Source organism: Acinonyx jubatus, chromosome A1 (assembly GCF_027475565.1).
Source record: "Acinonyx jubatus isolate Ajub_Pintada_27869175 chromosome A1, VMU_Ajub_asm_v1.0, whole genome shotgun sequence".
NCBI lineage: Eukaryota > Metazoa > Chordata > Mammalia > Carnivora > Felidae > Acinonyx > Acinonyx jubatus.
In genome coordinates, this window is record NC_069380.1 from 187,264,666 (window position 1) to 187,336,754 (window position 72,089).

General features: G+C 39.5%; 2 pseudogenes; both read left to right on the forward strand.

The window, feature by feature from the left end:
* Nucleotides 1-39,444: 39,444 nt before the first annotated feature.
* On the forward strand, nucleotides 39,445-43,005 carry LOC106967661 (serine/threonine-protein kinase MARK2-like; annotated as a pseudogene).
* Nucleotides 43,006-66,193: 23,188 nt separating this feature from the next.
* Nucleotides 66,194-66,924, forward strand: LOC128311047 (peptidyl-prolyl cis-trans isomerase A-like; annotated as a pseudogene).
* Nucleotides 66,925-72,089: the final 5,165 nt, after the last annotated feature.

Genomic DNA, 72,089 nt, shown 5'->3' on the forward strand with positions numbered 1-72,089 from the left:
GCATCAATTTCATTCAGCTATTAAAAAAAACATTCTTCCAAAGGATATTAATGATGTGGGAAAATGCCAACAATAAAACTTTTTCTAAAGAATAAGAAATATACTCAAACATTAATCAATAACATTCTGTCTCTAGATAAGATTAGTAGTTTTTTTCCTTAATATTTTTGTTTTTCTCATGTTTTCTACAATGAATATCTGTTACTTTTTAATCGTGGGGCAGGGGGTAGGGCAGGGGGGATAAAGGATAAATAGTGAAAAGTACATAAAAGCCTCTGAGAAAAATCTATAAAATGTTGGAGTAGAGGTGGTGGGATCAAGTAGATCATTATTACAAAAGTCAGCACCCTAGATTCCCCTCTATTAAATGCTTGTCATTACCACCTCATTATATATACTTATATACTCCACAACATTGGAAATTCCTAGACTGTCAGTGCCACATCTCAACTTCTTCACCTGCCCAAAAATGCACAAAATAGGTGCTCAAGAAATGTAGTGTATACTGATTTATAAGGGCGCTGCAATTACAAGATGGATGTGATCAGGCAAGGACCATCAGGGGAAAGGAAGAACTAAGGGTCTGGGTGCTCCGGAGCCTTAAGACTTAAGGTAAATATCTGAAAACAGAGAAACTGACAGAAGAGTCAAAGGTCCAAGAAGTCAGGCAGAGTTTGAGGGATTAGGGTGTTTTAAAAAAGCATCTAGGAAGTCAGTTGAGTCAATGGCACTGACAGTCAAGACAGCAAAGCACCATTGAGTCTGCTTTCAAATTTCTTTTAAGCAGGGTGGTCTTAAGAGCAAGGGTGCCATGTGGTTGACTGAAAACAATTTGGCCACAGAAATTTAGTCAACTGAGAAATTTAGGCCAACAACAGAAGATTCATTGGAACTACCTAGTCCCACAATAGAATGTCTTTTAAAATATCGTTTATTGGTTTTCAAAATTTCAAAAACAATGCATTCTCATTAAACTAACAAGGATATCAAACTTAAAATGCCCAAAACTGAGCTCCAGGTCTTGCCTCCCAAATTTCATCTTCCTGCAGACCTCCCCATCTCATTAATGCAGTTATATTCTAGTTGCCCAGGCCAAAAAATTGGATTCATTCATGACTATTCTCTTTATCTTTTATTCGAGTTTACTGTTCCTTCTACTATCATGTGTTTGCCCCAGATAGATATCTGGTTCACACCCTCATCTCCTTGAGATGGTTACTCAAAAGCTACTTTGACAAGTGAAACTTCCCTTGATGACCTTATTTACAATTGGAAACCTCCCCAACACTCCATCCCCCTTCCTGGCTTCATTCTTTTTCCATAGTACTTTTCACTATCAACCCTATGATATATTTGACTTGATTCTTCTGTCTACTCTTTCTCTCTTACTCTTTTGTACCTTCTTGAAAGCAAAACTTTCTTGTTTTTCTTCTTTATCTCTTTAGCCCCAACATAGAGAGTTTAGAAGACATTTAGAAGAGTTTAATAAAAATTTTATTGAATGGATTAACAGAATACAAATAAGCAGAATAATTCCACCCAGGCAAACATTACTCAGACTTTGATGTATAGTTGTTCAAATACTTATCTATACATTATTGTTATCTTATGAATATAAGATTATATCACATATAATGTTGAACCTGTATGTTTATTTTATCAGACTAAGAATTATTGGATATTTTGGATGTTTCAACTAAATCCTATTATCCCAAATTTCCACTTCAACAAATACCAAAGAATAGGAATAATGGGCTGGAAATGAATTTGAAGTATAATAATAAACATATAGGGAAATACTGAAAGTTAAATTTTAGAATGGACAGAAATCTTTAAAGATAAATAAAGGATGCAAAGCATTCACAATCATGGACCAAAATTATCAAGGAATAGTGTCTGGAGAACATTCATTTTATGTTTTTCTTTGCCAAATAGTTACATTGATCAGCTTATTTTTGACTAAATTGTTTTCAGTAGAATAACCTGGAGCTGGTGTTGGCAAAAGTCGACAGAGACATAAAGAGAGCCAAAAGTTCTCAGTGGCATCCCGATTCTGCCAGAAGTGGGATCAGAGGGCCTAGAATCATGAGATCATCATTAATGTTTTCTTTGAAAGACCTCAGGGTCTCAGACCATGGAAATTACCCTACACTTCAATTTCACCATCTATCACATCAACACAGAAATGCCCTTCATCTCTCCACCACTCCTCAAGGATGGACAAATAAAGATAAGCCAGACATCTCTGAAATTTCAAAGAAAAGTCTTGGCACAGCTCCGTGGGCTTTTCCAGAGCCAAACGCCAATGGGATTGGTTTCTGGAGTCCAGTGACCCTCATTCTTTTTTTACCGCATGGAGATTCTTATGGGGGCACTGAGAGGATCATTGTATTTGCTCCACATCCATCATCCTTGCTGACCACCTTGGTTCCTAACTGCTACGAATCCCTTTGAAAACCATCCGGTTAATGGAAATTTTGAGAGCTTAGGCTGACTTCCGATTGTCTGAATAAAGTGGATGACATGACTTTGTTGGTTTTTTTCTTTTCTGAGAAAATGGGAATCAGACCCTCTGTTTTGTATTATCAGCTCAGCTGCTGAATCGAGATGTCACCAGCAGCAGTACTGGGCTTTAACCACATATAAAAGGGGACTGCTGAGAGGGAACACTGGGTTGGCATCTACAAAGGACTCAGTCTTCATGTAAAGGGAGGAGAGAGACCAGTCATCCTTCAGCAGCTCAATTCAGGGCCCATCTTGAAGAGAAATGAAAAGATGAAGAAAATAATATTCTGAACCTACTATGTGACATGCCCTGTGCCGGTGCTTTCACATATGCTATCTTAGTTAATCCTCAAAACCATCACATTAATAATAACGACTTGCGGGGGGAGGAGCCAAGATGGCGGAACAGCATGGAAGCTTTTCATGTGTCTCGCATCCAGGAAATCTAGCCAGACCAACACTAAACCATCCTACACATCTAGAAAACCGATTGGAAGATTAATACAACAATCTGCACAACCTGAACCACAGAATTCAGCAGGTACACAACACAAAGAGCTGAACGTGGGGAGCAAGAAGCCCTGAAAGTTAGGGAACCCCTTTTGCAGGTGGAGACTGGGGAGGGGGAGAACATACGGGAAAAGCACCCTTCCCCAAAAGCAGCTGGAGAGAAAGTGGAAAATTGGAAACAGCCGTAGGGACTAAACTAAAAAGGGAGAAAGGAGAAAGGAGAGGGTTTAAATTCCATTAAGACTGTAAACAAGGGGAGCACAAAGGCTGCAACTCCGCAGCTCAATACCTGGTGGTGCTCTGGTGGGAAAGGTGAATCCCCAGGAACAGAATGGGGTCCAGGAGGTTCTCGGGCCACACAGGGAAAAGCGGTTCCACTGCTGGAAGGACATTTGGTAGAGACTGTTGAAGCCACCTGGTCCCAGCAGACCCCGGAAGGCAGCCACATTCGCTGGTGCTGGGACAAGGTTGTTGAGGGTGAAGCCTGGTGCCAGATGTGTGTTGCAATTTTCCATGGTCCCTGAAATGCTGAGGCTACACTCTCTGGCGATTTTTGGCGGGAGCGGGCTGGCACCTGGCCGCGGTCTCAGGGCACCGGCAACAGCAGGGTCCAGCAAGTGTTCCTGGGTGCAGCTGACATTTGGCCATTGCTCACTCCGCCATTGCTCAGTGAAACCCTCCCACAGAGGGGCGGAGCAGGTCAAAGCCGCAGTCCTTCAGAAGTAAGGGGCCGGAGAAAACAGCCGCATCTGAGACAAAACTTGGGAGAGAGGTACTGCCTGGGGCCTGGTCACAGAGAGTGGAAAAGCGGGGAGTGGACGAGAGCTGAAGACGGAGGACCAGTGTGCGATTGCTGAGCCAGGAGAACAGACTGGGTGGCTGGGTCGCACCATTTTTCACCACTCCTGCGCATGCGCACCGATGAGCACTGCAACAATCCACCCCAGTAGGCTAGCAGCGCCATCTAGGGGAGAGCGGAGCTGTTACACCAAGCCCTGCCCAACTGGGCCAACTTCACTCTTCAAGAACACAAACCTCACCACCAGTTTAATTTATGGACTATAAAGAGCTACATGGACTGACTTCTAGGGGAAAACAAAGCAATTTCAGTCCTACTTCTTCTGTTAGGTTAATCTATTCAATTTTTTTTTCTTTTTCCTTTTTCTCTTTTACAATTCTTTTTCTTGAATACAGAAAGAGAGAAAACTCATTTTTATTTTCAATTTTTATTAAAAATATGTCTTTGGGGCGCCAGGGTGGCTCAGTCGGTTGGGTGGCCGACTTCGGCTCAGGTCATGATCTCGCGGTCCGTGAGCTCGAGCCCCGCGTTGGGCTCTGTGCTGACAGCTCGGAGCCTGGAGCCTGTTTCAGATTCTGTGTCTCCCTCTCTCTGACCCTCCCCCGTTCATGCTCTGTCTCTCTCTGTCTCAAAAATAAATAAACGTTAAAAAAAAAATTAAAATAAATAAATAAATAAATAAAAATATGTCTTTAATTTTTATTACCATATTTTTTACTTCTGTGTATATTTTTTCAAATGCTACTTTACTTCCATCATTTTATTTTAGTCTACTTCAGTGTACTCAACTTTTCAAATTTTCAAACAAATTTCCTTTTTTTTCTTTCTTTCTCTTTTTTCTCTTTTTCATTTCTTTTTCTTGAATGCAGAAAGAGAAAATCTTCATTTTTACTTTCAATTTCTTTTTAAAATATTTTTATTTAATTATTATTATTTTGCTTTTATGTAATTTTTTCAAATTCTATCTTACTCCCATCATTTTATTTCAGTCTACTACAGTGTATTCACTTTTTCAAATTTTCAAGCGATTTCTTTTTTTGTCTTTTCTTTTTTCTCTTTTTATCTTTTTTCTCTTTTTTGTTTCTTTTCTTTTTCTTAAATACAGAAAATGAAAAAATTCATATTTCTTTTTAATTTTATTAAAAATATTTTTCTATAATTTTTTCTACTATATTCCCTACTTTTGTATATTTTAGTCTACTTTAGTGTATTCATTTTTTCAAATTCTCAAACAATTTCCTTTTTTTTGTCTCCCCCCCCCCCCTTTTTTTTTGTTTCTCTAATCTGTCAAACCACTTTCTACACCCGGACCAAAACACACCTAGGATCTAACATCATTTATTTGATTTCTGTGTGTGTGTGTGTGTGTGTGTGTGTGTGTGTGTGTGTGTTTAATTTTTAATTTTAATATTTTTTTAATTTCAAATTTTCTACCTCATTAATTCCTTTTCTCCCTTCAAAATGACAAAACAAAGGAATTCACCCCAAAAGAAAGAGCACGAAGAAACAACAGCCAGGGATTTAACCAACACAGACACAAGCAAGATGTCTGAACCAGAATTTAGAATCACAATAATAAGAACACTAGCTGGAGTCAAAAATAGATTAGAATCCCTTTCTGCAGAGATAAAGGAAGTAAAAAATAGCCAGAATGAAATTGAAAATGCTATAACTGAGCTGCAATCATGGATGGATGCAGGGGCAGCAAGGATGGACAAGGCAGAACAGAGAATCAGTGATATAGAGGACAAACTTATAGAGAATAACGAAGCAGAGAAAAAGAGGGAGATTAAGGCAAAAGAGCACACTTTAAGAATTAGAGAAATCAATGACTCATGAAAAAGGAACATCAGAATCATAGGGGTCCCAGAGGAGGAAGAGAGAGAAATAGGGGTAGAGGGGTTATGTGAGCAAATCATAGCAGAAAACTTTCCTAACCTGGGGAAAGACACAGACATCAAAATCCAGGAAGCACAGAGGACTCCCATTAGATTCAACAAAAACCGACCATCAACAAGGCATAGCACAGTCAAATTCACAAAAGGAGAGAATCATGAAAGCAGTAAGGGAAAAAAAAGTCCCTAACCTACAAGGGAAGACAGATCAGGTTTGCAGCAAAACTGTCCACAGAAATTTGGCAGGCCAGAAAGGAGTGGCGGTATATATTCAGTGTGCTGAATCAGAAAAATATGCAGCCAAGAATTCTTTATCCAGCAAGGCTGTCATTCAAAATAGAAGGAGAGATAAAAAGTTTCCCAGACAAACAAAAATTAAAGGAGTTTGTGACCACCAAACCAGCCCTGCAAGAAATTTTAAGGGGGACACTCTAGGGGAGAAAAGATGAAAATATATACATATAAATACATACATACATACATACATACATACATACATACCAAAAGCAACAAAAGATTAGAAAGGCCCAGAGAACACCACCAGAAACTCCAACTCTACAATCATCATAATGGCAATAAAATCATATCTTTCAGTTCTTACTCTAAATGTCAATGGACTCAATGTTCCAATCAAAAGACATAGGGTAACAGAATGGATAAGAAAACAAGACCCATCTATATGCTGTTTACAAGAGACCCACTTTAGACCTAAAGACACCTACAGATTGAAAATAAGGGGATGGAGAACCATCTATCTTGCTAATGGTCAACAAAAGAAAGCCAGAGTAGCCATACTTATATCAGACAATATAGACTTTAAAATGAAGACTGTATCAAGAGATGCAGAAGGGAATTATATCATAATCAAGGGGTCTATAGACCAAGAACACCTAACAATTGTAAACATTTATGTGCCAAATGTGCAAGCACCCAAATATATAAATCAATTAATCACAAACATAAAGAAACTCATCGATAGTAATACCATAATAGTAGGAGACTTCAACACCCCACTTATAGCAATGGAAAGATCATCTAATCAAAAAATCAACAAGGAAACAATGGCTTAGACTGACACCCTGGACCAGATGGACTTAACAGATATATTCAGAACTTTTCATCCTAAAGCAGCAGAATATACATTCTTCTCCAGTGCACATGGAGTGTTCTCCAGAATAGACCGTATACTGGGACACAAATCAGCCTTAAGTAAGTACAAAAAGATCGGGATCATACCGTGCATATTCTCAGACCACAATGCTATGAAACTTGAAATCAATCACAAGAAAAAATTTGGAAAGGTAACAAATACTTGGAGACTGAAGAACATCCTACTGAAGAATGAATGGGCTAACCAAGCAGTTAAAGAGGAAATTAAAAAGTATATGGAAGTCAATGAAAATGATAGCACCACAACCCCAAACCTCTGGGACGCAGCAAAGGCGGTCATAAGAGGACAGTATATAGCAATCCAGGCCTTCCAAAAGAAGGAAGAAAGATCTCAGATACACAACCTAACCTTATGCCTTAAGGAGCTGGAAAAAGAACAGCAAATAAAACCCAAAACCAGCAGAAGACAGGAAATAATAAAGATTAGAGTAGAAATTAATGCTATCGAAACCAAAAAAAAAAAAAAACAGTAGAACAGATCAATGAAACCAGAAGCTGGTTCTTTGAAAGAATTAACAAAATTGATAAACCACTAGCCAGTTTGATCAAGAAGAAAAAGGAAAGGACCCAAATAAGTAAAATCAAGAATGAAAGAGGACAAATCACAACCAACACAACAAGAATAAAAATAATAATAAGAGAATATTATGAGCAATTATATGCCAATAAAATGGTCAATCTGGAAGAAATGGACAAATTTCTAGAAACATATACACTACCAAAAGTGAAACAGGAAGAAATAGAAAATTTGAACAGACCCATAACCAGTAAGGAAATTGAATAAGTAATCAAAAATCTGCCAAAAAACCAGAGTCCAAGACCAGATGGCTTTCCAGGGGAATTCTACCAAACATTTAAGGAAGAGTTAACACCTGTTCTCTTGAAACTGTTCCAAAAAATAGAAATGGAAAGAAAACCTCCAAACTCTTTCTATGAAGCCAGCATTACCCTGATTCCAAAACCAGAGACCCCAATAAAAAGGAGAACTATAGACCAATTTCCCTGATGAACATGGATGCAAAAATCCTCAGCAAGATATTAGCCAACCAGATCCAAAAATACATTAGAAAAAATTATTCACCATGACCAAGTGGGATGCAGGGCTGGTTCAATATCCACAGAACAATTAACATGATTCATCACATCAATAAAAGAAAGGACAAGAACCATATGATCCTCTCAACAGATGCAGAGAAAGCACTTGACAAAATACAGCATCCTTTCTTGATAAAAACCCTCAAGAAAGTAGGGACAGAAGGAGCATACCTCAAGATCATAAAAGCCATACACAAGTGACCCAACGCTAATATCATCCTCAATGGGGAAAAACAGAGTTTTCCCCCTAAGGTCAGGAACAAGACAGGGATGTTCACTCTTGCCTCTATTATTCAACATAGAATTGGAAGTCTTAGCCTCTGTAATCAGACAACACAAAGAAATAAAAGGCATCCAAATCAGCCAGGAGGAGGTCAAACTTTCACTCTTCTTAGATAACATGATACTCTATATGGAAAACCCAAAAGATTCCACCAAAAAACTGCTAGAACTGATTCATTAATTCAGAAAAGTTGCAGGATATAAAATCAATGAACAGAAAACAATTGCATTCCTATACACCAGCAATGAAGTGACAAAAAGAGAAATCAAGGAATCAATCCCATTTACAGTTGCACCAAAAACCATAAAATACCTAGGAATAAATCTAACCAAAAAGGTGAAAAATCTATACACTGAAAACTATAGAAAGCTTATGAAAGAAATTGAAGAAGACACAAAGAAATGGAAAAAGATTCCATGCTCCTGGATAGGAAGAACAAATATTGTTACAATGTCGATACTACCCAAAGCAATCTATGTATTCAACGTGATCCCTATCAAAGTAACAGCAGCATTCTTCACAGAGCTAGAACAAACAATCCTAAAATTTGTATGGAACCAGAAAAGACCCCGAATAGCCAGAGCAATCTTGAAAAAGAAAACCAAAGCCAGAGGCATCACAATCCCAGACTTCAAGCTATACTACAAAGCTGTAATCATCAAGACAGTATGGTACTGGCACAAGAACAGACACTCAGATCAATGGAATAGAACAGAGAACCCAGAAATGGGCCCACAAACGTATGGTCAACTAATCTTTGACAAAGCAGAAAAGAATATCCAATGGAATAAAGACAGTCTTTTCAGCAAGTGGTGCTGGGAAAACTGGACAGCGACATGCAGAAGAATGAACCTGGACCACTTTCTTACACCATACACAAAAACAAACTCAAAATGGATGAAAGACCGCAATGTAAGACAGGAAGCCATCAAAATCCTTGAGGAGAAAGCAGGCAAAAACCTCTTTGATCTTGCCCGCAGCAATTTCTTACTCAACACATCTCTGGAGGCAAGGGAAACAAAAGCAAAAATGAACTACTGGGACCTCATCAAAATAAAAAGCTTCTGCACAGTGAAGGAAACAATAAGCAAAACTAAAAGGCAACTGACAGAATGGGAGAAGATATTTGCAAATTACATATCAGATAAAGGGTTAGTATCCAAAATCTACAAAGAATTTATCAAACTCAACACCCAAAACAAACAATCCAGTGACGAAATGGGCAAAAGACATGAATAGACACTTCTCCAAAGAAGACATCCAGATGGCCAACCGACACATGAAAAAATGCTCAACATCATTCATCATCAGGGAAATACAAATCAAAACCACAATGAGATACCACCTTACACATGTCAGAATGGCTAACATTAACAACTCAGGCAACAACAGATGTTGGCGAGGATGCGGAGAAAGAGGATGTCTTTTGCATTGCTGGTGGGAATGCAAGCTGGTCAGCCACTCTGGAAAACAGTATGGAGGTTTCTCAAAAAACTAAAAAGAGAACTACCCTACGACCCAGCAATTGCACTACTAGGCATTTATCCAAGGGATACAGGTGTGCTGTTTCGAAGGGACACATGCACCCCTATGTTTATAGCAGCACTATCAACAATAGCCAAAGTATGGAAAGAGCCCAAATGTCCATTGATGGATGAATGGATAGAGAAAATGTGGTATATATATATATATATATATATATATATATATATATATATATATACACACAATGGAGTATTACTCAGCAATCAAAAAGAATGAAATCTTGTCATTTGCAACTACGTAGATGGAACTGGAGGTATTATGCTAAGTGAAATTAGTCAGAGAAAGACAAAAATCATATGACTTCACTCATATGAGGACTTTAAGAGACAAAACAGATGAACATAAGAGAAGGGAAGCAAAAATAATATAAAAAATATATATATATAAAAAATATATATAAAAAAAATAAGGGGAATTAAGGAATCTACTGAAATCATTGCTTTACTATATACTAACTAATTTGGATGTAAATTTTAAAAAATAAAAAATAAAGTTAAAAAAATAAAAAACAAAATATGAATAAATGAAGCCTAAAGAATATGGGCTTGCAAAATAAAAAAATAATAATAACAATAATAATAACTACTTGTGATATGGCTTTCATTATACCAATTATACAGATTAAGAATATGTGGCTCAAAGAAATTACATAATTTCTAAGAAGCAATGCCAAATTTTGGAATGTTCTGAAAACTTCTAATTCCTAGTTCATTGCCCTAGTCTAGCCCCTCCACCACCCTGTATTTTTGGTCTTCAAATTTAAATGAAATAGTGATATCTAGAGTTAAGGGAGATGGGAGGAATGAGTGGTGACTGCAAGGAACATTAAACTTCTTTTGGGGGTGATGAAAATGTTCTAAAATTAGTGTGGTAATAGTTGCCCAACTCTGTGAATATACTTAAATCCATTGAAATATACACTTTAAATAGGTAAGTTGTAGTGTATGTGAATTATATAAAGATAAAGTTGTTAACAAAAAATAATATTTAATGGAAGGCTTTCCCTGCTTTACCAATGAAGTCACAAATTTTTAATAATCAATATATCCTGAGGTTCAAAGGCTGTGCTTTATATCTCTTCATAAATTTATATGGCAGGCAATAAATCAGTGGTTCTTGATAGAGATGATAAAACAGATCTGAACTTCTCCACTCCAATTGGTGGGGGAAATGCCCAGTTAAATGCAGCTGAATGGAGGTCAAAACTGTAATCCCAAGTAGAAATAAGACAGTAAAATTTTCTCTAGCATAGTCCCTCTCCCATTTCAACAATCTGTCCCTACTTTCCTCACATTTCCTCCTCTTCCATCATCACCATCATAATCTTGTGGTTACATAGTTTCATTCAGGGTCAAAATTAGAAATTAACTAAAGAAGCGATGGTATTCTCCTGATTCTAAGATGTTATCCTTTTAAGATGAATCATCAAGTTAGTAAAAACTTCCCAAGAAATAAAAATGGAATATCACATGAAGTACATACACCGTACACTAACTGAGCATTACAGAAGTGTTCAAATGTGGGAGAAAACGCACCTTAGAACAAAGAAATGAAGTAATTCCCACAAAAGTGGTAATCTAGTTAAGGTATGATTTCTCAATATCTGAAGAAAAACAAGATGCTTTTTAGAATCAAAGTGGTGATGCATTTTTAATGATAGAAATATAAACCTGAGAGGGAACCTGGGTGGTTTAGTTCGTTGAACATCCAACTCTTGATTTCAGCTCAGGTCACGATCCCAGGGACGTGGAATTGAGCCCCAAGTTGGGCTCTGCACTGAGCATGGAACCTAGTTAAGATTCTCTCTCTCTCCCTCTGCCCCACTTCCCTGCTCGCGCTCTCTCTTTATATACATAAAAGCGAAAAAGAAAAGAAAAGAAATATAGAACTGAGACTACAGAAAAAACAGTGGTATTTATTTATTGCTGGATTGAATGGACAGCTTTCCAGAACCTATCAAATGCTCAAAGGCCATGCCCTACTCATTCATTTTGTCTGGGATCAGCCTTCATCCTCATTTTGCAAGGGTAATAGAGGAAGTGGAAAGGGGTGTGGCTTTGGGCATACACACTGGAATCTACATGTTCTCAGAGGCCTGGAGAGGTATGCATACTTGCTGCGATTTCGTGGCCAGTGCCAGTGCACTGCAGAACTTTCAACAAAGAATTAGTAATTGGACCACCCAAGCTCTGAAGAACTGTAGGGCCTGGTTTCTCATTGCCCACAAAAATAAATAAATAAAAATTTAACATATTAAAATTTTTCAAAATTAAAAAAGACTACTTAAGAGAGAGCAGAAGGAACCAAATCCTGCCCATAAATGAATGCTTTGGCTCTGTAGTATTGGTCAGCCCCTTGCAAGGACGACTTGAGTTGGATCTCTGCCACTGGCTTAATCATGGGAAAGATTTTCCCAGCCTAGCACCCCTTGATTCCTTTCTGCCTGAAGAAAGAAGACTTGGGACCTCCCCTACCACCTTAGTGAAAGGGATTAGGCAGGGCAGAGTATAAATCTCTGTTGTGCTGCTCTTGCCAACAACTTGGATTTCTTGAATTCTGTACTACCTATACTCCCTGCCTATTCCATCCCCTACTGAATTTGAGCCTGCTAAAACTTCAGGTATTTGCTTGGTGGGAAACCCAGGAAAACTCCCAAACCATCCATATATCCATATGATGAAGTTTCTTCATGACTTCAAAGGCAATGCAACATTCCATCTACCTAGTGATAATATAAGGCAAGATTTTCAATAGTGAGTTTCATAACGGCAGAAATTACCAGACCTGCTGGAATAGAGGTTGCATATATACTTTGCATAGAGATTTTCTAAGGGAAAAAAAATTAATCACATTATTACATGTGAATTAAAAGTAACTCTAAATTGTAGTTGCAAAAGATAAAATTATTTTGTTTATAAATACAGCATATTATATAATGGAACTCAGTAGGAAGTTATATATTCTGGATTTCCAGTAATATGCTATTTGCTTTGAGAAAATCATAATTCAAATGGCTAGAAAATTGGTATCAGTAAATATAGGCACACAGCAGGGCTATGGTAAAGAAGTTCTCATATTCATATGATTAAGACTGGTAGTTGGCCAAACAATTTTTTTAGGTAATTGGTAATAAATAATTGGTAATAAATTATTGGTAATTGGTAATAAATAATTGGTAATAAATTGGTAATAAATTGGTAATAAATAATTACATATAATAGCACTTACTATTTGTTTCTTAAAGTTTTTATAGTTTGTTTTATAGCTTTAAAAAACTTTTTTTTTAATGTCTATTTATTTTGAGAGAGAGAGAGACAGAGCACGAGCAGGGGAGGGGCAGAAAGAGAGGGAGACACAGAATCTGAAGCAGGCTCCAGGCTCTAAGCGTCAGCACAGAGCCTGATGCGGGGTGGCAACCCACTAGCAAGATCATGACCTGAGCTGAAGTCAGACGCTCAACCGACTGAACCACCCAGGCACCCTGATTTTGTTTTAACTTTGGATATATAAATGTGCATTGTTCCCTGATTCACACATTCTTGCTCATTGAGAATAGGTATGGTGATTGAAATTGGTCATTTTATTTTTTGCATACACTAAATTCATAATGCAATGTCTACCATTTCCAGCTTAGGTTTCCTTAAAGAGTGATGAAATCTTAAAGACACTTATAAAGAAATCAAATGGGGGCACCTGGGTGGCTCAGCCAGTTAAGCTCAGATCATTATCTCCCAGTTTGTGAGTTCAAGCCCCATGTCGGGCTGTGATGACAGCTCAGAGCCTGGAGCCTGCTTTGGATTCTGTGTCTACTTCTCTCTCTGCCCCTCCCTCACTCATGCGCTCTCTCTCTCTCTCTCTCTCTCTCTCTCTCTCTCTCTCTCTCCCTCTCTCAAAAATAAAGAAACATTAAAAAAAATTTTTTTAAGAAATCAAATGGATACAGAATCATCCATGGTTTTTACAACATTGTTATACCAATCTTTTGCAATTATTTTTCACACTCCTAATTCCACAGTTATATACATATTTTTAATGACCAAATTAATAAGCCTTTAAGTATTCAACCTTACCCTTACATGTACACTAACTTTATTTTTATGCACATATCTTATTGGATTTCTCACTAGTACACATGGATAATTTGTCTGCATTCCAGGAAACAGTGCATTATAGTAGGAAAAGAAAGGGCACTTATGTGTCAACTATATCTCAATAAAAATGGAAAAGACAAACAGACAGGCAGGCAAGCATACCAACAGTACTTTGTAGTCCTTCCTTATGATAGGAAGGAAATATAATTAAACTGATACATGTGGTTTCCAAAGAAACTAACAGGAAACATGTATAAACTTATGTGTTAAAATAGACATGACAGCGTGAAGTAAAAGAAAATATAATAAATTTAGCAGGTAGAACAAAACAAAAGAGCAGAATGCCCAGAAACAGAAGACCTAGTTCAAGAGTCTACTCAACCTCTTTCTAGCAGTATGACCTTGAACAGCTCACTGCAGCTTTCTGGAACTTGGGTTCTTCCTCAATAAAATGAAAGGGTGGTCCAAAATCTAGAATTTTCAAACTATAAATCTAAGAGTTTTGTGTACCCATTCCCAGACTGATAGGTACTCTGTCCTAACAGAGGAAGGTGAGGCAAAATGCACCCACATTCACACACAGTCTTTCATACCCATACCCACATGTACACACCCTCCATACATAGTGGCTCAAGGCTATCTGCTTTACATATCAGGCTTCTGGGTAATATCTTACTTGTTTCTGGCCTAAAAATAATTAGAAACCACTGGAATAGATGACATCAGAGTGCACGCCAGCTCTAACTTTCTCTGATCCTTCTTTCCATACTGCCATTTGTGCAAAAGGCACTCAAACAGATGTGAGTTACTGATGGTGTCTGTTGTGAGTATTGTAAAACTGAACACTTGACTCTCAAGAGGTGCTGGAATTAAGCTTCTCTCTACACACAAGATCCCTCACAACTCTGCACATGTTTAAGATTTAAAATGTGCAGCCTAATTAGCAGAGAAAGAAAAAAAGTTTAAAACCTAGCTGCTTAACTTTGGCATGGGCTTCAAATTATATTCCCATTTGCAAATTACCATTGGATTTTTTCACATATATTTGACATTTTATTTCCCTGTTAAGGCTAAATTCAAGGGGCGATAAAGGAAGAAGGAAGAAAAGAAAAAGAAAGAACCAAACAAGCAGCCATGTAGGAGGCTAGAAGAGAACAGCTTGATAAAGATCACCGGAAGATTGCTGCCTCTAGAAAGTTCAAGAGCCCTGTAATAAAATAACCCTGTATAATTCTAAAGAGGTCTGAAATGTTTAACTAGTTTTTAAATGTGAACAAATACACATACACCCAGCAGTCTAATATGCTTTAGCTTCATGTCCTGAACACTATAAAATTGTCCTATTATTGGCATTCACAACACTTTAACAGCTTGGATAGATTATGTTTCTTAGGAAAGAAGGTAGCTACAAGGTAAGGTTCAAATTCCTAAAGTTCAGATAGTTTTAGGACATTAAAAAAAATAACTTCTCATAGGAAGAATTAATTTCTCTCAAGCAAAAAACAAGGAATGGGAATTTTTTCAATTAATGTCATGTTTTAGACAGAGCCAGTGGAAATTATCAGTCTCATAGGTGACTTTTGCAGAAAGGCTTAAACCAGCATTTTCCCAAGAGGCTATATCCAGGTCTGTTAGAAGTATATAAGCATGAAAATATGGAGGAGATTTGCATATTCATTGCACAAAGTTTACATGAACTGACAAAAGTTCAAACAATATATTCTCAGGCACTTTTCAAGTTCACATTTTATTGCTGCTATGTCTAAGTCAGTTGGAAAGTTCACTCATCTGTATTCCTTCTCACTCAGCTAATATTACTGTCTTGGGTCTCATGAGGGGAGGTACATTACTTATTTCATAAAATTGGAGGTAGGATTATGAGATTTGAGCATTGAAAGGGTTTTGTTCCCCACCTCTCTGACATACAGAATTAGGGAAATAAGGTAAGGTCATCTGAAATTTTCCTGTGGCCTTCAAAGTTGAACTTTTGGAAAATTTGATGAAACAGTTTGGAAAGCATTGAGCAAAAGGGGGAAAACACAGAAATCCACCTAAGAGTGAGCACGTAATATGGCCTTTGGAGTCAAATAATAGTGGGTCTTTGTCCCAGCTCTACTTTTCACTAACTGCGATTTGGCAAGTTATTAAACCTTTCAGAGGCTTTATTTTCTCATCTATAAGATGGGAATTAGACTGTTTCATAGAGTTTTGCAAATTTACAAAGATGCCTGTAAAGTATTTGCCATAATGCCTAGACTTAGTTCATTATTGTCTTTAGAACCATTAACTCTGTCCTTTGTTGCATAACTTTGATGTTTAAAAGCATCAAAAGGTCCCTACAGATAGAGAATTTCTCTTGAGTAAACTTCTGTAACTAAACCTTTTATATTCTACATTAGCACAAGAACTAAGATTATTCATGGAATAGGATTCATATATCCCAAAAAAAATTTTTTTTAGTAAACTAAGATTATAGGTCATTAATCCAGTTGCCACATAACCAGCTCCACCCCTCATAATTCTTTCACAGTGAACTAAGGTCACCTTGCCCTTGTGTACCACTTCAAAGACCCCTAATACTCTTCATGGTCATTACCCTTGTTTGTATCCACTTTTTAAAAACAGCCATGTCTGAACCATTTCAGGAACAAGGGTACAATTAGGCATTGATTGTTTTCCCCCTTTCAGTTCTTCCATGTTAAAAAGAGGGGATAAAGAAACAAAACTCAGCAACTCCTAGAAAAGAGGATGTTAGACCCAGCCCTTGGCTGAATTTAATTTGAGGCATTTCAGTATGGTTATTTCTCAGAGTCATTGAGGGCTAATGGTGCAATCCGATTTTGCCCAGATGAATTTCCCATGACAAACGATATTGGCTCATCATTTGTGGTCGTGACTGAGTGCCAGTATTTTTCTTCCCCCAAAGCTCGGGTAGGACAGCATGGAGCTCTTATGTTCCTTGGGACATTTGTTTCCAATTTTGCAAACACTATGAATGTGGTTATTTTTGTAGCTCTGTTAGGAAAGTGCATGGCATTTGGTTTTTCTTGTTGGAGTTAATTATAAATCATTAGGGCTCCAGTGCCCACAACAAAGTCCTTGGACCTTGAAGCTCAATCACTGGTGATTGCAATAGTCCTGCCCACAGCCCCCCTACCTCTTGCTAAATCCTCCATTTCTCATTATAGAAAAGAAGGGAGGAGGGGGTGTTATTTTAAGATGTTTTTATTGGCTTCTAAATGTGAAGCTTTGGTTCCAAAGTCTTCTTTTTTCCCAGAGCAAGATAAACTTTTTTGGGTTGTAAATCATGGGACTTTTGTATCACTTGACAGGGTCCATGTTTAAAAGCCATTCCAATTGCCTCTCTGATGACTTACGAAGCAGAAAGAGTTGCCCACGCATCATGAAAAGGACCCTTTCAGTAGCACTGGGCCTACACCCAAATCTGTTGCTTTAGAATGATAAATCATTCTATTTTCACCCACTCCCCATCTCAATCTCCTATTTATAAAAAACACCATTGTGACCTGACCAGTAATTTTAGTACAAACTACTGGCTACATTGAGAGGCCCCGAGATGGAAAAGCTCAAGATAAGGGCCAGTCCTCCACCTCTGAACTGACCACTTTTCCTGCCCACAGCCAGGCACCCACATCACTGAGCTCTCCCAAGCCCCCTATAATTACCCACCTCATCTCACTCTCCAGGAGAGCACCCATAGTCCCAAGTTTTTCCCATTAAAATATCCCTGCCCCACATGTCATTTTCCCATAGGGCTTTGTTTTGTGCTAGAGAGTAAATGGTTAATCCAATTAAAAAAAAAAAAAAAACTGCATTCATGTATAGGTGCCAAATAGATGATGAAAAGAGGATAAGACTAGTTTTATTTTTTTTTTTGACCTCCAAACTCTCTTCATTCAAGGCCTTCTTTGGTTGAATCAGAGCAGGCAGTTGACACTCCCTTGTTTACCTCTGCCTCCAAGACCTGAAAGAGTACCTGGCACTGGGTAAGCTTCAAGAACCACTTGATGAGTGAATGAGGCCCCATCCAATCTTTCCTTCCTTCCCCCACCCTTGGCGTACCCTGGGCTTGGAGCAGAGCTTACACACCATGGAGTTAAAATATATTCAAAGGGCACCCTAGGTGACCCTGAAGACCACTAAGTCCTGCCTTGCCACTTCATAGATGAGGAAACCCATGCCCAAAGAGGAGAAGTTTCCCTCCCAAGGTCACACAGTGAGTGACTGTAACAGAATCTGATTCAGATCCCTTGACTCCCAGGTCAGGGCTCATCCCCCAACATGGTTTGCTTCCACTTTCTTTATTTTTTTAATATAAGCCTTCTGGAGAAGAATAACATGAGACAGATGTTTTCAACAGTTTCCTAAAGAGGATTTACTTTTAATCACACACACACCTAGCCTTCTGATTATGAAAGGAGCAGAAGCTTCTGGTCCAGAATGTCCTCTCCTTCCTTTCCACCCACAGGAGTCCCCACAAACCATAAATACAATCATGACATCAACTTGAAAGCAAAAATGAAGAGCTTGGAGATCATTGTAGTGTGGCTTCCCCTCAAAAGCAGACCCCAAGATAGAAATCCTAGGAAGCATTGTGAGGAAATGAGGGAGAAGGTAGGCAGAGAAGGAAGGAAAGCCCATTAAGGACTCTTTTTTTAAAGAATGTTTACATATTTATTTAGTTTTGAGAGAGAGCGAGAGACAGCATGAGTGGGAGATGGGGAGAGAGACAGGGAGACACAGAATCTGAAGCAGGCTCCAAGCTCCAAGCTGTCAGCACAGAGCCTAACTCAGGGCTCAAACCCACAAGCTGTGAGATCCTGACCTGGGCTGAAGTCAGCCACTTAACTGACTGAGCCACCCAGTTGCCCCCATTAAGGACTTCTTGAGGCACAGATCACACACAGCCAATGAAGGCTACTGGGGCTTCGGTCCTATCAAGAATCCTCTTAAAGGCTGTGTAAACACACCTCAGAGTAGTCCACTCAAGGGTGAGGAAACTCTAACTCCCTGTCCCATATTAGTAGAAAACTAGTGAGAAGCATCAAATCTCTGGTGCTGCTGGCTTCCCCCACAAGACCCCCATAGTGTCTGCAGCCAGACAGCCCATGTAGGTGGGGACAGGACCTCAGCCTGCAAGGCAGCTGTCTGCAGATGTCCCCTGTGCAGGCACCAACAGCATCTGCTGCAGAGAACAAACAGGTGATCAAAAACTACCACTATTCCTCCAAAAAAGTGACCTACTCTTGAGAATGTCCTGTGCAGGATTACAGGTGGAGTTTTAGCAGCACAAAGAAATTATATGAAACCCAGTAGGGGGCTGACCTCTTCTGCAAATAATATCCTTATTTCTAGAAGGCTTTTCCTCTTGCTCATTCTTCAGGTGTCAGCTTCAAAATAATAAAGAAATAAAGTTTATTGGGGAGGCTTTCCCTGATTTGCTCTCATGTCCTTCCCCTTGGTATTTATACTCTTGCTTATAAATATGTATTCAGTATCCATCTTTCCCATAGATTCTATGTTCTGAGTGCAGGAACAAGTCTTTCTCACTTACTTCTATGCTGCCAGGACCTAACACAAAGCCTGAACACAGAAGGGGTTGAATAAACATGTTATTCTCTGCCCCCAGAGAATGGAGGAGAAAATGCATAAATTACTCTTGATGGATCATCCTTCAATTTTCTGCTAATGTGTTTTTGGTCAAGACAAATAACAGTAACTCACTTATAGTAACTCAAGTAAAGGGTGGAGGTAGTTATTGTAAGACTCAGGAAAGACAAGAAACAAGGCATCTTTGGGGATTGGCCTCTTAGCTCTCTCCTTTCTTTCTCTTCCCCCCACCCTTTCATTCTCCATCTTCCTCTGACAACCAACTTTCATGATTTCTGCTTGAAAGTAGCTATCATGTTCCACTTTTCATACATTAATATTTTAATTCTAGCTCCTACTACTAACCAGCAACCGGCTCTTTGTTTCTCAATTCCATATCCCCAAATAAGGAACATGACCTGCCCTGCTATTTTGAATTGGAGCAAACTCCAATAGTAAGTCATGGGTTATTGACAAGCCCATAGCACTGCTAACTTTGAGATTAGTTTGGACCCTGGTCCAATCAGTACGGTAGGAAGGAGAGTGGGAAGAGAGAGTTCCAAAGCAAAGAATGAAGACATGCCCACTCAAGGTGAAGGTAGAATTTCCTAAGAAAGGAGCATAGATGGTACCAACGATCCAAAATATTAACTACCCTAATCTTCTTTCAACATGGGCGGGTATCTGATGGCTAAGGATGCAGAAACTTAAAACGTTTTAAGACAGTTGTATCGCGCCTCTCCTCCACTGTTCCTCTGTAAGCTAACCACTTCCAACTATAAGCATCTTTGACTCTCTGCGTGGGGCTTTTCTTAGCCATAGGTGCACACTCAAAGAGAACTAGAGGTGCCTGAGTTGATGGCACCAGAAGCAGCATTTACTCAATGACAAATGGAACTTCATAAATACCCCACACACTTTGGCCCTTGGGCCCTTGGGACAACTCTGAGGCATATTCTCCACTTTTTACCAGAGGTCCAGACTATAAGTGAGCCCACAACCATAAGTTGCTCAATAACATAGAATTTTCCAGATTAAGAGTTGAACCAACACTTTCTCTAGATCGGTCTTCCAGATCTTCTTCTCCTCCCTCTGTGTCATGATCTCCTTGCTCCTATTCTATGAAGCAATCACCAAAAAACACTTAGGGACAGCAAGGCAATGATAAAATCCACAAATGTATCATTTCCTACAGTAAGGTATGTTTGCTCTGTGTGTGTGTTCATTATAACACAGATCTTCTCAATTTGTGGAACAGGTTGTGTCTCAGCAATTAAAAACAATAATTTACACGAGCTTAAGAAATGAACCGAGTGGCCCAGGCTCAGAAAGATTTTCATAGTTGGAAAAATTCAGTCAATAAGCAAAAAGTAATTTAAAAACAACACAAGTTCTTCAAATGGAAAGGTATATTATGTCCATGCTTAAGAACTCAACATCAACTTGATAAAGATGTCAATCCTGCCAAGTTAATATATAAATTTAATGCAATGCAAATAAAAATTATCAGCAGTATTTTTGAACTATTTTCACATGGAAAAATAAACAAGTAAAACTAGCCAGAAAAATCCTATTAAAAAAAGTAATGAGGTCAAACTAGCCCTGCCAGATATTAAAATATGATATAAAGCTGTATTAATTAAAGCAACATAATAGTGACCCATAAATAGACATATCAGTAGAATATTCCAGTAATAGACCCCAAAACATAGGAAACTAACATATGATAAAAATGTATTATTAAAGAAATGGTATTCACACAATGGGTAGCCATTTAGAAAACAGAAAATCGAATCCATTCCCCTAACCTCAAACAAAATAAATTACAGATGGAGCAAACATTTAAATGTAAAAACTGAAAACCACAAAATTATTAGAAAAAAAAGGGCAGAAAGCTTTCTAAGCATGACATGTAAATCAGAAGTCTTGGAAGAGAAGACTGATAAATTAGACTACACAAAAATTTTAAAAATTTGTATAGCAAAAACCTCCATATATACAGTCAAATGAATATCTTTTAAAAATGAGATAAATCTGTGCAATTCCTATCATAAAGAGCTCAGTTCCCTAGCATATAAAAAGCTCCTAAAACTTATTATGCAAAATCAACAATTCAATATTTGCCAACTGATGTGCCAAGATTGCCAGCAGACAGTCCATAAAATAGGAAGTACAAATACTCTAAAAACATGATTAGTTTCAGCTGCAATCAGTATAAAAGAAAAATACATTCCTCTATATCTCTCCTTTACTCTCATACTACTTTACTTCTAAAACCAAAGGTGTGGATCTTCCACACATCAAGCAATTCTGCAACCCCAGCTGGGTGCCCTATGATTTAACTCAATTCTGCCACTATCTGAAGATCGCATCAGATCCCACAGGTTAAGGGTTCAGTCCTACAAGACTGTCACTTCAGAGGTGAATCACAAGTCCAGATCGTTATCTGTGCTTCTGATTCACTGCCTATAAATGAGAGGTTCCCAAGATCCCCTCCTTCAGATCATTTAATTTGCTAGAGAAGCTTACAGAACTCAGAAAAGTGTCACTTGCTAGATAACCAGTTTATTATAAAAGGATATAATTCAGGAACAACCTGATGGAAGAGATGCATAGGGCAAGGTATGGGGAAAGGGGCACAAAGCTTGTGTGGCACTCTCTTGGCACCTCCACATGTCCCCCACCCAAGAAGCTCTCCAAACCATATTCTTTTGGGGATTTGTTGAGGCTTCATTACTTCATTATGTAGGCATGATTGATTGATTGATCCAACCTCCACCTCCTCTCCCCTCCATCTTGGGGACTGTAAATTCCAATCTAATAATCCTGGTTGGTTCCCCTAATAACTAGCCCCATCCACTGGGGCTTTCCAAAAGCTACCTCATTAATATAAACTCAGGTGTGGCTGAAAGGGGTTTGTTGTTAATATCAAAAAATATTTCCATCATTTAGCGAATTCCTATCATTTAGCAAATTCCATGGATTTTAGGAGATTTGTATCAGGAATCAGGGACAAAAACCAAATATATTTCTTATTATAACTAATACCTAAAACTAAATCTTACTACTAATAACATAAGTGCAATTAAATGATAGTGAAATACCATTTCTCACATATCAAATTGGCCACAGGGTAGTTTGATGTCACTCGGTGCTGGTGAGGATACTGGGGAACAGGCAATCTCATATATTGCTAGTGCAAGTATAAAAGGCAAAGGGCAAGTATAAAGGGCAAAATCTACTGAAATTTATTTTTTTTTATGCTTTATTTTATATTTGAGAGAGAGACACACAGACAGAGACAGAAAGTGAGCAGAGGAGGGGCAGAGAGACAAAGACAGAATCTGAAGCAGACTCCAGGCTCCGAGCTGTTAGCACAGAGCCCTCTACGCAGGGCTCAAACTCACGAACGGTGATATCATGACCTGATCTGATGTTGGAGGCTTAACAAACTGAGCCACCCAGGCACCCCTACCGAAATTTAAACACACATATGCTTTAATTCAGCAGTTTAATTTCTGTGGGCATTTCAGGACCCTCTCTAAAACAATCTGGAAGCCACTTGTAGGCAACAGGTTTGAGCAATGGAAACTTGAGCCAGGCAAAGGGCCCACAGTGACCACTGAGCTGACACAAACAGGTTCATTAAGCAACACACCTCAAAACAGCCAGAGACCCTAACTGACCAATTTCAATCAGGCGCCATTTCTACCATAAAAGGGAAAATTCCATATGTCCCCACACTCTTTACTGCACCCTATAACTGTGGCCCATCACTATCACTTCATGGCAGACAGTTTCTCCTTTGCTGCCCTCCCTGCTGCTTCCTTGCAGTGTATTCAATAAACTTTTTTTTATGTTTTTTTTTTTTTTGAGAGAGAGAGAGCACATGCGTGAGTGTGTGCATGAGCAGGGGAGGAGCAGAGAGAGAGAGAGAGAGAGAGAGAGAAAGAAGCTGAGAGAGAGAATCCCAAGCAGGCTCTATGCTGTCAGTGCAGAGCCCCAATGCAGGGCTCAATTCCACAAACTGTGAGATCATGACCTGAGTCGAAATCAAGTATTGGACGCTTAACCAACTGAGCCACCCAGGTGCCCTTCCACAAACTTTTGTCTGATTTTTCTGCCTTCAGTGAATTCTTCCATGACCTGCTTGCCAGCCCCCACACAATCAGGATGCCCCACACAGAGTCAGCAAACTTTTTCTATAATGGGCCAAATAATAAATATATTAGGCTTTGGACCATGTAGTCCCTGTCTCAACTATTCAACTCTGTTGTTGTAGTATGAAATCAGCCATAGACAATAAATGAATGAATGAGCATGGCTGTGTTCCAATAAAACTTTATTTACAAAATAGCTGTGGGTGTGATTTGGCCTGTGGGCCACAGTTTGCCAACTCTTGCTCAGAACACAGTAGAGGGGCACCTGGGTGGCTCAGTCGGTTAAGCGTCTGACTTCACCCAGGTCACGATCTCGCAGTCCTTGAGTTCGAGCCCCGCGTCGGGCTCTGGGCTGATGGCTCAGAGCCTGGAGCCTGTTTCCGATTCTGTGTCTCCCTCTCTCTCTGCCCCTCCCCCGTTCATGCTCTGTCTCTCTCTGTCCCAAAAATAAATAAACGTTGAAAAAAAAATTAAAAAAAAAAAAAGAACACAGTAGAATACAGTAGAACACAGTAGAATATGAATGGCTAGGCACAGTCTCACTGTGGCAGAGACCATTGCTGTCCCCAAGCTCCATTTCTCCCCCATAGTAAAAGATCTGCAGCTAGGACCTGGATGGCCAATCAGGGATTTCATTTCTTAGCCCCCTTTGCTGCTTGGTGACTGTGTAACTAAGTTCTCAGTGATGTGTAAGCAGAAGTTCTATTTCCAACCTCTGGTTCATTTGCTTAAGACAAAATCTCTGTTCTGACAGTGACCAAAAGGACATTAAAGCCATATACTAACAATGGAAGAGCTGTCATCATCCAGGGTTCCTTAATGACTGGATGGGACAGAGGGGTCCGTAGTCCCACATAAGAAAAATTGTTCCAAACCTGGTCTGAGGACAGAAGCTTTTTGCTTCACAATCTCTTTCTGAGAAGTTAGCATTCCTGATAAAATGCTTAAACAATTTCCTGTGAACTTGAATGGGATTAAGGTTTGCTCTGGGAAACCAATTACCCACATGCCCAATTACCCACACACTCAGTTGCCAACTGTCAATCAAAGATCTAGTGACCTTTAACCAGACTTACTTTTCTTTCTGTGTCTACTCTAACAGTGATTATCTAACTAAACCCTTTTCCTACCAAGGTTCTCTGCCAAAAGTGAATTTGGGAAGCAGCCTTCTAGGGTGATTTCTCTTATGTGCATGACCATAATAATACTCTGATACATGCTTATAACTAAATTGTCTAAAAAGTTTTCTTTAACACTTGGAATAGTCACCTGACTCTGTAACAAGAGTGAGAAATATTTTTTTTTCCTTTGAGCCATTAAATTTTGTTCTCTATTGCAGCCACCCAATCTACCTTAATACATTCACACTTTATAAATTAGTTTCATTTACTAAATGCTTACTATATGCCAGAGACTATACTAAGCAGTTCACATGCATTATATGTTACCAGATTCCATTTCTTCCCCCATTGCAAATATCTGCAGCTAGGATTGGATGTCCACTAGGCTGTGTCCTGGGATGTAGCTGTGCCCATGAACACAGGGAAAGGCTCAGATTTGCAGTCTTGAGCCAGAGCTCTGTGCACCCATTCACCCCGGCCCTGAAGGAGTGGAAGGTTCTTCTTGGAGAGCTCCTATGGCTCTTTCAGGTGAACCAGACTCTTGGGACTGTGAAGAATTCAGCTTCACCAGCAGCACAGTCTGGCACAAAGAAAAAAGGAACTAGATGCCCCACTCACCGTTGAAGACTAAGAAAAAAAATCCTGCAGTTCATAGAAATGTTCAGGTCATGGAAGTCTCAGGAGAGATATTTGGAGTTCTTGTGTATGAGGAAGAGTTTAAACAATCTACTGAAAAATCAACCATCTATGTATCCATCCTTGCACTATGCAAATTATTATTGAACACTTACTATGGTGCCAGGACACAAAACACTGGGCAGGGGTGGGAAAGAGTGTTAAACAGGGAGGTGTTTGTCAAGAGTACAAAGTTTGTTATGCAAGATTAATAAGTCCCAGAGATCTACTGCACACCACGGTGCCTATAGTTAACAATACTGTATACTTAAAAGTTTGCAAAATGAGTAGATCTAAAGTTCAGTGTTCTTATCACTAAATAAGTAGGATGGGAAGAAACTCTTAGAGGTGGCAGATACATTTATGGCATTGATTTATGGTGATAGTTTCATGGGTGTATACCCATTTCCAAACTCACAAAGTTGTATACTAAATATGTGCAGCTCTTTGCATTTTGATGATTCCTCAATAAAAAGGTTTTCAGGGGCACCCAGGTGGCTCAGTTGGTTAAGCGTCCAACTCTTGATTTCGGCTCAGGTCATGATCTCAAAGTTGATAAGTTCGAGCCCCACACTGGGCTCTGCACTGAGCTGACAACACAGAGCATGTTTGGGATTCTCTCTCTCTGTCTCCCTCTGCCCCTCCCTTGCTTGCTCACTCTCTCTCTCTCTCTCTCTCTCTCTCAAAACAAAATAAACAGAAAAAGGAGATTTAAAAAAAAAAACTAGCAATACAACAGTGAACAGGACAGTCAAAGAGACATCATTACATTTGTACCCTGTAGTGTGGGGCAGTTCATACAAGCCATCAAATACAGAATTATTTTGTAATGTCAAATGTGTTCTTTTCAGTTGACACTTGCATTCCCCCACCCATCTCACGCAGTACATCTAGCCCTCACCCAGGGGTAGGGGCATCCATGTATAATGATGGTTATATACAGCCAAATGCTTGCCTCATTGGCCTGCCCCTAAGACTGTAATTCTCCTCAAGGAGTCATTTCTCTGGATTCAGACTGTGCAAATGTAAAAGTCCCCATTTAAATGCAAATAGTCCTGCAGCCATGATACATTACATCATTGTCATTCATTAACACCTTTCAAGTATAACAGCAACCAGGTCTAAGAAATCCTGGAGAGGGAGAGAATCTAAGAGAGTGCTTCCAGGAAGAACAAGGCTAGCTGGCCAGCCTCAGCAGGGGGATAAGAAGGGAGTTACCAAGAGACTGAAAAAAAAGTTAAGTAAGGACAAAAAAATCCACTTGGAATGGTTGAAGGACTCTTTTGAAGAAGCAACCAGGGGCAACAGGATAAATAGTAACAAAGTGAATGATGTCTGGTATTGGACTATGTAATTGATTACTCAGTATTTACATACATCTGAATCTCTTAATGGTACACAGTCATTTTTGGAAGTAGGCAGGATATACCTTAATAACATTATGGAGAAAAATCTTCTTTACTGAGCAGGAGAAGCCATCCACCCAAATAATTTTAGTTGGATGAATAACTAAATTGAAAGCTTTGATGAGGGAGGAAGCCTTCAGGAGGCAATAGAAGACCACTCTGAAGCTAATTCCAGGGTTTTGTTTTGCTGAAGGGGGGTCTGTAAATTGAGGACATACACTGAGTAACTTGCATAATAAAGGAGTCTTCAAATACTATGTGGAGTAAGAGATGGGGAATGACAAGTTTGCTGGCAGAGGACAGAACAGGGATGAGATCTTCATTAGCTATCTATTACATGGCCTATGGTAGAAATCATCTTCCCTGTTTCTTCCTGAAATCCTCAGTAAAAAAATGCATTTTTGTTTATGTGTCCTAGAACTGGGGGTTCACCAAAGACCCTAGAGAATAGAGAATAGCAGGAACACCAGCTTTCCTCAGGAAGTCTGCCACATCCGGATTCCAATTAAATTATCTAAAAAAAAATTTTTTTAAGTTTATTTATTTTTGAGAGACAGAGACAGAGCACAAGCAGGGGAGGGAGAGAGAGAGAGAGAGAGAGAGAGAGAGAGAGAGAGAGAGAGAGAAAGAGAGAGAGATTCCAAAGAAAATTCCAAGTTCTGAGCTATCAGCACTGAGCCCAACACGGGGTCAATCCTGATGGCAAGTCCTGACCTGAGCTGAAGTTGGACGCCAAACTGACTGAGCCACCCAGGTGTTCCTTCAGTTACAATTATTTAAACACCTCGAGTTGCACAGGATCCAATGCATGGAGCCTTCTGCTTAAACAGGGTTATAGATTTGAGGATAGGATTTTTAAATAGCGGTGAAAAGGTGTGGGTATTCAAAATACAGTGCTTTTACTGGTACTACACCAGACATTGTTTTGTATTCAAAACCAGTTCCCTACTTTTTAAAAATGAAGATCCTAATTCTCAAAGCCAGGAGAACATAGAAAATTTCCCATTTTCAGGAGAGATGTGACTTTCACTGGACAAGACTAGAGAATTCCACCAAGGTCACTTTTCCCAACAATGACAAGAATCAAAGAACCTGGCTCTCCACTGAGACACAGACATAATCCATGGAGCCTGGGAGCCACATTGAGCATAGAGCTTCATGAAGCTTATCTCCTCAAAATAAATTCTATTTTCTTCTCCATCAGAAGGCTGCTTAGACACCATTGGATGGCACCATTGCTTACATTTTAAAATTCCAGACAGTCAAGGCAAGTCATGTTTCAAACCCAGCAACAGAAAGAATAGCAGAACATTCTCCAAAGAGCCTAGAACACATCATCCCAGCAAGGTGTATTACCAAGACAGTTCAACTACAGAAGGTTCAAGGTAAGTAAAATATAATGTCTTAGAAAATAACCCAACTCATATAAAAGACACGATCTACAGATTCAATGAGCATTAGCAATCTCATTACAATTTCCATGTAATTTGACATCCTAAAGAGCTCTACTCTTGGTTCGAGATGGATTACCAGCAATTGCCACTCACTTCTTTTTAGGGGCTAATGGGGGAAGGCATACTGTTTTGTGGCTTTTGCTTTCCGCAAACATGCTTAAGCCTTGGTTAGTCAATTACCCCCATGACTCCTATATCCATTTACAGTAATTTCTATTAAGAAAAGTTCCACCTCTTGCACTAATGGGAGCTTTGATGATCAACTCAAGGTCCCTAGCTACTATGTTTAGCTACTATTCCTGCTTGAACTTGCAAGACCTCTCTCTGAATTATAGAAAAATGGATCTTTGAGAAGTATAATGATTCTGATTACTCCTCCTCTAACACCCATCTCACTAGCAGACAGAAATCAGCATGGGTGACAGTCAGGAAATCAACACTAAAAACAATTGTTATAGTTGTTATTGTCTGGCATAACATACACAGGCATACATGTGCCACACACAATGGAATTTTATCCAACAGAGCAATCCTGTATTAATTATATGTTAATACTCTTTCACTAATTTAAATAACTCTTTCCATATTGCTTTCCCAGAGTAAAACCAGACATGTCCACTGCTAATTGTATTACAATGAAAGATTCCATTATCACAATGAATTACATGTGCCACCTTTTTTCAGTGGCACATTCCCAGCTCATGACAGCCAGAGGAGCCACAGGAGAGAAGGAAAAACCAAAAACATAAGTCATATATAAAATAGGAGGAAAAAGACAATAGAGAATTAAACCAAAGTTTGATTTAATGACTATGACTAGTGGTGGGGACCTGCCCCATTCAAGCCTGGCTTCTAAAAAACTGAAAAGAAAGAGCTCCAAAGCAGTGATTGTAAGCAGAGTCATCTCCTTAGTGCTCAAAGTGTGGTCCACAGGATAGCAGCAATGGCATCACCTGAGAGCTTGAAATGCAGAATCTCAGGCCCTACTTAGACCTTCTGAATCAGAGTCTGCATTTTCATAAACATGCAGGTGATATGCATGTTTGAGAAGTACTGCCATTGTCACCAGTCACCAACATAGGATCAAATGTCCCCACTCCAACTCCATGACACCACATGAGCCCATCAGTACTTAGATATCTTCTAGAGATAAGGAAGGAGGGTAGAAAATACTGACTTGACTGACTATAGCTAGAATAAACTAGGATTATGTTTCCGAACATCAAGCAGAATGAAGTCTCAAAAATGAGACCAATTTAAGCTATCAAAAACTAAATTGCCTTTTTTTGCACAGCTAATTGTTAAATCCACACCTTTACTATTACCAGCCTTCAAGCATCAGTTCACTTTTTTTTTTAAATAGGTCGGTTATTTAGTTAAGTTCTTTGTAAAACAGTTCACATTTTGGTATCTTCCATGAAGGCCTTCCCGATAGGCCCACCAGGCTGCGTTATTCATTCAGTACACATCATCTTGCAGTGTCAAGGTTTTTTTTTTTTTTATTTATACAGCTTATGTCCCCAATTAGACTGTTACCTCCTTGAATTCATTAATACTTGAATCCACTAATGCAACCCTGTTTTTAGACCACTGTATAGGCTTAGAATTGCTTTCACCACAAGTAGCAATGTATACCTAATAGTTGCTTGCAAATTTCACAATTCAAGTCTCTTTCTGGAAGTTTCAGGACTGATACAGAGGCTTCACAATGTCACCTAGCACCCAGACACTCTCTACCTTTCTGCTCTTCAATCTTTACTTTTTACATTTGGGCTTCTTGCTTCAGCAATATGACTGCCTCAACTCCAAACATCATAGCTTCACACAACCACATTTAAGACAAGAAAAAAGCTAATCTCCTCGCCTATCTCATTTTACTCAGAAGCAAAATCCCTCCCAGAAGACTTCTTCTTACATCTCACTGGCCACAAGTTGGTCACATGGCCACCCCTAAATCTCTGGAGCAAATGGGAAATGCAATTACTAAACTAGGTTTAGACCCTGTACTCAGGGGAATGGTCCACATTCCCAGATCATATTGTAGCCTGAAAATTGGGGGGTGTATAAACTTAGGAAGAAATGAGGAACAGCTGCTATGTAAGCAGCCAATAGTGTCTGATGCAACCACTACGTTCAAGGCATCCTTCTAGTCACTGTTTAGAATACAAAAATGAGGATGCCTGGCTAGCTCAGTTGGTAGAGCATGTGACCCTTGATCTCAGGGTCATGAGTTCAAGCACCACATTGAGCATGGATCTTACTTAAAAAAATAAATAAAATAATAGAATGCAAAAATGAATCAGGCAACTATAGGCCTAACTCAAAACATTGGTTGTTTATACTTCATAGACACTGAGTGCACTTAACCAGCACTGGGACCCATGCAAGGTTTGATCTCTGCCCTCCCAAAGTCCCCCCTTTCTCCATCCCCAAGCATATGCCTCAGAGTTAACCACTCTTCACAGTTTGATGTATACCTGTGTACAAATATTTTTATTAAATAATGCTTTTTATTTAATAAAATAAAAATAAAATTTTATTTAATAAAATTTAATGATATTTTCATTAAAATGTTATCATAGTCTTACCAAACACTTACTATATGCCAAGGTCTATTCTAGATGCTTGAAATAAAACAGTGAATGAGACACATTCTTCACAAGAGCATGCTTCTGTTCACATTAAAATCTGTTTTTCTCTCATGATCGTCTTAAAGGTCTACTTCTTTCTTTGTAATGGTTTTCTGTATCACATTCTATGCTTCTACCAAAACATATATAACTATTCCCTTTTTAACAGACATTATGGTTCTAATTTCCTACCATTGATGACATACAAGATCTTGATGAACTTTCTTTAAATGTCTGAACACAGACAGGAGTTTTTCTCTTGGATAGCTTCCTGAAGTAGCTTGCTATAACATACTTTTTTCCTTTGTATCCTCAATACTAGGCAAAGTATTTTACACACAATGGGTATTTCAACAACATTTACTGAATGACCAGTCTCCGCATCATCCCCACCCAATCAAGAACCCCTTGAACTTTCGACATGACTTTTTTTTTTTAACATTTCAATAAGAAACTGAATTCTTGCATTTATAGTACAGAAATAAAAAATTTAAACCCTAATTCTGTTTTGTAGATTTAAGCTATAATTCACTCTAGTTTATTAAAAGACCGCTTTTGGACTTTCCCAGCAACAACTTGGCATTTTTAATATGTTCTCATTATTAATAAAATTCTGTGTTTTAAGGAACACGTTTTCAAACTGGCTTTTGAAAGGGTCCCTAGAGAACTGCTGTGGATAGCTACTGACGTGAAGAAAACCCAACATTCACCATGTGAAATTATCATCTGCATATCCACAGGGCCCCTTCCCGGAGGCTGTCTGGGGACTAGAGCTCCACATTGCACTCGCACTGTGTGACAAACAGCAGGGAAGATGTCTTCTTCCACATCTCACCCATCTGATGTGGGTGCCAATAAGTGACAAATGAGCACAATTATTGCTTGTGTTGAATGGGATCGATGTGGGCTATCATCTATTAAAGTGTTTATTAAATGTGCACATTTCTTGTCATTTAATAACCAAGCAAACTATGTACTTGCGGATTGTGAACAGAACTTCAAAGGCATGCAGCACCAAATTTGGCACTCACCAACCAAATCTTAAAAGGGCATGTAAGGTAAGTCAGGGATGACTGTGAGGGAGCAAAAAATGTACTTCAGGGAATTTGTGATTTGTGAATTTGGAGGATGAGAGGAACATCTCCATATTTAAGAATGCAGAAACTAACAAGGACCATTTAGGCACAAAGAAGTTCATACATAAGGGGGAAAAAATGAACCTGCGAGTAGCTTAGTGCAACACTTTTCAAAAACTTTTGACTGAGACCCACAATAAGAAATATATTTGGGGCGGCTGTGTGGCTCAGTCGGTTGAGCCTCCGACTTCAGGTCATGGTCTTGCAGTTCGTGAGTTTGAGCCCCGCATCGGGCTCTGTGCTAACAAACAGCTCAGAGCCTAGAGCCTGCTTCAGATTCTGTATCTCTCTCTCTCTCTCTCTCTCTCTCTCTCTCCCCCCCCCTCCCCTCCTCATGCTCTGCCTCTGTCTCTCAAAAATAAATAAACGTTAAAAAATATTCTTTAAAAAAAAAAGAAATATATTTTACATCATGGCAGGGCAGACACACCCATACATGCCACACACATGTAAGTGAAATGAGAGTTTCACAAAGTAATACTCTTACTACATAACATTTTCCATTCTATTCCATTCTGTTTCAGTTTCTGATGAGGTTTGTGACCCACTAAATTGATTTCAGAACTCACTGATTAGTGGTTTTTATCACTGATGGTCAGCAGGTATCCACTGCAATTTTTTTAAAATCATCTTTATGAAAGACAGGAAACTCAGGCACATAATCATCACATACTGACAGTTTTAGAGTCACCAAGACCTGGGTTTTAATCCCAGCTCTATCACTAGTATATAACTTAGAAAAAGTGCTTAAATTTTATAAACTTTAGTCTCTCCATCTGTAAAATGGAGAAATAACAGTATAAATCATATAATGTACTCTTAAATGATAGCTACTGTCACCAATATCAGAAGGAGGATGACCATGGGGATTTACTTGCCCAAAAGATGAAAAAATTCATCAACAGATGAATAGACAAACATAATAGAATATTATTCATCCATAAAAAAGGAATAAAGTACTGATACATGCTATAACATGGATGAACCTCCAAACCATCCTAACCAAAAAAGCCAGACACAAAAGTCACATACAAATTTTCCTTGCTATGAAATAGCCAAAATAAAGAAAACCATAGAAACAGAACACAGAATGGTGGTTGCTCGGGACTAAGAGGTGGGGAGAGAGAGAGAATATGTTTAATGGGTAAAAGGTTTTACTTTGGGGTGATGAAAATGTTTTGGAAATCAAATGGTGGTTGAACAACATTTTGAATATACTTAATACCACTGAACTGTTCATTTTATCTTTTTTAATTTTTAATTTTTTATTTTATATCCAAGTCAGTTAGCATATAGTGCATTAATGATTCCAGTGATTCATCCCCTATGTATAACACCCAGTGCTCATCCCAATAAGTGTCTTCCTTAATGCCCCTTCCCCATTTAGCCCATCCCCCCACCCACCTCCCCTCCAGCAACCCTCAGTTTTGAACTGTTCATTTTAAAATGGTTAATTTTCTGATATGTGACTTTCACTTCAATAAAATATTTTTCTTAAACGAGCAGGCATAGTACATAAAAAGAAACCCAATAATTATTAGTAAGTTTTATTATCTTACCAATAAGTTATTTTTAGCCCCTCAACAAAATATAAAATCACTATGACATCATTAATAGATGTTTATTGATATGATAATTAATGTTTGCTAGACTTTCATCTAAATTTTCCTTGTTACAACCCACATACATACTGTATAAGACTCTGAAAACTGAAGAGTTTGGGGAAGGAGCTTGGTCAGCTGCTTTCTGTCTTTCTAAATTGACATTTTCTATGGTGACCCCACTGACCAGCTTCACTCTTCCACCCTCAGGAAACTTGCTAGGGAGGTCAGGTTCTAAAGCCACAGACAAATGGATGCAGGTGGGAAGGGACTGTCTTGGCCTTGGTACTTAATACCTACAGGCCTCAACCACCTCATATATAAAATGGAGAAAATAACAGGCCCCCCTCCCCCCCTCCCCCCCCACAACCACTCCTGAGGTTGTAATGCACAAATGAGGTAATGCGGGTGAGAACTGCACTAAGAACACATGTTGGCCCCTTGCACATGTTCAATAATGGCAGCTACGTTCACTGTTATTTTTTTCTTTTTCAAGTGCAAGCTATATTGTGTGAAAAGAGATCTAGTGAATCCTGTGGTGAATTGTGTAAGGGATTTTAAGTGAATTCTTACATAAAATAATACGTCAGCAATTAGAGCAGTCCACAAGTGGTCCAAAGTGCTTTGCAAAACAGAGTTCCCATTTCATAGGCATGTGTTAAGTAAAAGCTGTGTTCATCTGTCAGGGATGCCACAGGATATTTGCTATCATCTGAACATAGGCAGTTAACACCTACCTCACAGGATTATTTTAAAGAATAAGAAAATCACAAAGGAAAAAGTCATGGCCCAGTGTGACATAGCGAGGTGTTCGGCGGGGGGGGGGGGGGGGGGAAGGGTTATTACTATTGTAATTACCTCTGACACCAAGTCATTATTAGAGAAGATTCTAGCCCAGAGTAGATCAACCAGAAGACTCCCTTCCAACTCTTGGTGGCACACTTTATAGGAAGACTCATTGTTGAGTGTATTTTCCTGTTTACTCAATAAGAATATCTGCCTCGTTAATATTTCAGAAAGAAATACAGTCCAGGGGTCCTAAGGGCTGAGATTTTTGAGGACTCATAAAAATGTTTACCCTGAGATATTCCTGGAAGCATTGTTTATAAAATGTTAAGACTGAGAAATAACTAAAACACACAAAGTTAGAGAACTGGATACAAACAATGGTGCGTGATTAAGAGCACAGGCTCTGGAGTCAGCCAGGCAAGTTTAAAGCTCCACTCAGCCTTTGGCAAGTTAACCTCCTCCCCCACCCCCCACCCCCGCCCCATGCTTTCCTCTGATTCATACAGTAGTTGTGAGAATTAAAGTAAGTAAAGCGTTTAGCACAGTGCCTGATGCAAGCCTCCAGTGATGATGATGATGACAATGATGGTGATGATGGTGGTGATGATGCCATCACCATGGCAAATAATGTTGTAGGTCTATCTTTTCCTGCTTCATAAATAAATTAATATATGTGGCTAAGTTTTTACACTAGGTCATGCAATAGAGAAATCATAATACCTTAATCCAGTGATGGGTTATTGTCTCCTTTATATCTTTCTTTAGTGTCTGCAGTTTTCTTTTACAGTGACTTTAGAATCTAATAAAAACAAAATCTTTTCTATTTTAGCAAAATAAAAAAGGAAGAAAGGAAAGAGAAGGTGGAGGAGGGAAGGAGGAAGGAAGGAAGAGAAGGAGGTGAAGATTTGCTCTATAGGGCTAATTCCAGTTTCCCCTACAGCTGAACTCAGTGCCTTCCCTGGACCATTATAACTGGTATTATTTGAAGACTTGAGAATTATTCCCCCTGAAAAATGAAAAATTCTTTTGTAGTGCAAATGGTCTTTCTCTGGTATATTTGTCCTACAATTTGGAGATTGGAAGTTTCTTAAAGGCAGGGCAAACATGAGTGCCCATCCAGATAATGGTAATCTTTCTTCTTTTCTGAACCTAAATTTTGATCATTTTCAAGCATTCAAAAGTTGAAAGAATAGTATGAACACCTCTGTAGCCACCACTTAATTTCAGTACTGATTAGCATTTTGCCATGTTTGCTTTCTTTTCTTTCTCTAACACACACAGATATACTTTTCTTTTTCTTTTATTTATTTACTTATTTGTGTGTGTATTTATTTATTGCTGAACCACTTAAGTGCTGACATCATCCCACTCTGCCCCTAAACACTTCACTTGAGTATAACTTGCTGATGAATAGGGCATTCCCCTAGATAACCACAATAGTTTTGGCTAATGGCAAGTAGGTTCTCATGCCAGTAAAGATTGCCATGTAGCTATTTATTCATTCCACAAATATTTATTGAGAACTTACTATCACCCAGTGAGCTAGAGTGATGAGCAAATAAATACGATCCTGCTCATAGAGAGACTGACATTTTAAAAAATCACACTGATCACTATACAGTATATAATAACAAATGTGGTGAGGGTCATAAAGTGCCCCAGTGTATTTACTTCAAACTCACCCTTGATTACCTACTACTGTTTTGATGATAACAATGGCCAGTACTGATTGCATTAATTAGGAGATTTCCAGTTGCAAGTGACAAAAACCCTACTGAAACTAGCTTAAGAGTAAAAAGGAAATTTATTGGCTCACTGTAAGCACACCCAGAAGCAGGAGATGAAATGATAACTCCCTTTGAATTTCCAGACCCCCACCTTCTTCCTCAGTGTTGATTTAATCCTCAGGCAGCCTCTCTTCCATGTGGCCAAAGGAATGGCTACTGGCAATCCGGATATACAGGACCTATAAAATTCTAGATCCAGGAGTGTGAGCCTTCTCTCCCAGGGTCCCTGTACCAACTCCTAGAGAAGACCTGATTTGCCCAGTTTTGGTCATGTGCTCTTTCCGGACCAATCCCTGAAGCCAAAGGAATGGTGCGCTCCCATTGGTCAGGCCATGTCCTGCACCCACTCCTTGTACTTGGGCTACATGCAGGATTGATGCCATCCATACTCTAAAGAAAGGTTCTTGTACCAAAATAAGAGGTATTGGATGGTCAAAGTCACCCAGCCACCCCATGGCAGTGTCTGACATTGTGCCTCTCCGCAGGTCCTGGAGGTCTTCAAAATACTGTGCAGTGCACACTCCAAGCCCAATACCAGCAGGTGGGGATAGGAAGCAAAGGCTTCCAGTTTCTAGCCTGATCTGTGTCTTAACAGGCCGAGTCCGCCAGAGGTCAGGGCAGAGCGCAAAGCAGGAATCGTCCTGAGGCTGGCTCTTCAACGCTGCTCAAATCAGCAACTCCCGCCAGATATCCCGGGGCAGGAGCAGACTGCAGCAGCCAGAAAGAAAACTCAGGCTGGAGCAAAGCGGCCACGTTTCCTTAAGAACTGCCTTCCTAAGACACAGGTCTAGACTTCAGAGCAGGGCAGACAGAATCAGGGAAGTGACTTTTAAAACACTGTATTTTGGAACTGTGCATGTTCTGCTGAAGAAACAGAAATGTCAGGGCCTCAGAATCATGCAGAGTGAGATACCAAATGTACCAACGTGGAATTGGCCACAAAAACTGGATTCTCTTCTCTGCCCCTACCTGCCTCTCTAGACTCACCTTCAATCACCCTTCTGCCTGCCTGTTCACAGTCAGCCACACTGATGGCCTTTCTGCAACTTAATCATGCCAAACTGATTCCCACCACAGAGCCTTTGGAAAATCCTTTTCCTAGATCTTCCCTATTGAACTCCTTCTTGGTCCAGTAGTCTCTTAGGAAATGTTAGTACCACATCTAAAATAGTGCCCCACCTAATAGCACTAACACATCACCCTGTTTATTCCTTTCATATCATTATCATCTCTCAACTTACCTGTTAATTTGTTCTTTTGTTTTTCCCACCCCACAAAAAAAGCACAACAGACTAAGGGACTTTATTTTGCAGTTTACCACAGCACCTAGAATAGTGCCTCCTCAGACCACGTGGGCTCAGAAACATAATGAACAAACAAATGAATGAGTCCCAGTTTCCCACACATAAAATGAGATGGATAGATTATATAATACTAACAATGGTAAAATACATTGAACATGTACTGCGTGTTGGGCACAATGCTAAGGGCTGTGGGTAGCACTGTAGATAACTGCCTTTGTATTTTTTCAGCCCTGACAAGATATCAAATGTTCTCAGGACCTCAAATATCTAAGATGTTTTTGATGCCCAAATTCCTCACTTAGCCATTTATTCCTTTGGTTTTGTTCAGAACCTTTCAAAATACTTTTTGTTACAGAAACATTTGTTGAAGTGAAATTTTACCTAGAAGTCCTATAGAAAAACCTGGGAGGGGGTGGGGGGAAAATATGTGTATTACACCATTAAAAACACCTCCAACAAATTTCAAAAACAGGAATCAAAGACTGTCATCTCGGACCACAGGTAATTGGGTTAGAAATTTACAATAGATGAGGAGACATTTCTCTTCGTAGAAGTATTCCAACTAATAATTGAACAGATAATAGAGTATTTTGCTACCTGTCATGATATAATGGATCTACGCAATAAGAATGGAAGCCAGTTAACATGACAAAGAGACCATCAGACGCCATGTACCTCCTGATAAAAGAACACAGCACCCATGAAGGAGTCTCACCAAAAAGATCACGTAAAATCTGATTAAACCTCAAGACTGAGCTATCAATATACAGGAAATACAGAGGAACATGTTAATCTACACCACAGGAATACAATCAGCAAATCCAAACAGAAGGACACTAGAAAACTGAATTCCTCCAAAATAAATTATGAGAGAAAGAAGGAGATGTAGCAAAAACTGATTAAAAGACACTTAAGAGACATACCAACCAATCACAATATGTGGACCTGTTTTGGATCCCGATTCAAGTGTACAATCTGAAAAACAAAAGATTTCAAAATATATGAGAAAAGTTTTAACACTGAATAGATGATATTGAGGAATCATCATTCTTATAATGGTATTTTAGTTATATTTTACAAACTGAAATATGAATAAAATGAAGAAAGTTAACAAAAAGAGAAATTAAAAATCCCCACCCATTTGGGCATTTAAAAATACTCTTAGCCTAAAAAAATTATTACAGTTTTTTAAACTAGAAATGAAAAAGCCACTGAAGCATCATACCGTTTTCCAATTCTAATAATATCAATAAATATAATGTACATGAACAAAAAGCTATTGGGAGTTCTCAGCAATTCTTTTTTAAGACAAATAGATTTTTTAGACCAAAAAAATGAGAAAAAACACTGTGGATGATCACCAGCCAAGATTGGTCCGTTTCTTGCTGTGACCTCACAGCAACCATTATTATAGAATTCCAAGCACCTATATAAGCCCCTGGTTGGGCTGAGATTTGCTGTGCTTCTAGTTCAGGAAGCTGGTTTTCAATGACCTGAAGGACATTTGACTAAAGTTAGCTTGTTTTCTCCTTGGCATTGTGGGTTTTTGTATATTTTGTTTGTTACTTTTTTTCCCTCACTTTCCCATTTTCTTTATCTTTTCTCACTTTCTATTTTTCTGACTTTTCTTTTTTACTTTTACTTTTTTTCTTCTTTTTTCTTTCATTTTTAAAAGTTATTCTTTTTTCTCACATCTTTTTTTTCGCATTTTTTTAGTATTTGTTTTTAGTTCATTTTTAGTCTGCCATTGTGTTTTGATTCCATCATAAAGATCAGTTCATCAGGTGGTCTTTGGAAGTGATTTTTTTTTGAGATGACCTGGCCAAGCTTCTCACCAGCTTATCCCGAGCTTAAATTCCCAAGCTTGCTTTCAAGCCCAGCTGTTAATCCAACATGTTACAGGGCTTCTCGGCCATCTCTGCTTAGGAGAACCATGTTGTCAACAACCAACTCTTCAAGACCATCAGCAAGTGTATCTTTGTCGTGGTGAACTTGGCCTGACACATCCTGACTAGGAAAAGGTAGCCATAAAGATCACTGATAAGATCATCAGAATTCCTCCACCCTCCAGAGACTATCCCGAAAAGTAAAAATCATGAAGGCTTTCAATCATCCCAACATAGTGAGATTATGTGAAGTGATGGAGACTAGGGACAAGCAGTCTTGTCATAGAGTATACTAGTGGAGATGAGTACCTAGTGGCTCATGAAAGTATGCAAGAAAAAGAGATCAAAGTCAAATTCTGCCAAACAGTGTTTGCTATACAGAACTAGCACCACAAGTTTATTGTCCATAGAGACTTAAAGAAAGAAAACTAGCTCTTGGATGCTGACATGAACATCAAGATTGTAGACTTTGGTTTCAGCAACTAATTCACCTTGTCAACAAGTTAGATAACTTTTGGAACAGTCCCCCTTTATGCTTCCCTGGAACTCTCCCAGGATCCAAAGTATGAGGGACCTGCCATGGCTATGTGGAGCCTGGCAATCATTCTCTATACATTGGTCAGTGGATCCCTGCCTTTGATGGACAGAACTTTAAGGAGCTGCAGGAAGAAGTGAGCAGAATATACCATCTTCCTTTTGACTTGTGCATGGAATGTGAAAACCTGCTCAAGAAATTTCTCATTCTCAATGTCCTAGCAAGAGAAGCACTTTAAAGTAAATGACGAAGGATCCATGGATGAATATGGGTCATAAAGATGAGGAACTAAAGCCTTATGTAGAGTCAGTCTCTTGAGTACAAAGACCTCACAGACTGAGCTGATTGTGTCCATGGATTACTCCGTGAGAATATCCAGGACTCATTGACAGGCCAGAGGTACAAAGAAGTGATAACCAGCTATCTGCTTCTGGGATGCCAGAGATCCAAGCTGCAGGTCTACACCCTCACCCTGAAGTCCCAGCCTTCAGCAGATCTGACCAACAGCAGCACTCCCTCCCCATCCTATGAGGTACAGCACTGGGTCTCTGCCAATCCCAAGCACTGAGTTTCAGTGAACCTGTCATTCCTATCTTTAGTTGCTGTATTAGTCAACTAGGATGACCATAGCAAAATGCCACAGACCGGGTGCCTTAAACAACAGAAATTTATTTTCTCACAGTTCTGAAGGCTCCAAGTTCAAGATCAAGGTGCTGTGAGGGTTGGTTTCTAAGTGAGAGATATCTTCCTGGCCTCCTCTCTATGTCCACACATGGCCTTTCCTCTGCACCTGTGTAACTCTAGGGTCTCCTCTTCATATGAGGACACCAGTCATATTAAATTAGGGCCCCAGCCTTATGACCTAATGTAACTTTTATCACCTCTTTAAAGGCCTTATGTCTAAATAACATTGTGGGTTGAGCTTCGTTACATGCCTTGTGGGGGAAGGGAGGCCACACAATTCAAATCACAACAATTGCTCTTCTAGGAATACTCAGAGGAGCAAGGCAGATTTTGAGAGGATCAGGAGACAAAGCAGAACACAAGCAGCAAAACTATCATGCCTACCAGCCCCCTATCCTGCCTAGAGAGGAAGGAGACCACCCCTCACCCCTCAGCAAACAGCAATCTGTCTACCAGCACAAACGAGAGCAGGAATTCCCCACTTCGGGAAAGAGCCAACCTTGGCCAGACCTCCATGCAGAAAGGTAAAGATAACCTAATGATGCCAAGGCCCCAGCACCTCTGGGGCTTCTGTTTCCCCTGCAGTCTCCCTGGCCTTTTCTTGCCAATGCCAAGCATCCAAGTCAGCCTGGGTGTAACTCAACCAGGCCTCTGGGCCTCACCCCATGTTGGGTTACTGTAAAGCGCTACAGCCCAGCACAGCCCTCCAGTGTGTCCCTGTGGCCTCCCCTTCATCCCACTGCATCAACAGCAGTGCTAGAACCTCAGATAATACCAATTTCCCCCAGGTTGAATCCAAACTAAACTCCATACACACTGGGTGGCTCCAGCAGGCATGGAACTAGCAGATTTTGCCCCAGTGTGCCCCCAGCCTCTCCCTCTTGTAACAGCCACAGCCAGCAGTGGGCCACTGGAGGCTGCTTCAGCAGGTGCTCCTTCAAGGGTACATGGAGGCCTCTTTGTTTATGATTTGATGGAATGAACCTGAATGAACCTAAAAGCAAAAATCAAGTGGAGATGCTCAAACCTGGAGAGGTCAAGCCACACTCATTGCACTTTATGGGGAATATGACTGTCACAAGCTCCATAGAGCCCAACAAGATGATGCGAGAATTCAGCAAGGTGCCTGACACAAATAGCTGCCCGTACAAACTGAACAAGAAATGGTGCTGTGCATGTGCGGCACCCCAGGGCCAAGAAGACTTCCTACGGTGGTAGGTGGAGGTGTGCAGACTCCCACGGTGGTCTCCCAACAGGGTTCATTTAAATGCATACCCAGCATCTCCATGCCCCACAAAAACAAAATAACAAAAGCAGTTAAGCTTTACAGGCTGCCAGATATTTAGGGCAGTTTAAACTACTCTATATGATACTATAATGATGGATACATGTCACTACACATTTGTCCAGACTCACAGAATGTCCAACACCAAGAGGGAATCCTGATGTAAACTAAGGACCTTAGGTGAAATGATATGTCAATGTAGGTTTACCAATTGTAACAAATGTACCACTCTGGTGGAAGATGTTAATAAGTGGAGGAGGCTGTGCAAGAGTAGGAGTAATATATGGGAAATCTCTGTACCTTCTTCTCAATTTTTCTGTGAACCTAAAATTGCTCTTATAAAAATCGCCTTAAAAAAAAAAAAAAAAAAAGCTGCCAGGAACCACCTGGGAGAGAAGAGGCAGGGCCAGCCAGCTCCATCTGCTAGCCTGCCACTCAGCCCCACCTCAAAGCCAAGACTGGACTGGTTTGCTTCCCTTGGGGGCACTTCTCCCCTCCCCTATCCTTCTGTGTCTTTTCTTCAGGGTTTGTGAGAAAGCAGAAATGGTTCTCTAAAATGAAGACAAAAAAAAAAAAAAAAAACCTAAACCTCTTCCTCCTTTATCCTTCCTCCTCCTTTCTTTCCCTGCTACTCCCTCACCTCTTGTGTTTTCAACCTACACAGCAAGAGTTTGGTTACATACAGGATAATGGAAAACAGGGTTCTTACTGAAATAAGAAAGTTACAAATATGGAAAAGGGGAGGGGCACCTGGGCGGCTCAGTCAGTTAAGCGACCGACCTCTGCTCAGGTAATGATCCCACAGTTCATGGGTTCAAGCCCCACATCAGGCTCTGTGCTGACAGCTCAGAGCCTGGAGCCTGCTTCGGATTCTGTCTCCCTCTCTCTCTCTCTGCCCCTCCCCTACTCACACTCTGTCTCTCCTCTCTCAGAAATAGGTAAATAAACATTTTTAAAACTTAAAAAAATTTCTTTTAATTTTTTTAAAAAAGGGGAAAGCAGAAATAAGCCTTATGGTATTGGATTGGAATTGGAGGTATTAGTGTGAATTCAATGGTTTTAATATAGATACATATATGTATGTTTATGTCCATTCTGTTCACTAAGACTAGAAGCATAATATACCAATAATAGTACCCCTAGATCTTGGTTTCTGTAGATCACCCTCCATGTGAGTAAATCCAGTCTCTTAGGAGAAATGGCTGATTGCAGGGCTGGGTAGGAAAAATACAAGATAAACCTCCAACATCTTTTTGCTCCAGAAAGTAAGGAAGAACTCAAAGAATGATGCGGACATACCAAAAAGACACAGAAGTATCTATAAAATAGAGCAATTGTTCTAAATGGGAAAATGCTAGAATCTTTCTTTTTAAAGAATGGAATGGATCCCGCTAATACCACTTCTACTCACATTGTAAAGGTCTAAGCCAGTATGATAAGATAAAAAAAAAATGAGTTCTAAGAATTAGAAGAGAATATAAATCCATAGTTAATTGCATATTATATGATTATTTAAAAATAAAACTCAAAGGGCACCTGGGTGGCTCAGTCGGTTAAGTGACCGACTTCCGCTCAGGTCATGATCTGTTGATTCGTGAACTGGAGCCCTGTGTCGGGCTCTGTGCTGACAGCTCAGAACCTGGACCATGCTTTGCATTCTGTGTCTCCTTCTCTTTCTGCCCCTCCCCTGCTCTCACTCTGTATTTCTCTCTCTCTCCAAAATACATAAACATTAAAAAAATAATAATAATAATAAATAAAACTCAAAATAATACTTTTAGATAAATTATTAGAAAAAAAAATTTTTTTAACGTTTATTTATTTTTGAGACAGAGAGAGGCAGAGCATGAATGGGGGAGGGTCAGAGAGAGAGGGAGACACAGAATCTGAAACAGGCTCCAGGCTCCGAGCAGTCAGCACAGAGCCCAACGCGGGGCTTGAACTCACGGACGGCGAGATCATGACCTGAGCCAAAGTCGGATGCTTAACCGAATGAGCCACCCAGGCACCCCTAGATAAATTATTAGAAATAAGGTTTTATGTGGATGGAACTGGAGGGTATTATGCCAAGTGAAATTAGTCAGAGAAAGACAAAAATCATATGACTTCACTCATATGAGGACCTTAAGAGACAAAATAGATGAACATAAGGGAAGGGAAACAAAAATAATATAAAAACAGGGAGGGGGACAAAACAGAGGAGACTCATAAATATGGAGAACAAACTGAGGGTTAGAGGAGGGGTTGTGGGAGGGGGGATGGGCTAAATGGGTAAGGGGCAGTAAGGAATCTACTCCTGAAATCACTGTTGCACTATATGCTAACTAATTTGGATGTAAATTTAAAAAAATAAAACAAGTTAAAATAAAATAGATAAATAAATAAAAATAAATAAGTAAATAAATAAAATAATTTTTTAAAAAAAGAAAGAAGGTTTAGGGGTGCCTGGTGGTTCAGTCAGTTAAATGTCCAACTTTGGTTCAGGTCATGATCTCATGGTTTGTGAGTTCAAGCTCTACATCAGGCTCTGTGCTGACTGTGCAGAGCCTGCTAGGGATTCTCTCTCTCCCAGTCTTTATGCCCCTCTCCCACTTGCACACGAGCTCTCTCTCTCTCTCTCTTTCTCAAAATAAACTTTTCATATATAACATTAAAAAAAATAAAGTTTAGCAAGTAAGTTGGCTACAGAATTTTTTTATGGTGAAAAAATTTAGATTTTAGTAGCTGGACTGTTTAGATCTTAATTTTGTTGGCGATATACAAAGCATCATAGTCAGGAGCCATTCAAATTATGCCTCTAACTAAGCCTGATGAGGGTGTTGACCTTAGCCATGTCAGTGTCACAGAGCTTCTTCATAGCCATGCTGATTTGGTGCTCATTGGCCTTGACATCCACAAGGAACACAAATGTGTTACTATATTCTATCTTCTTCATGACTGGCGTGGTGGCCAGGGAGAACTTCATGACATAGTAGTCAACCTTGTTTCTCTTGATGGCACTCTAACGATATTAGGGTGGCCGCCTGAGCTGCTCCTGGAAGGTGGGTGATGTGTACATCTTTTTTCTGTGGCTGTGGACATCTTTCAGCACTGCTTCTTGGCATTAAAAACCTTTGCTTAGCAATAAACAATTAGAAAATGTAGTTTTAAAAAAAAATCCATTTACAAGGGTATCTGGCTGGCTCAGTCAGTAAAGCACGAGACTCTTGATCTCAGGGTTGTAAGTTCAAGTCCCACATTGAATATGGAGATTACTTAAAAATGAAATCTTTAAAAATAAATAACCATGTACATAATACAGAGAACATCAAGATAGGAAAACTAAGGAAAACTAAGAATCACAGAGGAAATTATAAGACTTTGTTAAAATATTAAGACCCAAATAAAAGAAATATCTAAGATGCCCATGATTAGAAAGACAATATGGTGGAGATATCCATTCTCTCCAAATTTATCTACAGACTTCAACATAAAATCTCAACAGGATTTTACATGGAACTTGATAAACCAATTCTAAAATGTACATGGAAGAGGAAAGGACCAAGAATGGATAGGATCATCCATACAAGAGCAGAGCAGTTTGTAGGTCTTGCCCTACAAACTATCAGGAATATTATGAAACTACAATAATTAAGACAGTTATATTTGTGCAAGATCAGGTAAATGGACAAGTAGAGTGGAATGGAATGGAATGGAATGGAATGGGCTATGTTAGGACAGGATAGAATAGAATAGGATAGAATAGGAGTCAGACAGTACAGTAGAGAGCTCAGAAATAAATCCACACATTTATGTAATGTTTTGATAAACGATAGAAGTGGCACATCACTTCAGTAGGGAAAGAAGTAACTGTTCAATAAATAAAACTGTCATAAAAAATGCAATCTATATAGAAAAAAAATGGATCCCTGTCTCACACTATATCCAAAAATCAACTCCAGATATGTAAAAACATAAGTGTAAAAAAACAAAACTTGTATTTTTAAATAGAAAGCATTAACTGGGTATTTTTTTACCTTGAGCAAGGGAATGATTTCTAAACAATATAAAAAGCACTGACTATGAAAAACAAAATTAATAACTTGTTTATCATCAAAAGACACCTTAAAGAAAGTGAAATAAGACATTAGCTAGATGTCCTACAATTTAACTCAATTCTGATGCAGTATTAGCCTGATCCTACAGTATAAGGGCTATTAATTATAAAGGATATTAAGGATGCAAATGAACATCCAGATAATCACTACCGGTGATAAAACCAGAGATAAAGTTGAGGTTTGGAAGGAGCTGAGCACAGTACTTTCTGTTCCCATGGAGTTTGGGGTAAACCACCCTCCCAGAACTTTCTTGTTCACCAACCTGGAAGCTTTCTGAACCCTCCTGTCCTTTTGGGGTTTTACGGAGACTTCATTACATGGGCATGATTGAGTAAATCATTGGTCTTCGGTAATGGAACTCAATCTCCAGGGGTGTGGTTGAATGTTGGAACCCTCTAATCAAAAGGTTGGTTCCCCATGGCAACTAACATCCTTACGGGTGGTCCAAAAGTCACTTCATTAACATAAACTCGGGTGTGGTTGAAAGAGGCTTGTTATGATAAAAAAAAAGACACCTTTATTATTCACCTTACTTAGGAAATTCCAAGGATCTTAAGAGCTCTGTTGAGAATAGAGGAACACCAAATATATATTTATGATAAATCACAACATCACAAGACCCTAAAGAGCTCCTTCACCCATTCCACCATGTGAGGACAGAGCAAAAAGATAGCCATCTATTAACCAGGCTCTCACCAGACATTGAACTTGTCAGCTTCTTAATCTTAGACTTCCCAGCCTTTAAGACTGTGAGAAGTACCTATCGTTTATAAGCTACCCAGTCACTGGTGTTTTGTTACAGCAACCCAAACAAAGATAGGGTGGCTTCATTCACATGCTGGGTGGTTGGCAGAATAGGTGGTATAGGGGCCTCCCCTGGGACCCTTGTCTTTACTCCCCCTGTTTTCTCATCTTCCAGCAGGCTGTTCTGAGCTTCCTCATGTAGTGACAAAAGGGATCCAGCAGCAAGAGAGGGCAAGCCCAATGTTTTTGTTTTTTAAGCCTCTGGCTGCATTACATTTCTTAATGTTCCTTTGACTAAAGCAGGTCACATAGCCAAACCCAGATTTAAGAGGTAGAGAAAAAGACTCTATCTCTTGATGGAAGGACAAGAAAATCACATGGCAAAGAGGAGTGCAATCTGAGATGGGAAGAATTTGCAACCATTTTACAATCTACCAAACTGTAAACATTTAAACAACAAAGATGTGAATTCATACTCTGAGTAGTCAGTGATTTAAATTACTAACCTCTCATCCTAGCCCTCTGTGGTTTGATTCCTCAAGGAAAGCTTTTCCACTAAGTCTATAGAATAGTCCATGTTTTTGCTTTTCACTGAGCTCTCCTGTGCAGATCTCTTGTCCAAATGGGTTGGCTGAGACATTTCTATGAAAATACTATATATGTCAATGATTCCCAAAGACAACAAGCATTCCCCCCACCCCTACCAAAACCCCACCCAGAGAGACTTACCAGACATGGTGGGGGAGGGGGGCATATAATTTGAAAACACTCAAATAAATGACATAATTTTATAGTTAGAAAATGAAATATATACAGCTATTTTTATAATACAAATTATAGAATGCATCACATTTCTAAAACGGAGGCATGGGTTTTAAAACTTGAGAAGTGCCAACCAGATACTAGAGAGATCCCAGTTCCAGGTATTCCCTGAGCTCAGTAGAAGCCATTTCTCATCAAAAGAGACCCTGTGGTCATAGGGTCCAGTTAAAAAGAGAGCATCCCTGGAAAAGTCACAGGAATATTATTCTCCCGGCTGAATCCACCCTGTGGCTAGTTGGCACTTGGCAACCTGACAAGTGTTTTACATTCAAAAGGTCAGACTCTGAGTGAATCTGCCCAGAGACTCTGGTACCACTCACGCCTGGATGCCCAGGCCCAGCGTCTGTCCCCTGCCCCTGCCATTCTGACAGCTCTGGAGGAAGGGACCCAGGTCCCTGGTTTGGGCTGTCAGCACAATGACGGCAGCCCTTTTACTGAAGGTCAAGCTCTAATTCTCACTCCAGGGAGCCTTCCCTCTCTTTCTCTCTTTCAGCTTGTTTATCTTCATAATTGTTGGTATTTTTCTGCTACTTTACATTCTTCAAAACATTTTCCCTTTCACACTCTCATTTGATTCTCTCTGCTAGGAAGGAGTATCAGAGTAAGTAGTTTCCCTTTTGTAAAAACAAACTGAGGCCTAGAGAGGCCAGGCAATTGAGGATTGGAAGAAAGTAGAAAGTGGTGATGAAGAACAAAGGCTCTGGAGTTAGAATCCTGCCAGTTACTAACCAAGTAACCTTGGGCAAACTACATAAGCTCTCTCTGACTCAGTTTTTTTCCCATTTCATAAGGTTTTTCAAGAACAAAGCATCATAAGTAAAATGCCTGGCATATAACAATAGCACCATAAGCCATCAGTATATTCCTATTATTTATAGTGCTTCTGTTGCCATATAGATAGTGAATGGCAAAGTGAGGACTAGAACACACATCCATGGGCCTGAAAGCCATACTACCTGTCTCCATCTTTCAATAAGTAGAGTGGTGGTTCTGTTCTGCTTTCCCAAATAAGAAGTAAGCTATCTCATGAAGGAGTAGTCTAGAGGTCTCCTTTAAACCCATCTTTTTATTTATTTTTTTTAATAATTTTTTAATGTTTATTTTTGAGAGAGAGAGAGAGAGAGACAGACAGATCATGAGCAGAGGAGGAAGAGAGTGAGAGAGAGGGAGACACAGAATCTGAAGCAGGCTCCAGGTTCTGAGCTGTCAGCACAGAGCCCAACACGGGGCTCAGACCCACAAACCACAAGATTATGACCCATCTTTAGAAAGTGTTTTGGGGGTACCTGGGTGGCTCAGTCGGTTAGGTGTTGGACTTCGGTTCAGGTCATGATCTCGTGGTTCATGAGTTCGAGCCCCATGTTGGGCTCTGTGCTGACAACTCAGAGCCTAGAGCCTGCTTCAGATTCTGTGTCTCCCTCTCTCTCTGCCCCTCTCTTGCTCACAATCTGTTTCTCTCTCTCTCAAAAATAAATAAACATTAAAAAAATTTAAAAGAACATATTTTCTTATAGTTTACTAAGACTTCAGAAAAGAATCCCAGCTCTACTGATAATCAAAGTTCTTGCTTCTAGCCAGAAGTTTCAAATTCTTCCCAATGAACCTTTTATCACATTTGCTTAAAAATCACTAAATTTTAATTGCTTGATTTTTTTTTTCCTCCTTCACCCCTGGGTGATTATTAATAAATATGTTGGTGAGCAGGAAAAGGTTATAAAATTGGCAAGAGAAAGAAGAAGGTAATAAATAAATAAATAAATAAATAAATAAATAAATAAGAGTCACATTACCTGATAATCAGGTTGCCATTCCCTGAATAACCCACAATTTGACTTTGCCCACCATAAAGAAAATTAGAAATGTGTAGTTACAGGATGCAAAAACAAGCAAATGAAAGCTTAGAAGCAGAAAAGAATTAAATTTCAAATGTAATAGTGATGATATTAAAAAAAAAAATCAAATGGGAAAAAAAATGAAGTGAGTCTGAATCCCCAGGAAATATATTAAACCATGGCTGTGAAAGACAAAGAGAATGGAAAGAGAGAGAAAAACAGCATAGAAATCTACCTTCATTACACTGTGTCCGACCAAAGAACAGTATAATGAATCTTCCACTACCATTAAATTAAACACAAATTGCTTTTGTTTCTAATTAACATCTGCCTTGCCAAATGTGATGTGTGAAAGTCTCCTTTTTAATGTCTTTCCCATGCCACAGAAATATTACAACCAGAATGAAAGCTTATGGATGTTTTTCAATAGCTTCCTCTAAAGTATAGGCCAAACCTTGTGGAAGGTATATGTGAGAGTCATTTGAATTCCAAATGCACTTATAAGGACCGGCTCTATTACAGTGCATAGCAAATGAATACATAATGAGGAGATATTCCAGACCAATTGTTCCAAATTATGCTTTAGATTATCTTCATTTCTCTTTTGAAAATATGTCTTGTTATTTTTAGCATAACATAAGAAACACTTGACTTTTCTGGCATCAAATTTCACCCCCAGTTTCTATAATTGTTCTTTCTTATGCTTTTACACACCAGCCTGACCTCATTGGACTTAGATTCTTGTCATTTCTCATAAACTCCTGCCATCCTTCAAAGTCCAGCTCAAACCTCCTGCCCTCCTACCCTGTGTGAAACCTCCGCCAACACCCTCAGATAGAGTGAGGAATCCCTCCTCAGTGCTCCCAACACCTCATGTCCACGCCTCTATTATTCTCCAGGTGGCCTTCAGCAAGAATCTTCTCTTGCAATATCTGAACTCACCAGGTAAGGGGTGTAGCCACAGTGCCCATACAAATGGATTGTATTAATAATTGAGTAACAGAGGGGCACCTGCCTGGTTCAGTCAGGAGAGAATGTGACTCCCAATCTCAGGGTTGTGAATTCAAGCCCCACATTGGGTGTAGAGATTACTTAAAAATAAAATCTTCTGGGGCGCCTGGGTGGCTCAGTCGTTTAAGCGTCCGACTTCAGCTCAGGTCACGATCTCGTGGTCCGTGAGTTCGAGCCCCGCGTCGGGCTCTGGGCTGATGGCTCAGAGCCTGGAGCCTGCTTCCGATTCTGTGTCTCCCTCTCTCTCTGCCCCTCCCCCATTCATGCTCTGTCTCTCTCTGTCTCAAAAATAAAGGTTAAAAAAAATTTTTTAAATAAATAAAATCTTCTTAGAAATTGAGCAACAGAGATCTATAGGAGCTAGCTTAAATTTAAAAGTGGGGGGAGGTGGGGCACAAGGGGACATGGAAAGCACACAAAATCCAAGCCAAGATTCAGAAAGACAGGTATAAGAAATGGAAAGCCATCTCTCATCCAAAAGTCACACTCTTCCCTATTCCATCACCGATTCACCCTTACATCTGCTTTGCACTACAGACTGACTTTTTCTGTTATCAGATTACACAGCGAAAGAGGAGGATGGTAGTGGAGGGACTCGGTTCTACCACAATTTTTGCACCTACAGGGCAGATGTGCAGCCATGCCAAAAGAATCCCTTGTTGTCTCCTCTTTGGTCTCAATTTCAAATCCCAGGGAAGGAGTCAGAATGCCCAGTTTGAGTCGGGTATCCACGGCAGTTCAATTTACTGACTTCAGTTGGTCACAGCTATATGATTTAAACACAATTACTAGGGACAATGAAAAGGGGGCAAAAGAGAAGAAAGAATCATTGTGAGCTAAGCAGACCGCCCAAAAGGTGACTCCTACACAGGTGTTTTGTTGAATAGAAGGGAGGGAAAGAAGGAGGAAGGGAGGAAGGGAGAGGAGGCAGGAGGGACAAATCCAAATACATTTGGAGGGCTTCCCTATATTGGTAAGAGTCAAACCAGAAGGTTAGGAATTTAGTGTCTTAATGTAGATACTTATGAAATCCAGTGACAGTGATATCATCGATGTCCATATGCATGTGATGAGTATCCAGAAGTAAGTAGCCACTGATAGGGACTCTTAGCTTTAACACCATGTATGCCAATCAGAAGCAGGGATCTACAGCTTAGGAAAATAAAACATTGGCAAAGAGTCCACTAAAGAGCCCAAAACCAAAAATCCATACATCTGTCAGTGGCATCTGCTCCAAGCAATGCAGGGTCTGCGGTCTTCACATTTAATACACATCAAATCTTAGCGGGAGGCAAAGGAGAAACCCATATCTATTCACACTGATGCATAAATGTGTGTTTGCAGCAGATAATTAGCTGCTCTTTGGACATCAGATTGTCAATAAGATTAAAGCCTTTGTATGACCAAGATTTCCCAAAGTATGGTCTACATCAGAATCTCAAACAAGCAAACTGCAAATTTAGCTCTCAAGAAGCTTCTTGTGCACAGCATCACTATGCAATAGTGGAGTAAGCAGCCTCTAAAATGACCCTCAGTAATACCCAAGCTACACCATTTTGTAGCCACCCCACCCCCAACATTGTTTCAGGTTTTGTCTATATGACCAATAGCATATAGCAGAAGTGACAGTATATCACTTCCAAGATTAAGTTATAAAAAAATTGCAATTCCAGACTTGATCTCTTTCTCTCTTCCTCTCTCTCTCTCTGTCTCTCTGTCTCTCTCTTATTCTCTCCCTTTATTTCTCCCTCTTCTTTTCCCTTTCCCTTTCTCTCTCCCTCTCTTTATCTTTCCTTAGACCACTCTTACTGGGGGAAATGAGCAGCTCTATGGAGAGAATCATGTGGTGAGAAACTGAAGCCTCCTGCCAACAGCTGCATGAATGAGCTTAGAAGTGGATAGTCCAGCTCCTCCAGAAACTGCAGCACCAGCTGACAGCTTGACTGCAACATCATAAGGGACTCTGAAATCAGAATCACTTAGCTCAGTCATTCCCAAATCCCTGAGCCTCAGAAACGATGTGAGATAATAATGTTCATTGTTTTGAGCTGCTGTATTTTGGGGTAACTTGTTATGCAGCAATAGATCATCAATACAGATAGTTAGTCTCTTTCCTGTGTGCCCTTCCTGTTCCTGATTACTGCTCCTCACATCAAGAGATGAAGTTTAGGGGCACCTGGGTGGCTCAGTTGGTTAAGTGCCTGACTTTGGCTCAGGTCATGATCTCACAGTCCATGAGTTCAGTCCCTGCATCGGGCTCTGTGCTGACAGTTCACAGCCTGGAGTCTGCTTCAGATTCTGTCTCTCTCTAATTCTGTCTCTCCCCTGCTGGTGCTCTGTCTCTCCCTCAAGAATAAATTAAACATTAAAAAAAAAAAGAGAGAGAGAGATGAAGTTTATTTTTCCTCCACTTAAATCTGAGCTGGCCCTGGGACTGATTTGAGCAATAGAAGGCTGCAGGAGTGACATTCTGGAATTTCCTAGCAGCTTCCACTTCCCACCACTTGGAACTCAAACACATGCAGTGAGCAACCAAAGCCACATGGAACGGACATGTGGAGGAGAGCTGAGGTGCTCTGTTTGGCATTCCAAGTTGAGCTTCTAGCCAACAGCCAGCACTGACCGTGTACCACGTCTTGGACATCCCACCCAATTGAGCCCTCCAGATGATGCAGCACCCCCCCAATGCCATGTGAAACAAAACTGTCCAGTCAAAAAAAAAAATAACTTGTTTTTTTAAGTTACTAATTTTAGGGGTAGTTTTTATGCAGCAATCGATAACCAGAACATACTATCTTAGGCTATTAAATTTATTCTTTAATGACTGTATTCTGAGCATCAGTCCATAAGTGAAGTATAGATGTCTGTCCAGAGAACCTTTCTAGGCAAAGAATTCATGCCATGTAACATAGTCCTGCACCTTGTATCTCCTTCACATATCTCATGATGTGGGTATCCACCAGAAGCCCACTTAGGCTTTTTACATTGGCTCTCTGGATTTCATTCCAGCTTCGAGTAACTACTTGAATAGCTACCAGTTTCTGAGCTCTGCTAGGCCCTAGCACTCTCCTAACTACTTTTCTTAATTTATTAAATTATTATAGCAATTCTAAGAGCTAGGTCCTATTGTTAGCTCCATTCTCCAGATGGGGAAACTGGGACTCCAAGAGGTAAAGAGCTTGCCCACAAGCTCACACAGAAATAATACACAGTGGAACCAGCAGTGAGATCTGGACAGTCCACCTCCATATCCACACCCCTAACCACTATCCCATATCCCCATCCGTTCTATGAGGTAAGGTAGATGCTTTTATTACCTCTATTTTAGGTACAAGGGCCTGAGGCTTAAAGACAGTGAGTCCCTGCCACAAAGTTCACACAGTTAATAAAGGGAAAAGCTAGAAGGAAAATTTCCTCTAACACCCATGTTCTTACATATAACTGTGTTCTGCGCTCTTACGTTTGGAGAATGTGCAGATTGTAGCAAGGTCTGGCCCAGTCACATAATCTCAACTCTTAGAGACTCTACCTTATCAGGTATTTTAAGAACAAGGTCAGTGAATCACGTATCTGCAGAGTAAACTTGGTAGCTCCTTAATCCTCCCTACCTTCCTTTTGGAGGAGATCCTCAGAACTTAGCAACATTCCCTTGAGTTCTTTAAATACTCTGAAAACAGCTGGCTCATTTTCAGGGACTCAGAAGAACTCACCATATTTAGAAGTTCTGAGAGAAGAAAAAAAAAAGAGCAAACTCACAGATCTGCAAGAGAGAAGTATTCCCTCTGTTACTACTCTCATCCTGAAAACCCTTTTGCGCTCTTTTCATTTTAAATACGAACATCCTGAAACCCCTTTTGCTCTGCCTTTGTTTTAACTATGAACATCTCTATCCAGGAAATTTTCCACATCTACACCCTACAAATAGTGAGAAAATTAAAAGAAAACAAAATTTCCCCTACACTATTTCATCTGAGGTTCATAAGCTTCTTTTAATAGGTAAAGGTATTTTAACATACATAGCCTGATGATTTCTTGAGAATTTACTGCAGAACAATAATCTACTGAGATATTTCTGTGTCCATTTCTCCTTTGTCTATCAGGAAGGAATGAGTGGTATTTACCCCTCCCCAAAGGGCCTTTGTTCCAGGACCAAAAAGGAAAGCTGCTTGAGATGGGTGGAAGGGGGAAGGCCCTGATTACAACCCCAAATCAGACTTGTAAGTCCTGGAGGCCTTGTTCAGGGTCAGGAGAGACAGGCTCTTTCTAACAGAGCTGTAAATACTCAGCCAGCTTCCCAGAGGAGATATGGGAAAAATAGTCTTGAAGCAAGTAGTTTGCAACTAACTAGGTTGATCCAGAGTGGAGAGGAATAGTAGGTTACTTGGTCCTTTGATGCTTTGAGGGTAATCTGAGGTAAGACTCCTCAGGCCTGTGGGTGGAGGATAAGGAAGAGTTGACCCTCTCCATACCTAGGGCCTGTGAGGTACAGGACTGGCATGGCCTCAGGGACCTCAGCAGCAATCTGTTCATCTTTGGGTGATACTTTAGTAGAGGTCAATGCAAAGTATCTTGGGGAGCTCCACTAGATTTTAAAAGGTCCCGTATACATGGTTTATAACTGCCATCTATATAAAGTTGAGGCTTCATGTTGCAAATAAAAACTATTCAAGCTGTATTTGGTCAAAAATAAGATTTTTTTTATAGAATAACAGGATGTTGGTTTCTTCTCTATCAGTCAGACTTCAATCAGATAACAGAACAACTATCAATATTATAGAATGGGAAATGTATTAGTATAGAAATGATACTTGCACAATTGTGGGAGTTGCTGGGGAAGAAAAGGTCTGAGAAGACCAACTAGAGGATCAGGAAAGTCACTACCTTCCCTGAAGCCTAGCCTGGGGGGACAAGCTGGAACAGTGGGAGGCAATGAAGGTACCATAAAGCATATGCCTACTAATGTCTACGTTGACATTGCCTGTTATATCTCTTCTCCTCTTGTAAGGGTCCCACTTGTACCCATCGAAAGAATAGAAAGGTACTCCAAAATTCTACCCTTTGGAGGAGTCATGACGCTATGGCTTGCATTGGAGTGAAAAGGGTCCTCATTCAAACTCCTCATTTTCATGCCTGTATGTACAAAGTGACTACACTATTTTATTTCTCTGCAGGAGTCCTTGTCTCACTCAGAATAGGTGTTCAAGTCTCAGCTTAATTGATTTTGACTTTATTGATTTCACAAAACTTCCAGAACAGTGAATGGGTGAGTGATGGTTTTGAAACATGTTTGCAGGTTCTCCCACAAAATGTGGAATCGAATTCAACCTCCCCTTGATTATGCACTGACCCCCGATAAGTGACCTCTTCAAAGGGACAGAGTGCAGCAGAAGTGATGCAATGAGACTTGGGAGGTTAAAAAATAAAAAGCAATATAACTTCTACTTGGCTTTTTCTCTCTCCTTAGAACACGTACCCCTGGGTCCCTGCGCCATTGTGTATGAATTCCAATTACCCTGAAGCCACCATGCTAGAGAGATTACACAGACCTTGCAGAGCTAGAAAGAGATGTCAGAGGAACCCTGGTTTATCCAGCCCCCAGCTGTTCAAGATTCCTAGCCTAGGCAAGGAGTAGCTTTCAGATGCTTCCCCTCTCCCACTGCCAAGTTGCTCCGGCCCACACCAAGGAGAGCAGAAATGAGCTTTCTCTGCCATGCCCTGTTCAAAATACAGATGTGTGAGCAAAATAAATGTTGTTGAGAGGTAAGTCATAAGTTTTGAGGTGGTTTGTTATGTAGCCATTTTCATTGAAAGAGGATGCAAAGCAATTTTCCAAATAAGCTATAGAGTTCTAACTTAGAATAGCATCAAGTAAGTAGAGCTGCCAAAGATAAAACTGCATATATCCCAATACATCACTATGGAAGTGCATTCATCTGAGTCACTAATCTCTCCATCCAACAAATGTGTATGAACTGTCTGTGTGCTAAGGACTCAGCAGCAAAGACAGAAGTGGTCTCTGCCTTGATGGAGCTTTCAGACTAACGTGGATTAAAGAGACATTGAAGGAGTAATTTATGAGTGTCACAAAAGGGGAAGCCCAGGAAGCTCTGTCAGATAAGTCACATGTCTTTTCTGGAAACTTCTTGAGGATATTTTCCCATTAATTAGGAAGAATCCTTTAGATACTGGCAATGTTCCAGACATAGAGAGCAAAAGAAATCAATTTACAAGTTCAACAAATGCAGGCTACCTGTGTTACAAAGGTTTATGATGGCTGCTTTTGACTATGGCAATCAGCTGTCCTTTCTCTAAATCAAACATACATAAGCAAGATGTTGATTGTATGCTCTTTTCTGAGCCTACTTCGAAATTATTTATAATGATGAAACTCTAAGATCATCTTGTCTAAGAAACACTGCTATGCAGAGTGGCCATAGTTTGGTTGCAAATCGAAATCATGCACAAGATCTATATTAGAAGCTAAAAGCTTTCTCATCAGGCTTCTGATAATGAAGTTTGCTAACCATTCTAGTGCATAAAGTAGAATTATGAAAACTGATTCAGTCTAATTATCAAAGGGTCGGAGTTTTCCCGCTATTCTCAAAATGTAGCCATTGAAGCGGCTTGGAAACTCGTTGTCCGGAATTTAAATTGCCTATTGCCAAGGCTCACTGACTGTTCCAGGAATGAACAAAAGTACTTAAAATCTCCGGACTGTTTGATTACAGGTACCTATCCGCCGTTTGCTCGGTCATGTACAACTGTGCAATTAAAACAAATGGTGGCACATAAAAGGCTGACTGAGGTAGATTTAGCCTGTGGGCAGAGTGCCAGTCTGTTAGAAAGAAGTGCCAAGCATGGTGGGGAAAACAATGAATAGAAGATACAGGGGCCCCCATGCAACATACCCTCTTGGGGCTTACAGTCTAGTCGGGGAGAAAGACAAGTAAATGGCATCAATAGGACAGTGTATAACAGCAGTGTATAACTGCTTGCAAAGGAGCAGTTGAGTGTGGTGAGGGATGAGAGAAAGCTAACTAAGGAAGCAGCCTCTAAGCTGAAGGTTGTATAGAAGTCAGCAAGGCCAAGGTGTGGAGGAAAGGAGAAGAAGGCATGGTTCAGGCTGAGTCAGGTACAAGCTATGACACTGGAAAGAATCAGAATGTCAGAGAAACTAAAAAAAAAAAATCAGAATGGTTGGAAGATTAGGAGACAAAATGGGGAGAGATAAGGCTGCACAAGTAGGGAAAAGGGCCGGCTGGGTCATGAAGGGCCTTGTAAGCCATTTTAAAGAGGTTCAACTTACTGTGCCTTAGATTTCATTCCTAACACGAAAAAGACAAGGTTAGCTAGCATCTCAGAATTGTTCTTTAAAAAGAGATTCACTTTTATGAGGATCTCTAAAGATCAAGTAAATGGAAGAATCTGTTCTTCTTTGGTCTTAGGTCAAGACTTCAGAGAACATGGAGTTTCCGTTCTCATGCTCACATTTTTGTCTTCCCAAGACTGGGAGCTATTTACTCCTTTACCTACTCAGGCCTGACCTCTCTCTGCCCAGCAGATTAGAGAGGGAGGCTACAGAATGAAGTCTGAAAGATTAGAAAATATAATTTTCCGTTCTTAAGAAGGAATCATGCAGCAAAAAGGATAAGGATTACTGTTTCAGACAAGCACAAGACTAAGTAAATACTGAGAGTTTAGAATTGTCAAAGATTTTACTTTTCGTGTGAGGAAGACTCCTGCATAGAACATTTATGCCTTTTATCTCGGTCTCAGAAAAATCATGTATCTTATGGTTTAGTACACAGCACGTGTGAATACACTACTACCACTTGGTAATCAACCATTTTTACTGTAGGCAAAGTGATTACACACTTGTAAATTTACTCAGTTATGGAATGACCACATCTCCTGAATGCTGCTTGGTTTGCAGAAAGGACCTGAGCCAAGTGCAGGATGCCTCTCTGTTTGAGTGCTAGACATTTAGTGTACCTAGCTAGCATGGTACTAAGGGGAAGAAAATAAGAGATGAATTAAATACAAGCCACCGTCCATTGGAAGTCCAGGCACAGGCTTGATGACATGGGGCAGGCAGGTCTTCCAGAGCAAATCAAAGTCTGAGTTCTGCAAAAACTTTACACTCTCCTGTTTCCTCGACCAACCAGAGTAAACTAACAATAAAGAAACCCCTTAACACTGAACATAAAGACAAGTGTATTAGTTCTCTACTGCTGCCATAACAAATTACCACAATTTAGTGTCTTAAAACAACACAAATTACCTTATAGTTCTAAAGATCAGAAGTCCAAAATGAGTCTAATGGGCTGAAGCCAAGGTGTCAAGAAAGCTGTGCTCCTTCTGGAGGCATTAGGAGAAGAGCCATTCCTCTCCTTTTCCTGTTTCTAGAGGCTGCCTACATTCCTTGGCTCATGGCCCCCTTCTCATCACTCTGTCCTGTTATCTCATCTCCTTTTCTGACTCTGCTGCCTCCCTCTTTCCCTTATAAAAATCTTTGGAATTAGATTGGGCCCACCCAGATAATCCAGGATAATCTCCCCATTTCAAGATCCTTATCTTACATCCATGTTTTTCTTCTTCTTTTTTTTAACCTCAATATAAATATAAAAAGGTGGGGGAGGAAGATCTCTAACTTAATCACATCTCAAAATCCCTCCTGTCATGTAAAGCAATATAGTCACAAGCTCCGGGGATTAGGGCATGGACATCTTTAGAGGGCTATTATTCTGCCTGCCACAACAAGAAGGGAACAATCTGTGAGATCTGAAAGAGTGAGATTCTGTCTGGTTTGTTTGACATCATCCCCAGCATAGTACCTGGGCTCATCATCAGTAATCAGTGTATACCTATTGAGCAACTGAATAAATGAATAAGGAAAAAGAAAACATGTGCTACTTCCTGCATTAACCCCTCATGTGAATAAGTAATAGAAGTTTCCAAAATCTGTAACTTGTGTCTCTTAAAAATTTGAAGGACTGAATGGGTACTTAGTGTCAGTTTGGAAAGATGAAAAAGTTCTGGAGATGGATGGTGGTGATGGTTGTACAACAAGATGAATGTATTTAATGGCACTTTAAAATGGCTAAAATGGTCAATGTTATGTTATGTATATTTTACCACAATAAAAGAATATGAAGAAGTCAAGAAAAAAAACATACAATGGGCCTTAACAAAAACAGCAACTGACTTGGATATCCCTCTTACAATAATTTCTGGAAAGAAAGTGTGGAATATCCTCAATCCTTGGGCCAAATTTCCTTCTTATCATCTTGTTTTCCTCCTAAAGCATTAGAATTTGTGACAGGTCATGTTCATTATGCCAAAATGTTTTCCATTTGCTTTTGGAGTTACACTAATGTAGGAGAGATCAGTCAAGCGAGCACATTTTTATTTGGGCCTTTGGTTAGTTTACTTTTCTAAGTATCTTCATGTGTCTGCATCACAGTTTTAAACTCATACTCATCCATACACGTCCTCTAACACATAAACACAGTTACACACACACACACATAAACCTGCGCAAGAAGTTAGTGTTGCTCAGACCCAACGAGTCTGTGAAGTGAATTTTTCACTGATTTATCAGTTCATTTGAGCAAACTGCAGACACAGCCTCAGAAAGACCATTCTCAGAATAGATGATCAACTTTTATCCCAGAGCAACAACTAGGAACCAATTAGAGCCATTCTCTTCAATGGGGCTTATTATTAGTGTTAATCTGTGAATAGAAGAGTCCAATTGTGAGGAAGGTTAGCAACCCCAAATAACATGCCAGTAAGGTTTATTAGGCTTCTGCCAACACCTTTAGGCTGCCTTAATTGTTTCTTCAGGGCTGGTTTCACACAGAGAATGGAGTCATTTCCAGTGCTCCAGCCTAGTTTCTCAGCTTCAGGTGCAAAAGGCAGGGAAGAGCCCAGAAAACTTGGGTCTCTCTACTAAACCTATCAGAGAGGTATTTTAAGGCACATACACAATGTTGCACATCTAAAATCAGTAGAATAGAACCTGGAGCCCAAATCTGTCTTACTCGAAGTCTATTACATTTCTACTACATCACACACTGACCCACTGCTGAAGAGTCAGTCCTCAGAAAAAGACCAAGCCAATGTATGCCTTCAACAACTATTCTTCAGTCCTTCCCCTATATCCTGGCCCTCTTCCAGCAGCCCTCCCTCTCATTCTTTTACAGGAGCCTAGTCCCCTGCCATACACACCCATTAAGGAATAAGGCAGTCAACCTCAAGCCAACCTTTCAAGCCAACCTCATCTAGAACTAACTGGGTGCTTTACTTTGGGCCTGAACCTGTGTTAAATGTCTCACATATGTTATGAAAAATATTTTGTAAAATCTTATTCTTGGATATGATTGGTGATGCTGAGGTCTGAGAAGTCATCAGCAAAACCAGAGCCTGAATTTATGACACCAGACCAAGTTCCAGGCCTTTCTATTCTACCACATTGCCCTTGGGGCCAAAACTTACAACTCCATCTTCCTTACCACAGTGAATGTCAGTAAGTGGAGTATAATATTGACTTTGTCATATAAACAAAGCAGGCAAGGGAGAGAATGGAGACGGCAAAGAAACAAGGAGCCCTTAGCCAAGGGAAGAAAGGACTTTTCTATAAACAAAGCTCTCTTACATTTTGCTTTCAAAGAATTTCTTTATAGCCGCAAGGACTCTATGAAATACATTTGTGTTGGAAAGCACAAGAATGTATCAATATTTCTTCTGTGTTTTCTATGCCTTGGGTTGAAGGAGCTTGGCAAAAATTGTTCCTTCCAGCAGGAAGCTGACCCTGATCCCAGCAGATAAATAAGGTAAGATGGATCCAGAGCCAGTCTTGATAGTGTCCCAAAGCCCTCTCGCTCCTCTGACCAATATCTTAGAAAACGAGATCAGACGTTTCCCAAAAGATTTGCCCACAAGAGGCTCATTATTCTTTGAATCAGTCTGGAGTAAAATCCCTCTGTGAAAACAGCCTTCCCTTGGAGAGCTTAATGTTATTTCCTGTCTCAAGATCGCCAGGGCTGAGAGTACTCACTCATGAGCACCCCTTTGCAAAGTTGGGAGCGGTGTGGTGTGCAGGGAAAGACTTTTTATACAGATTCAGGTCAAGGAGCAAGAGAAGATTCAAGCTGGATCTTGATTTTTCTTTTCTTTTCTTTTTCTCAGCCAATAAAACTATCCAAGAAATTGCTTCCACAGACCAACAAACTGAAGGTTTGAAAGGAGGGATTCTAAGCTCTTAAATCTTTTTCTCTGAAATTAAACACAAAAGCAAACTAACACTACCAAACCAGTAGTAAACAACTTTGATGAAAACTAATCGGTCAAATCAGTGTGGCAGGGATATTTGGTCTCCTTTGAAAGTGCCAGAAAATCATACAGTTATCAGACAGTAAGTCTCTAGCCTGCAACCCAGGACAATGGAGGAAACTTGCCGTGGATGAAATTGATACACAGAAATCCCTCCGTGGGCAGCATGTACTTACCAGGGAAGTTGGTGCCTGAGCTTGGGAAGAATCAGAGTCAAATGTAACAAACAGTTCCAGGGCAGAGCTAAGCTGACCAACAACATGTGTTTTGTTTGTTTGTTTGTTTGTTTGTTTGTTTGTTTTTGCCTACTTTACAAACTCGAGTTTGTAAAACTTATGTTACAAACATAGTTTGTAACTATGTTACACAAACTCGAGTTTGTAAAATTTAAAGAGTTGAAGAGAAGAGTTAAATCTTCCACTGACAAGTCTCCTGGAGAGCTTGTTTCTATTCTCTTGCTGGTTATGGCATTTGAAAACCCCAAGCCAAGTGGTCCTCGTGGAATGTGCAAGGAAAATTCCACTTCATCTGACTGACACCACACTAGAGTCAAATTGTAAAGCTGGCTGAAGCCTCATGATATACGCAGAAAACAAAATGCCTTGGGTTCCCATACTGGCCCTGCCACCATGTCCATGGGAGATCAATGCGAGACCTTATTTTTCTCCTCTGCAAAATGAGGCTTTGGATTAGATCATCTCTAGCATTCCTTTAAGCCTTCACAATCTAGATTTCTAAATTTGTCTCTGGCCCTTTTTATTTCCCTCTATTCCAAGTCCTTCTCCCCAAGTTTTGTCACTTGCCTACTACATTCTAAGGCAGAGGACAAACCCAGACATTTCTGTAAATGGTAATGTCTGTAAATATTATGATTTAAAATACACACACACACACACACACACACACACACACACACACACAAAAGGATAAAGGTTTTGTGATCTTTGTTTTGCGGATGCAGAAGCTGAGAGAGATTAAAGCACTCGCCCAAGGTCAAAGGTCAAGAAGAGGGTTGTGTCTGAATTTGAATTCAGGACCATCAAACTCTGAAGTTCACATTCTCTTCCCTATACCCTGCAGTCTCCCTCTGTGGCCCTGGACCTTTTCTAAGAGTCCCAGGGCAAATGGCTCTTTTTTTTCTCAACTTGAAATTCCTAAGGAACAAACCCTCTGTTCCCCATCAAAGCTTACATGTCCTATCTCTCACTTCCTCAAATGCTTATCAGTTTTGCACACATTTTCTTTGTAACTGAGATAGAATAACCTATTCTGATAACTTATTCCAACCCATTTATAAAAAAGAGGAAGAAACTGAAGCCCAGACAGGAAGCATTTTGCTCATACTCACAGAGTATTTACACATAAGACCCAAATATAGGCCATTAAACAAGCCCAGCAGTCACATTTTAAACTTTTTAAAGCTTTAATTTGTCACACAGGTATGACTACTAAAATGTCACTGAATTACCTCAATTAACATATTAACTCTCATAGGTAATATTTTTTTATAAATAAGATATGTTCTCTTTCATAATGAAAATAATACATGTTTATTTTTGACAACCTGGAAATTAAAGCAAAACAGGACAAGAAAGAAATCCATGTACAAATCACCCAAAAAAGAGGAAAGTTAATTTTACCAAATTTACTTCCAGTACTTTCTCTTTCTTTTCTTTGACATCATTTCAGTTTTATTTTTTATAAAACTTTTTTTTCTGATTTTAAAAATATGTGGTCCACAAAGAGACACCACTGCACCCCCATCAGAAGGACTAAAACTTAAAAAAAAATTTTTTAAAAAGACTGACACCATCAAATATTGGCAAGGATATGGAGCAACCAGAACTTGCTTATATTGTTGGCAAGAGTATAAAATGATACAACCACTCTGAGAATGGGCCTGGCAGTTTCTTACAAAACTAAATATATACCTACTCTATGACCCAGAACTTCACCCAGGTACCTACCCAAGAGAAAAACATATGTCCATAAGTGACTGTGTAAGAATGTTCATAACAGCTTTATTTATAATAGCCCCAAACCGAAAACGGACTAGGTGTCCGTCAATAGGAAAACAGAAATACCAAAAGTGATACATTCATACCACCCTCACGACAGAGAACAACAAGCCGCTGGTACATGCAGTAGCATGGTTGAATCTCAAAAACATTACGTTGAATAAAAGAAGCTTTACACAAAAGACTATATACTATACGAATCTATTTACATGAACTTCTGTAACAGGCAAAACTAATCTATGCTGGAAAAAACGAGAACAGAAGTTGCTTTGGGGAAAGGGATTGACTGGAGGTGAAGGAATTTTCCAAGGTGATGTCAATGTTCTGTGTCTCGCTGCGGATTTGTCAGGTGGATGTATTTTCAGAACCCACTGAATGGTACATAGAATCTGTGCATTTCATCACAAGTAAATACTACCTCCTAAGGAAAAAAAAAAGTACCCAAACAAATTCTTAATTTTAAAAAATGCATAATGAAGTATTTGGGCAAAGGTATAGAGAGGCCAACGATGTATCTTGAAACACATCAGAAAATAAAATGGATAAACAGAGAAATGGATAGATCAGTGATAAAACAAATATAGTAAAATGTTAATTGTAGAATCTAGGTTGTGGGTATATGGGTATTCACTGTAATTCTTCCATATTTTCTGTATGTGTGAGAACTATCATAATAAAATGTCTGGGGGAGGGGCGCCTGGGTGACTCAGTTGGTTAAGTGTCCAACCTCAGCTCAGGTCATGATTTCGTGGTTCATGAGTTCAAGCCCCATGTTGGGTTCTGTGCTGATAGCTCAGAGCCTGGAGCCTGCTTCAAATTCTGGGTCTCCCTCTCTCTCTGCCCCTCCCCAGCTTTCACTCTGTCTCTCTCTCTCTCTCTCAAGAAATAAATAAACATTAAAAAAAATTTTTTTTAATGTCTGGGGGAAAACTTAAAAAAAAAAAGTAGAATATATGGGAAACTCAAAAAGTTCAAAGAAAATAAGCCTCTCCCAAAACACTAATGCCCAACAACAATATTGAAAACAACGGTGAATTGCCTTCCATCCTTTTCTTCTGGATTTATGGGTTAGGTGGGTGTTTTTACAAAATTAGTATCAAGCAGATATAAATCTTCCTAGTATGAAGTAGCAATTTATGAATGACACTTTCCCAGATCATTAAATACTCTTCAAAAATATTGTATTATAATTTATTTAAATTTATTTTGAATATTTTAGGTTAATTTTCCACTACTATAAATAACACTTTCATGAACATAGACAAGTAAATATGCATTTTGCCTAGGGCCTTACAGCCACCCCACGCTATTACCAAAAGGAAATACTTTTCAAAACAATATAGCATTGTTGTTTAACAGGTGGAAATATGTCTACCTCCACTGCCTACTAAACGGAAATGTGCTAAGTCTCCCTAGGTCTATTTCTTCTTCTGGGTTCCAAGGTAGTTATTACTGGAAGTGCCTAGCACTGTGCCTGGCACATAACTAACTCCCAATAAATGGCAGCTATTATATTTCACCCAGTCATGTTACTTGTGCACTGTGACAGCTAGTTGAGAATATTTCTGACAAAGGAAATATTTGGGGAAACACTGCAAGAACCATAGACATAACAAAAGCCCGTCTGATTTGACTTAGTATCACCACATCTTGCACAGTTTCAATCCTATAAGAGGTACTCAATAAATATAAGCTAAATAAATTAGTAATGAATGAATGCATAAATAAAGGGCAGCTACCTGACTTTAATTCACCTAGGTGTGATGGCAGCCTCAACTTCCCCTGTAAGTTTTTTTCTGCCTCTGTCCCTCTGGAAGCAGCTGAACACATCTATCCTTTGTTAGCTGAAACTGTATGACATGCCTCAACCGGGAGACCAGAGTTCAAAGTCTGGTTCTATCTCAAACTAGCCATGTGTCTTTGGACTGCTAAAAACATACCCATTTTTCTATTTGACTATTACAATAGTCTGTAATGAGGGAGGGGTAGAGAGCATGTCATTATTCCCCTTGTTCAGATGTGGAAACTGAGGCCCAGAGAAGTAAAATGATTTGTCCAAATTCCCTCCTCTCCTCCAGACCAGGAGGCAGTCAGGTAAACAATTTCCACAGGCCTTTCTGGCTGTAAGGGGCTTAGGCTGCATTGTTTCCTTTTGACCGCTGCCTGGTTGCAAATAGATCCCCCATCTACTGTTCTTCATGCTACATCCTCTTGTGTTCCCTCTCCCTGCTCCCTTTCCCACAGCCAGCTGTGTCAGGTTGCGCTAGGGATTTTTGACAACAGAGGGGGCTGCTGAGCCAAACTGGGCTTTCTCCAAATAAGGAAGAAGAGCTTGCCTGCCTGCTTAGATGTAGCCTGAGTTCCTCATTCCATCCTGAGTTCTGTGAAGCCTCTTAGGTCACAGTAGCACAAAATATTCTAGGGATTTGTGGTACAAAATATAATCCATGAAGAACATGTGCTCTGGTCCTAGCTCTGCTAGTAACAACTTGTCACCGCAGGAAAGTCCCTTCATAGAAATGTAAAAAAAGTCCTAGCGCAGGGGCTCTTAAACCTGGCTGCACATCAGAATCTCGCAGGCTGCTTACTGAAACACACAACCCTGGCAGATGCCCGCACTACCCAGCTATGGTCATCCCCTCTGTGTTCTTAGACATTGTCAGGCATGGTGAACCCTTGGGCCATTACTCCTTCGAGCTGTTTGCAAACAAAGCTCTAAAGACAGCAGAAACCATTTATGCTCTGAGCACCTGGAAGAAAGAATTTGGAGAAGGAATTACAGAGTTATTCTGGGATTTCTGTGCCAGGATGGTGATTTCACATGCCTTATTGGCACTGGTGGCACGTCCTTCTATGGGGAAAAATCTAATGGTGAGAATTTCATCCTGAAGCATATGGTCCTCAAATCTTGTCCATGGCAAATGCTGGATCCCATACAGAGTTCCCAGGTTTCATCTGCACTGTGAAGATTTAATGGATGAATGGCAAGCATGTGGTCTTTGGCAAGGTAAAAGAGGGCATGACTTTTGTGAAAGCTAATGGAGCACTTTGGGTCCAGGAATGGCAAGACCAGCAAGACGATTACCATTGCTGACCATGAACAAATCTAATAAATTTGACTTGTGTTTTATCTTAACCATTAGACCATTCCTTCTGTAGTTCACAAAAGTACCCCTTCACCCTCATCTGCTCAAAATAACCTATAATCTTTGTGATCTCACTGCAAAGAATATGGGTTCCATATTTTTCTTATCCCCCTCCAAGTCTAGCTGGATTGCAGTGTTAAGTTTATTATTATGAAATAAAAACTAAACAAAAGAAAAGGAAGAAAATACACAATCCAGGGCCCCATCTCAGACCTATTAACCAGAATCGCCAAGAGTGGAACCTGGAAATCTCTAGTTTTATAATTTCAGATCCCAGGACTTTCTGATACAGAGACATGTTTGGGAACCACTAAATTACATAAACTCAAGCTCTTTTTTTTCATTCTAGATGTAAACTCGAAATGTCAACCTCTCTTCTGCTCCCCAAAAAATACAACTCCTTTAATTTCTGGTTTATTGGTCATTGAATGCGTAAAGAACTGTCTTAATAATGATTTGAAGGCAGCATTATACAGTGGAAACAGAACATGAGCCACAAATGTGAGCCACATTTATAATTTTACATTTTCTAGCAGCCATCAAAAAACAATGTTAAAAGAAATAGGTAAAAGTAAGTTTAATAGCATATTTTAATTATTATATGCAAAATATTATTTCAACTTGCAACAGATATAAAATTATTGAGATATTTTACATTTTTTTCTTTTGTGGTGTCTCCATGATCATTATGTATTTTACTTGTACAACATTCATCCATTTGGACTAGGCACATTTCAAATGCTCTGTAGCCACATGTACCCAGTGGTTCCCCATTGTAGGGCTGGTAAGCCACATCAATAGCGGATAGGGCAATAATCAATTAGCAGTATCCATGATGAGCAGGATATTGGGGGCGAAACACATGTGCCCTATAGTTGTCATCACTGGGTAGTAAACACCAAATGACCTAATTTCCAGTTCTCTAGAGATCAGGCAAAAGGACAAAGGTCAAAGAAGACTCCGCCTACGACTCATTCATGATGAGGAGAGAGGAAATCCACACTAGCGGTTAGTGGTTAGAAGCACTGCAATAGAGTGTAACAAATATTAAAATAAGTAAGACAAAGACTTAGCCAGGAGTGGGTAGAATAGCCCAAGCACTAGCACTTGAGAATATATGATCTTCCTAACTCAGGGTCAGTATGATGGGCCTATTGAAGGGCTATTGATTGATTTATACGGAACATTCACAGTGTGGTTGAATATCCACTATGAGAGATAGCCAGCTGATACATTGCAGAAAAAGGAGGGGAGGAAGGTACCTAGGCCACGAAAATAATAACATAATCAGTAATAACAATAGATCACATTGAAAAATTATAATTTTAAAAAGCACTTTATTATCCATTTTCATTTGTTCTTTATGACATGGGCAGGCAGATGAGATATGTGTGCCCATTTTAGACTGGGGAACTGAGGTTCAGAGAGGTATGTGTTTGCCTAAGTCTCAATAGCCAGGGAGTAAATAGCATAGTTTCTCCACATGAAGCTCTCTGGTCCATATAGGAATTCAATCCTGGTCTCATTATCAGTGAACTCTGGCCAACTACTTACCTGATGCAGCTATAAATATCATTAATTCACTTTTCAAAGGCCTTTCCTCTTCTAATAGATTAAGTCCTGTTAGCTTCCTATCCACTCCCTCCTCTGTGTCTGCGTCTGCCACCTCCTCTGCCCCTCTGCTGTCTCTAATCATTCATCTCCCTGGAAGGTGTAAATGCCTTTGCCTGGGGCAAGGATGCCTTTTCTACAGCACCACGTGGAGCTGACAGCCCACTGGTAATACAGAAAGCAGCACTTTCCTCTGCTGGCTGAGCCCAGATAACAACTTGCAAAGTCACTCGTGGAGGCATGGAAAGGTTTTGAGCATGTGATGAAATGAGCCGATGTGCAAGGCAGACGAACAGTTGAAGTGGAAAGAGGAAGAACCAGAAATAAAAAGAGGAAGAAGGGAGGAATAGTAATAGTCAATATTGGCTCTTTTTCCCATTCAGCTCCTAGCTTCTATTAGTTCCTCAGAGAGGCCTTACCTGTATAGGCTACCCATCATGTCACTCTCTATCAGATGATCATCCTTTGGTTCTGCACAGCATCTGACACTCTCAGATGTCTTTGTTATTACCTGCCCCCACCCCAGATTGACTATAAAGTCCATGAATACACCAATCTTATCTGTTTTATTCACTGGTCTATCTGCAGCTATTAAAACCACACCTAGACCATAGTAAACGCTCATTAAATATTATTTTAATGAGTGAATGAGAGGTTGGGCTAAGTACTTAACACCATTTACAAGTCATATCATTGAGCCCTCACCTTAATCCAAGGAATCAAGTATTAACCATCTGCATTTTACATGTTCCAATAATCTAAGCATGAGGTGATAAGAGTTTATAACCTACATACTGTAAAGTCACTAGTAATTTCCTAATCCCCCAAATCCAAACCCTTTTCTCAAAGAAACCTTTTCTCATTCACCCCAGCCTTGTTTTAACATTGGGAGACTGCTGACCTTGGGTTCCTCCTAGAAAATCTCTTCTGGATTCCACACATTCGGTCATTTAACAAAAGTTTATTAAGCACTGACTATGTGCCAATCGCTATTACAGGGGTTGAGGGTGCAAAGTTTTGGCCAAGTAGAAATTAAGAAGGGACCTAATACAATAATGCTAGTTTTCTCTCCATCATTTCTTCTCAACTTCCTCCACTTTCAGGTCCCCATTTTTCCTCAATCTCTCACATGTGAGTATCCCCAAGGTCCAGCTGTAGGCCTCTTTTTATGCACATTCCCACCTGAAAGAAAATGGTGATTTCAATCTACCATTGCCTCTTAAGCAGTCACCTATATGCAAATGCCTTCGAAATCAATAATCTCCAATGCAAACCTTTCTCCTAAACTCCAAATCTACATCTCTTTTCTACCAGGACATCCCATAATCACCTCTTCTCAACTCTACAACCTGCAAATGGAATCCATCAGGTACCCTGCCCTCCCAAACTGGCCTGAATTCCTGGCATCTATTACTACAGAGAGGTCACAAGGACGAAACCAAAGAGACCCAACGATTTTTAGCTTCAATTAAGTTTATTATCAGCAATAGAAGCATCTGCTCCCTACCAGGTCTCTAACCCTGCCCTCCACCTCTCCAAATGTCATGGCAACCAAAAAAAAAAGGTAAGTTTTCCATGGCTCAGCATGAGGAAGAGTATCCATAATGCACTGAGTCAGTCCAGTGGTCTGCAATAACTTAAATAGCAAACTAGTAGTATGAGAACTGACCTCATAAGGTGACATACAGATTGGGAGAGTGGTCAAGTGCACTAGAAGTCAGGGCTGTAAGTACAATGGACGCATTTTCAGCTCCACTGTAGAGTCAGCAGAGGGCCCAAGGCCTTAGGCTTCAAAGTAGGAGGTGGGAACAGGGGCTCCTACAAGAATGTTAAAATCCTTGAAATTAAGTCATTATGTACTATTTAAAGGCTCTATTACACTGAGTCCACTTTGACCCCCATGCAGGGATGTGTTAGAAATGCACATAGAATTTGAGTTGCAAAACAAGTGGAAAATCCTTGGCTTAGCAGATTCTGGTGTAAGGAATGAAAAGTTGACAGACTTTATCATTAGAAAAACTTTTGCAAGTTAACTCAACCCCTTGGAGGAATTCCCTCTACTGCAGAAAAGGTAAACTGAGTTTGAGGACCACCAGTAATAAGTAGTATTAAATAAACAGGACCACTGCTAATAAATAAATAAATTATAAATAAATAAATAAATAAATAGTATCTATGTATACATTCTTTGAGAAAGAATGGCACGATTGATGATTTCTGCCATAACAAGGAATGAGAGGCAAGGTAATAACAGGATTATCCCACCTATTTCCCATCCCAAATGGTCAGGCATTTTTAGATGTATTCTGCTAATCATAGTCAATAAACAACAACATTTTATTTTTTTTTACTACACAAAAATGTGGATTTAACTTAACCAAATACATTTTATTTGAATCGAGTTAAGGAACAGTTGCTAACATTCCATATTGCTCAGGACAAAGCCATGGGTTCAGTCTCTGAGGGCTAGTTAACTTTGCTCTATCAAGCAATACCTGATTTCATCCCTTGAAAAGTCATAGATTTACTTATAAATATGTACTATTCCATATGTGAAAAACAGATCAAAATGAAATGCACTGTCAATATTAAGATGTCAACTCTTCCCAAATTCATCTACAGTTTCAGTGCAATCTCAGTCCAAAATCCAAGCAAAAGAAATTTATTATTTAAATTTCTATTCAATTCTAGAAATTGACAAACTGATTTTAAAATTTGTGTTAAAATGCAGATAGGCCAAATATTTTTTTAAGGAACAAAGTAAGGGAGCTCACACTACCTGATTTCAGGAATTATTATAAAGTTATTACAAACAATAAAATATGGTATTGATGAAAAGACATACTTATAGATCAGTAGAACAAAATAGAGGGCCCAGAAACAGACCCACACATACAAGTTCAACTCCTTTATAACAAAGATGTCAAGTCAGTCCAATGAAAGAAAGGATAATCTTTTCAACAAATGGTACACCAAAATTAACCACACCCTTACATTATACTACACACAAAAATAACTCAAAATGAATCAAAGAGCCAAATGTAAGAATCCAAACAATAAAACTTCTAGAAGAAATCATACAGACTTTGGAGTAGTCTTAAATCAAAACATGAATTTAATAAGTTGGACATCATCAAAATGAAATTTTTTTGCTATATAAAAACCACTATTAAGAAAATGAAGGCAAGCAAGCCCCATACTAGGAGAGAAGATCAGCAAAATAGATACCTTGAGAAGGATTGTAAACATATATAAAGAATACTTACAACTCGGTGATTATTAATAAGAAAAGCCAATTAGAGCCTAAATAAAATATTTGAACAATCATTTCACCAAAAAAATACATACACACACACACACACACACACACAGATGGCAAACAGGCACACAAAAATGTGCTGATCATTATTAGTAATTAGGGGAATGCAAATTAAATGACAATGAGATATCGTTACAATTCTTAAAATGGTTAAATAAAAAAACGGACTATACCAATGGTTGATGAACACATAACTGAA